The 72,089-nt window shown below is 36.7% G+C and overlaps 2 protein-coding genes across 3 annotated transcripts in view; one reads left to right on the top strand and one right to left on the bottom strand.

Annotated features, from left to right (window-relative positions):
- Window positions 1-40,977: 40,977 nt before the first annotated feature.
- LOC110627021 (E3 ubiquitin-protein ligase PUB24) lies at window positions 40,978-42,553 on the top strand. The gene has a single exon (XM_021773236.2). The coding sequence runs from the start codon at window positions 41,073-41,075 to the stop codon at window positions 42,309-42,311; it is 1,239 nt and encodes a 412-aa protein (XP_021628928.1). The 5' UTR covers window positions 40,978-41,072; the 3' UTR covers window positions 42,312-42,553.
- A 26,616-nt stretch (window positions 42,554-69,169) lies between these two features.
- LOC110626570 (coiled-coil domain-containing protein R3HCC1L) overlaps window positions 69,170-72,089 on the bottom strand; it is a 24,066-nt gene continuing 21,146 nt past the window's right edge. For both annotated transcript variants that reach the window (XM_021772556.2, XM_021772555.2), the window contains one exon: window positions 69,170-69,520. In XM_021772556.2, the coding sequence (XP_021628248.1) occupies window positions 69,324-69,520 (197 nt within the window). In that variant the 3' untranslated portion in view covers window positions 69,170-69,323. The remainder of the gene's footprint in view (window positions 69,521-72,089) is intronic.

Below are 72,089 nucleotides of genomic sequence, written 5' to 3'. Positions count from 1 at the left end.
GGATGTCAGGGGTATTTGGCTCATGTGAGAGAGCTTAACAGTCAGGTTAGAGAGCCCGCCTCAGTGCCAGTGGTTAGAGAGTTCTTAGATGTGTTCCCAGACGAAGTACCAGGTTTACCACCTGCTAGGGAGATAGAGTTCGAGATAGAATTGATGCCTGGAACCCGACCGATCTCTATCCCTCCCTACAAGATGGCTCCAGCAGAATTGAAAGAGTTGAAGGAACAGTTGCAAGAGTTGGTAGAAAAGGGCTTCATCCGACCGAGCACTTCACCTTGGGGTGCACCAGTTTTGTTCGTAAGAAAGAAGGATGGATCCCTTAGACTTTGTATCGACTACAGACAGTTGAACAAAGTCACTACCAAGAACAAGTACCCTCTGCCAAGGATCGACGATCTATTTGACCAGCTAGCCGGAGCAGGTTGTTTCTCCAAAATAGATCTGAGATCGGGGTACCATCAGCTGAGGATCAGAGAAGAGGATGTGCCAAAGACGACTTTCAGGACCAGATATGGGCATTTTGAGTTCCTTGTAATGCCGTTCAGGTTAACTAACGCCCCAGCAGCATTCATGGACCTCATGAATAGAGTGTTTAGCCAGTACTTGGATCACTTCGTTATTGTCTTCATAGATGATATCTTAGTGTATTCCAGGAATGCAGAGGAGCATGCCCATCATCTGCGGTTGGTCTTGCAGACCTTGAGGGAACATGGCTTGTATGCCAAGTTCTCTAAATGTGAGTTCTGGCTGAGGAGCATTTCGTTCTTGGGGCATGTAGTGTCGGAGAATGGGATTGAGGTAGACCCCAAGAAGACAGAAACTGTGGCTAACTGGCCTAGACCCACTTCAGTGACGGAGATCAGGAGTTTCTTGGGTTTGGCAGGTTACTACAGGATGTTCGTTCAGGACTTCTCGAAAATAGCAGCTCCTCTGATCAGACTAACCAGGAAGAATCAGAAGTTTCTGTGGACCGACCAGTGCGAGGAGAGTTTTGAAGAGCTTAAGAAGAGGTTGACTTCAGCACCAGTTTTAGCTCTGCCATCTAGTGATGAGGGCTTTACAGTCTTTTGTGATGCGTCCCGTGTGGGACTGGGTTGTGTACTAATGCAGAATGAAAGGGTGATTGCTTATGCTTCTAGGCAGCTGAAGAAGCATGAGTTGAATTACCCCACACATGACCTGGAGATGGCAGCAGTAATCTTTGCACTCAAGATGTGGAGGCATCACCTCTATGGGGTGAAATGTGAGATCTTTACAGATCATAAGAGCCTGCAGTACATCCTGAGTCAAAGAGATTTGAATTTGAGACAGAGGAGATGGGTAGAGCTGCTGAGTGACTATGATTGCAAGATTCAGTACCATCCGGGTAAGGCGAATGTTGTGGCAGACGCCTTAAGCCGGAAGTCACTAGGCAGTTTATCCCACATATCGGCAGAGAGGAGACCCGTGGTGAAGGAGTTTTACAAGCTCATTGATGAAGGTCTACAGATGGAGTTGTCTGGTACAGGTGCTTTAGTGGCCCAGATGAGAGTGACACCTGTGTTTCTGGAGCAAGTGGCTCAGAAATAGCATGAGGACCCAGAGTTAGTGAAGATTGCCAGGACTGTTCAGTCAGGCAAGGACAGTGAGTTCAGATTTGACAGTAAGGGGATCCTCCGCTATGGGAGTCGACTGTGTGTACCAGATGACATAGGGCTAAAAGGAGACATTATGAGGGAGGCTCATAATGCAAGATACAGCGTTCACCCCGGAGCCACCAAGATGTACCAAGATATGAAGAAAGTGTATTGGTGGCTAGTAATGAAGAAAGAAGTGGCACAGTTCGTGTCAGCCTGCGAAGTGTGTCAGAGGGTGAAGCTGGAACATCAGAAGCCGGCTGGAATGCTTAACCCGCTACTTATTCCAGAGTGGAAATGGGAGAATATGGCTATGGACTTCGTAGTGGGGTTACCGGCAGCGTCCAACAGATTGGACTCTATATGGGTGATTGTGGACAGACTCACCAAATCTGCTCACTTCATCCCTGTCAGGAGTGGCTACTCTGTGGACAAGTTGGCGCAGGTATATGTGGATGAGATCGTCAGGCTGCATGGGGTTCCGGTTTCGATAGTGTCGGACAGAGGGCCCCAGTTCACCTCCAGGTTTTGGTGGAGTCTGCAGAATGCCATGGGTACTAGGTTGGATTTCAGTACTGCCTTCCACCCCCAGACGGACGGACAGTCTGAAAGGACCATCCAGACTATCGAGGATATGCTTAGAATGTGTGTGCTGGACTTTGGCGGTTCTTGGAGGCAGCATCTACCTTTGGTGGAGTTTGCCTACAATAACAGCCATCATGCTAGCATCGGGATGGCTCCATATGAAGCTTTATATGGGAGGAAGTGCAGGTCACTTGTTTGCTGGGAGGAAGTTGGAGAAAAGGCCTTGGCAGGGCCTGAGCTAGTAGAGATCACCAGCAGGGTGGTACCCATAATCAGAGAGAGAATCAAGACTGCTGCAAGCAGACAGAAGAGTTATGCAGACATCCACAGAAGACAGGTAGAGTTTCAGGAGGGGGATCTGGTATTGCTCAAGGTGCCTCCAATGAAAGGAGTGGTTCGCTTTGGGAAGAAAGGTAAACTAGCCCCACGATACATCGGACCCTTCAAAATCTTGCAGAAGATGGGGAATGTGTCGTACAAGCTAGATTTGCCTTCTTCAATGGCAAGAATCCATCCGGTTTTCCATGTTTCAATGTTGAGGAAATTTGTGTCAGATCCGGGCAAGGTTCTTAGTGAGCCTGATGTGGAGATCCAATAGGATCTCACCTATGTTGAGCAGCCAGTGCGGATCATAGACACCCAGATCAGAAAGCTAAGAAACAAGGAAATTCCGATGGTGAAAGTCCTATGGAACCACCACAATTTGGAAGAGTGCACATGGGAGACACGGGAGTCCATGCTCCGGCAATACCCTTATCTCTTTTAAGGTTAGATCTTTATGTGTTTTATGTGTATGTTATGTGTATGCCATGCTATGTGTTAGTTGAGGAACATTCGGGGACGAATGTTCTTAAGGGGGGGAGAATGTAATACCCGGCTAGACTCCGGTATCGGAATTCCTACCGTCCGGTGGAATCTCGGATGTCGGAGACCTCTAGAAGGGTAAAACCATGTTTTCATGAAATGTTTTAATGTTTTTGATGATTTTGATTGAAAAGGAAAATGAGTTTTTGAATAAAAGTCCTTGGAGGAAAACCCAGGTTCGGCCGCCGAAAGTCAAGTTCGGCCGCCGAACATGCATGCGTTTTGGAGGCACGTTAGGCCCCCGAAAGCATGAGTGAGGGAAGTCCAGGTTCGGCCGCCGAAACTCTAGTTCGGCCGCCGAACATGGCATGCATGCGGAAGCACTTTCGGCCCCCGAACGTGGCCTGGCCAGCCACCTATAAATGGGTCACTTGGCCGAATTGGGCGAGCTTTCTCCCATTTTCGGCCACAGCTAGCTTCCGACCTCCCTCTCCCCAGATCTTGTGTTCTTTCTCCAAATCTCCTCCATTTTTCTTGAGTTTTCACCTCACATTGCAAGTTTTGAGCATTTAAGACAAGTTTTGGAGCTTTGGGAACTCAGGAGCTCATTTGCTTGGATCTCCGAGTTTAGGTCGCCTCTACTCTCGATCTTCAAGAGGTAAGAGTCGATCTCTAGCTTATATTATGTTTTAAGTAAGTTTTATGAAGTTCTTGGGGGTAGAATGCATGTTTAGGTTAAAGTTATGTTTATGGGTATAAATGTATGTTCATGAACAATGTGGCTTGCAAATGCTTGTGTTTGTGTGTTGTAGTTGGGGTTTAAGGTAGTTTGAGACCCCTAGGAGCTTGTATGCATGTTTTAGAACAAGTTTATGCATGATTTGAGGTTTTGGGAGGCAAGAGGTTCATTTGAGCCAAGTTTCTGCCCACTTGGGAGAAACCAGGTTCGGCATCCGAAGGAACTTTCGGCCGCCGAACCCCCTTGTGGAGGCAGCATTCGGCTGCCGAAGCTTGCCCCCGAAAGGAGACTTTCGTCTCTGTCTGGGACTTTCGGCCGCCGAAGGTGCCGCCGAAAGTGCCTGACTTTCGGCTCTGGAGGGACTTTCGGCCGCCGAAGGTGCCGCCGAACCTGCCCTGTCCAGCCTTCCTTTGCATGTTATGCATGATTGTTTTGAGGTATTTTTAGGGGGTTTTTGGGGGATGTTTTAGAGTTATGTTCTAGTATGTTTGGTCCCTCATTTGAATCCACCTGTGTAGGTTCGGACCCGAGGAACCGAGGACCCCAGCAGTGAGTCTGTTGCCCCAGTGTCTGGTCAGAGCTATCCAGAGGTGAGTCGAATAACTCTTATGCTTTTAAATAAATAAATCAGTTTAGCATGATTCACGCATCATAAATGCCATGAGATAATAGGGTGTTGCATTAGACTCACGAATATGTTGCATTGCATATTATGTTGATGATGTGGATGGATGTTGAATGATCCATTAGTCCCCCTATGCTATGATGATGATGATACGATACGGAAGACCAGTGAGGCCCATTCTACGCCCCTGGCACTATGTAAGAGAAAGACCAGTGAGGCCCATTCTACGCCCCTGGCACAGTTGGACCATGTTATGTTATGTTATGTAAGAGAAAGACCAGTGAGGCCCATTCTACGCCCCTGGCACAGTTGGTCCATGTAGGGGACTATTGGTGACAAATTCATCCTTGATGTGATTAGCTGTGTTGTGATGCATTCCATGTTATCATATGTTTTAAATTGTTTTATTATTCTACTCACTGGGCTTTGTAGCTCACCCCTCTCCCCTAACCCCAGATGTGCAGGTACAGGGTAGACCAGGAGGTTAGCTAGAGTTTTGAAGTATGTTTATGTAATAAGTTAGATTGTGGACATGACAATTGTACTATGATGTAATGTAAGAGATTTCAGTATGTTATGTAATGAGGTATATTGAGGTTATAGTTGTGCTTGACCCTATGAGTATTGTAATCCCTTGTTGATACATGATCTTAATGTCTATTGATGTTTATGTTTAACCAACTCAACTCCTGTATCGCCCATTGGGGCATTGATGAGATCCCACTGAGGGGTCAAGTTTATGATTATGTTAGTGCATGCACAGGTTGAGTTTGGTGTATGAGGAATGATTAAAAGAAAAGTTTTAATTTTTATGTATGATTGTTGATCATGTATGGGATTAAACAGGTTTACAGGTTTCATGTCAGGCTTGCTACGGGTCCCGGCGGCCTTAAGCCGATCTGGATCCTAGCGCCGGTAGCGGTCCGATTTTTGAGTCGTTACAATGTGCATTAATGATATGCTATGTTGTGTGATGCGGGTTCATGTGTGCCCACATGAACCATATGATGCTAATGTTTATGTGATGTGTACTGTTTTTTCAGAAAACAGGATGAGAGGAACTCGTCGATCAGCAAGATTGACTGGAGTACCACCTGAGGATGAGGGCACGAGCGCCCGTCCTCCAGCATTGCCTAGGGCAATGTCTAGTAGGTCTAATAGAGAAAGAGCAGTAAGAGACCCTAGAAGGTCTTTGGATCTGGGTAGAAGCAGATCAGTCAGAGGAACAGTTCAGGGAGGAGCGTCAGAGGACATGAGGGATGATATGGATGTAGAGCAGAGGAGGGATGGCAGTTTGGGAGTTAGCATGTCATAAGAGGGAATGGGAGAATCCCAAGGAGGCACTCAGGCCTCGGGATTTGTTCAGCCACCTTACTACCCACCCTTCTCACAAGATCCCGGGTATTCGATGGGAGGTGCATCGGATTACCCTAGCTTCACCCCTTATCCCACACAGATGCCATACCCACCCTACTACCCACCATATTCACAATACCCAATGTATCCACCCCCACCTTACTATCCAAATCCAGCAAACCCTACCTCAGAAAATGTTGCACCACCTCCTCCTCCAACAGAACCAACAACCCCAGCTACTCAACCTCCTAGACCTAGCTCAGCCAGTAGGAGCAAGGTCAAGATGACAGACTACATGAAGTTGGGTGCTCCCCAGTATGAAAAAGGGGATGACCCATTTGTGTATCTTGAAAGGGTTAAGGTGATCACAGATGAGATTGGGGCTGATGATAGTAGAGCCATACAGATGGCTGGGTTCACACTTAAGTGCAAGAAGGCACGAGAGTGGTTCAAGAATTATGTGAACCCGAGAGTGGATAGCATGTCTTGGGAAGAGTTCGCAAATGAGTTTGCAGGATGGGCTTTCCCAAACAGTTCAAGGGAGCTGAAGATGATAGAGTTTGAGCAGTTGAGGCAGACTGATGAGATGACTGTAGAGGAGTTCACAGACAGATTCTTGGAGCTGTTGCCTTTTGCAGGGCAAAATCTTGACTCGGATTAGAAAAGGTCAAGGAGGTATATCATGAAACTCCACTCCAGATATTCCTCCTTGATCCAGTCAGCAGATAGGGAGAGCTTCCATGCCATAGTGGATATGGCCCGGAAAATGGAGGCCAGTGCCATCGTTCAGGGGACAATTAAGCAGTCAGTGGTACAGCCTTCTGGTTCTAAGACCCCAGGCTCTTCTTCTTTTAGTGCAGCGGCTTCAGGCAGCAAGAGGTGGAGCAGTACCACCAAGAAGTCGAAGAAGAATAAGTTTTGGAACAAGGTCAAGTCCAGTCTGGGACTGGGGAGTGGCGCGAGTTCTGGTGCGGACAATGCAGTATGCAAGAAGCGTGGGAGACCGCACAAGGGAGTATGTCTGGTTGGGACGACAGCTTGCTTCAGATGTGGGCAGGAGGGACACATGGCTCGGGAGTGTCCTAGGGCAGCTTTTGGAGCACAGTCTCAGCAGACGGCTTCAGGTAGTGTAGCGCAGCCAGCAGCTCCAGCCACGACTCAGGCCAGTGGCAGAGGCAGAGGGAGAGGGTCAGCCTCTTCTTCAGCGGGTTTCAGAGGTGAAGGTCCATCAGCTCCAGCTCGGATCTTCACAATGACTCAACAGGAGGCAGATGCATCTAACACCGTGGTGGCATGTAACTTAGTCATTGGTTGTTCAGATGTATATGCCTTGATGGACCCTGGTGCATCTCATTCTTTTATTGCTCCGAGAGCCGTTCAGAGGTTGGGGTTGATGATCTCTGAGTTAGAGTGTCCTCTCTGGGTCAGTGGACCCAAGTGTGACCCATCAGTGGCAGAGTCAGTCTGCCAGTGCAGTCCAGTCTTTGTTAAGGGAAGATGCCTTTCCGTCGACCTTGTGATTCTAGACTTGACAGATTTTGACGTCATTCTAGGGATGGACTGGTTATCTACCCATGGTGCTACCTTGGACTGCAGGGACAAGGTAGTCAGGTTCAGAGGTCAGAATGGGTCAGTGGTTGTCTTCAGGGGAGACAGGAGGGGTACACCTAGAGGTCTGATATCAGCTCTTCAGGCTCGTAGGTTGCTTAGGAAGGGATGTCAGGGGTATTTGGCTCATGTGAGAGAGCTTAGCAGTCAGGTTAGAGAACCCGCCTTGGTGCCAGTGGTTAGAGAGTTTTTAGACGTCTTCCCAGACGAGCTGCCAGGTTTACCACCTGCTAGGGAGATAGAGTTCGAGATAGAATTGATGCCTGAAACCCGACCGATCTCTATCCCTCCCTACAGGATGGCTCCAACTGAGTTGAAGGAATTGAAAGAACAATTGCAAGAGCTGGTAGAAAAGGGCTTCATCCGACCGAGCACTTCACCTTGGGGTGCACCAGTTTTGTTTGTGAGAAAGAAGGATGGATCCCTTAGACTTTGTATCGACTACAGGCAGTTGAACAAAGTCACTACCAAGAATAAGTACCCATTGCCAAGGATCGACGATCTATTTGACCAGCTAGCTGGAGCAGGTTGTTTCTCCAAAATAGATTTGAGATCGGGGTACCATCAGTTGAGGATCAGAGAAGATTATGTGCCAAAGACAGCTTTCAGGACCAGATATGGGCATTTTGAGTTCCTTGTAATGCCGTTCGGGTTAACCAACGCCCCTGCAGCATTCATGGATCTCATGAACAGAGTGTTTAGCCAGTACCTGGATCACTTCGTTATTGTCTTCATAGATGATATCTTAGTGTATTCCAGGAATGCAGAGGAGCATGCTCATCATCTGAGGTTGGTTTTGCAGACCTTGAGGGAACATGGCTTGTATGCCAAGTTCTCTAAGTGTGAGTTCTGGCTGAGGAGCATTTCGTTCTTGGGGCATGTAGTGTCAGAAAATGGAATAGAGGTGGACCCCAAGAAGACAGAAACTGTGGCTAACTGGCCTAGACCCACTTCAGTGACGGAGATCAGAAGTTTCTTGGGTTTGGCAGGTTACTACAGGAGGTTCGTTCAGGACTTCTCAAAGATTGTAGCTCCTCTAACCAGGTTGACCAGGAAGAATCAGAAGTTTGTGTGGATCGACCAGTGCGAAGAGAGTTTTGAAGAGCTTAAGAAGAGGTTGACTTCAGCACCAGTGTTAGCTCTGCCATCTAGTGATGAGGACTTCACAGTCTTTTGTGATGCGTCCCGTGTGGGACTGGGTTGTGTACTAATGCAGAATGAGAGGGTGATTGCTTATGCTTCTAGGCAGCTGAAGAAGCATGAGTTGAATTACCCCACACATGACCTAGAGATGGCAGCAGTAATCTTTGCGCTCAAGATGTGGAGGCACTACCTCTATGGGGTAAAATGTGAGATCTTTACAGATCATAAGAGCCTGCAGCACATCCTGAGTCAAAGAGATTTGAACTTGAGACAGAGGAGATGGGTAGAGCTGCTGAGTGACTACGATTGCAAGATTCAGTATCATCCGGGTAAGGCGAATGTTGTGGCAGACGCCCTAAGCTGGAAGTCACTAGGCAGTTTATCCCACATATCGATAGAGAGGAGGTCAGTGGTGAAGGAGTTTTACAAGCTCGTTGAGGAAGGTCTACAGTTGGAGTTGTCTGGTACAGGTGCTTTGGTAGCCCAGATGAGAGTGGCACCCGTGTTTCTGGAGCAGGTGGCTCAGAAACAGCATGAGGACCCAGAGATAGTGAAGATTGCCAGGACTGTTCAGTCAGGCAAAGATAGTAAGTTCAGATTCGACAGCAAAGGGATCCTCCGCTATGGGAGCAGACTATGTGTACCAGATGACATAAGGCTAAAAGGAGACATTATGAGAGAGGCTCATAATGCAAGATACAGCGTTCACCCCGGAGCCACCAAGATGTATCAAGATTTGAAGAAAGTTTATTGGTGGCCAGCGATGAAGAAAGAAGTGGCACAGTTTGTGTCAGCCTGCGAAGTGTGTCAGAGGGTGAAGCTGGAACATCAGAAGCCGGCTGGAATGCTTAACCCGCTACCTATTCCAGAGTGGAAATGGGAGAATATAGCTATGGACTTCGTAGTGGGGTTACCGGCGGCGTCCAACAGATTGGACTCCATATGGGTGATTGTGGACAGACTCACCAAATCTGCTCACTTCATCCCTGTCAGGAGTGGCTATTCTGTGGACAAGTTGGCGCAGGTGTATGTTGATGAGATCGTCAGGCTGCATGGGGTTCCTGTTTCAATAGTGTCTGATAGAGGGCCCCAGTTCACCTCCAGGTTTTGGCGGAGTCTGCAAAATGCCATGGGTACTAGGTTGGATTTCAGTACTGCCTTCCACCCCCAGACTGATGGACAGTCAGAAAGGACCATCCAGACAATCGAGGATATGCTCAGAATGTGTGTGCTGGACTTTGGCGGTTCTTGGAGGCAACATCTACCTTTGGTGGAGTTTGCCTACAATAACAGCCATCATGCTAGCATCGGGATGGCTCCATATGAAGCTTTATATGGAAGGAAGTGCAGGTCACCTGTTTGCTGGGAAGAAGTTGGAGAAAAGGCCTTGGCAGGGCCTGAGCTAGTAGAGATCACCAGCAGGGTGGTACCCATAATCAGAGAAAGAATCAAGACTGCTGCAAGCAGACAGAAGAGTTATGCAGACATCCGCAGAAGACAGGTAGAGTTTCAGGAGGGGGATCTGGTATTGCTCAAGGTGTCTCCAATGAAAGGGGTGGTTCGGTTCAGAAGGAAAGGTAAACTAGCCCCACGATACATCGGACCCTTTGAAGTGTTGCAAAAGATTGGGAATGTGTCGTACAAGCTGGATTTTCCTGCTTCAATGGAAAGAATCCATCCGGTTTTCCATGTTTCCATGTTGAGGAAGTTTGTGTCAGATCCGAGCAAGGTTCTTAGTGAGCCTGATGTGGAGATCCAAGAGGATCTCACCTATGTTGAGCAGCCAGTACGGATCATAGACACCCAGATCAGAAAGCTAAGAAACAAGGAAATCCCGATGGTGAAAGTCTTGTGGAACCACCACAATATGGAAGAGTGCACCTGGGAGACACGGGAGTCCATGCTCCAGCAATACCCTTATCTTTTCTAAGGTAAGTTCCTTGTGAGTTTTATGTGCTTTGCATGTATGTTATGTGTCTGCCATGCTATGTGCTAGTTGAGGAACATTCGGGGACAAATGTTCTTAAGGGGGGGAGAATGTAATACCCGGCTAGACTCCGGTATCAGAATTCCTACTGTTCGGTGGAATCTCGGATGTCGGAGACCTCTAGAAGGGTAAAACCATGTTTTCATAAAATGTTTTAATGTTTTTCATGGTTTTAAGTGAAAAGGAAATGAGTTTTTGCATGAAAACAACCTTGGAGGAAAACCCAGGTTCGGCCGCCGAATCTCAAGTTCGGCCGCCGAACATGCATGCATTTCGGGTGTGCTTTAGGCCCCCGAAGGCATAAGTGAGGGAAGTCCAGGTTCGGCCGCCGAACATGGCATGCATGCGGAGGCACGTTCGGCCCCCGAACGTGGCCTGGCCAGCCACTATAAAAGGGTCCCTTAGCCGAAAACGGGCGAGCTTTTTCCCCATTTTCGGCCAAGGTGAGCTCTCCGCCGTCCCTCACCAATCTTTGATGTTTTTCCTCTAGATCTTTCAAGATTTTCATCTGTTTTAACTTTGTTTTGAAGATTTGAGCTTTTGAGCAAAGTTTTGGAGTTTGGAGGTTCAAGAACCCACTCTCTCCCACCTCCGAGTTTAGGACGTCTCTCTCTCGATCTTCAAGAGGTAAGAGCCGATCTTAAGCTCATTTCATGTTTAAAGTAAGTTTTATGCAAGATCTATGGGGTAGAATGCATGTTTAGCTCATAGTTAGGTTATTGAGTTTATGTTATGTTTTGAGCAATGTATGTTGGTTTTGTGTTGCTTGATGTGTTGTAGTTGGGGTTTAAGGTAGTTTGAGACCCCTTGGAGCTTGTATGCATGTTTTGGTTGAGTTAAATGCATGTTGGTATGAGTTGGAGGCATTTGTGCATGTTTGAACCAAGTTTCTGCCCTTCTGGAGAAACCAGGTTCGGCAGCCGAAAGGACTTTCGGCCACCGAACCCTCTTGTGGAGGCAGCATTCGGCTGCCGAAGCTTGCCCCCGAAAGAGGACTTTTGCCTCTGTCTGGGAGTTTCGGCCGCCGAAAGTGCCGCCGAACATGCATGAGTTTCGCCTCTGTCTGGGAGTTTCGGCCGCCGAAGGTGCCGCCGAACCTGCCTGACTTTCGGCTCTGGAGGGACTTTCGGCCGCCGAACCTGCCGCCGAAAGTGCCCTGTCCAGCCTTCTTTTACATGTTTTGCATGATTGTTTCTTGATGTTTCAGGGGGTTTTTGGGAGTAGTTTAGAGTTATGTTCATGTTTGGTTGGTCCCTCATTTGAGTCCACCTGTGTAGGTTCGGACCCGAGGAACCGAGGACCCCAGCAGTGAGTTCAGCTGCTTCTGAGTCAGTAGAGCTTCAGCTAGAGGTGAGTAGAATAACTCTTATGCTTTTAAATAATAAACCCGTTTTAGCATGATTCACGCATCATGAATGCCATGAGATATTTAGGTTGTTTGCATTAGAAATTCACAAATATGTTGCATTGCATAATATGTTGATGATGTGGATGAATGTTGAATGATCCTTTAGTCCTCGTATGTTATGATATGATGATGATACGGTACGAAAAACCAGTGAGGCCCATTCTACGCCTCTGGCACTATGTAAGAGAAAGACCAGTGAGGCCCATTCTACGCCCCTGGCATTATGGAATGTTATGTCATGCTATGTTATGATTATGTAAGAGAAAGACCAGTGAGGCCCATTCTACGCCCCTGGCATAGTTGGAACATGTAGAGGACTATTGGTGACAAATTCATCCTTGATGTGATTAGCTGTGTCGTGATGCATTTCATGTTATCATATGTTTCAAATGTTTTATCATTCTGCTCACTGGGCTCTAGTAGCTCACCCCTTTTCCCTAATCCCCCAGGATTGCAGGTACGGGCTAGACAGAGAAGTCAAGAAGAGTAAAGTCTTGTAATTGTAATAGTTAGAAAGTGGACATGATAAATTGTAAGATGATGTAAAAGTGGTGAATAGTTATGTCATGTATGTGTTGATTATGAGATTGAGGTTTAGAAGTTGTGCTTGACCCTATGGATATTGTAATCCCTTTTGATACATGATCTTAATGTTTATTGATGTCTATGTTTAGCCAACTCAACACATGTTATGCCACCCATTGGGGGCATTGATGAGATCCCACAGAGGGGTCAAGTTTATGATTATGGCTATGTTCAGTGCATGCACAGGTTGAGTTTGGTGTATGAGAAAATGAATGAAAGAAAAGTTTTAATTTTTATATATGTTGTTGATCATGTATGGGATTAAGCAGGTTCACAGGATGTATGTTTGGCTTGCTACGGGTCCTGGCGGCCTTAAGTCGACCCGAATCCTAGCGCCGGTAGCGGTCCGATTTTCGGGTCGTTACAATTCAAGACATGGACACACCCATAACCATAAATGATATACAAAAATTGAATTGGCGGGTCAAGACTCTTGGCCAGTTTATATAATGCTCAGCCAGAAGGTGTCTCCCATTTTTTAAAGGCTTAGAAAGAAAAAAATAAATTTGTATGAGGGGAAGAGTGTGTAGAAGCATTTGAAAATTTAAAAGCTTTTTTATCATCTCCTTAATTACTAAGCTCGCTTGTCGAAGGTGAAGTGTTGTTTTTATATCTGTTTGTGATGTAGGAAATAGTGAGCTCTATGCTCGTTCGAGAGGACAAAAAGGGGAGCAAAGCCCAGTTTATTATGCCAGCCAAGTCTTGAAGGGAGCAGAGTTGAATTATCCCCCTCTCGAGAAATTGGCGTTCGCAATCCTGATGTCTGCCATGAAGTTGTGTCCTTGTTTCAAGTCTTATACCATTGAGGTAAGAACAAACTATCTCTTGCGAAGGTACTCCACAGGCCAGAATTGTTAAGGCTATAACGACCCGGAATCCGGATTTCTACCGGCGCTAGGGTTCAGATCGACTTAAGGTCGGCAGAGCCCATAGCAAGCCTACTATACATCACGTTACACCTGATATAATCCCAAACGTGATCATAAAAGTATATAGAAACATTTCCATCTCATGAATCAACACTCGACATTTGCATGTATCATAACTAAAAACATAAAACCCATATTAGAGCCCTCATCAAATGTTCCACTATGGTCATCATTACATGCCTCAAGCTTGGTCCAAACATAGCTTAAACTTTAAAATTTTTACATAAGAAGATCATAAATAAGGGATTATAAAAGAAAACACAGGCAAAGCACAATTCTAAACCATAATATGAATTACATATCCACAACTATACTATTACAACAGAACTATACCAAATAATATTGCTGAACTTCTGAGCTAAGTCTGATCCTGCAAACCTGGGATTAGGAAAAAGTGATAAACTACAAGAGTCTAGTGAGAAGAAACATAAACAAAAGCAAAAGCAGTTTATTAAATCATAGTGATCATGAAGGCGGTCTACATCCTTCTTGGTCAGCATGAAAGGGAAGTCATTTACTAGGATGCTTTCATTATCATGGACCGCCCTTAACGGGATGATGGAGAAGGAGTGCGAATGGAGCCATAGGAGGAGGAGCTTGAGGTTGGACTTCCACCAGATGAAGAGGGGGAAGAAGAAGAGTTTCTATTCATTTTTATGAAAGAAAACACAAATAGGAATTACCTTGAGTAAAGAGATGTGGGTGTAAGAAGCTGAACAGTCAAGTCTTTTTAAAAGAGGAAAGGTCAGTTGTGAGCAAAAGTGGGAGTCGGAGGAGAAAAAGGGCTTTCATATTACAATTTCAACAGTAAGTTTTAAATGCGACTCGAGAAACAAGGTAATCATCATTTATGTCTAGAAACAGGCGAAGTAACGCGAAAATGAAGAGGCAATCCAGGCATGCCATGTGCTGGAGATCGTGAAAACAACTGTAACCTTCAATTATGAAAAATCAAAGACCAGGGGGAGACCTCTGATGGGACATAATAATCGCTCAAAATAGGCTATGAGCTGTCATCATAAGACAGGGCCACGTGACTAGGTCTAATAAATTGACACACTGTCGCAGAAGTCTCACCCATAGAAAGGAAGACCAAAACAACTTAACACTCGGTGCGTCACCAAGACTTACCCTCTTCTTGGGAGGTCGAGCCTTTATGAAAAGTTACCGCTAGTGGATATAATTCAACAGATCCCCAATACACCTATAATCACGGGATCCCTTATCCACTAGCTGGTACCAAACAAATTTTCAGGAGATTTGATAACCAACCCCACCTTCTTACAGTATAAAAGCCAATGTGCACAGAGATCAAGGTATGCATTCTTAGACACTCATTTTGAACTTAAAATAATTCATTACAATCGTCCATTCCATCAGTTTACTGATTTCAGCGTCAAAGTAACTATTCATAGGCGCCAACCACCTCACATCTTCTCTTTTGCAGATTGACCAATTACAGTTCAACTTTATTTCCAGCCACATTAATAACAATATAAATTAACATAAATTATTCTATTCATGGTTAAAGGTGAATAGAATAATTTTATAAAATTTATAAAATAAATAAAGTATTATTTAAAAATTTTAAAAAATTTGAAATCTTAATTTAATAACAATAAATTCAAATATCGTTTATATCAATTAAAATCATAAACAATATATATATGATATTACTTTCTCATTAACTAAAAATTAAAGTTTAACTTTAAAATTTTCTTTAAAAATTTTTAATATGTCTTTAGAAAAATACAAATATTATAATATGATATATGTAATAAAAACAAGAAAATTAGTAAAATAAATTAAAATTTTAAATGTAATTTTTTTTATATTGATATAGGATTTAAATAATGTTATAAATTAATTGAAAATTTTTCTTATAATTTTTTATTAGATTTGAATGACTTTTAGTAATTCTTATATTTTCATGGTTTCTATAGTTAAGCTTTATTAAAATAAATATAAATTAATTTTTTATAAATTAATTTTTAATATATTTTTATGTTTTATATTATTTATTTTATATACACAATATTATCTATAGTTATAATAATATTTACATATTTTAATAATACTTATATATTTTTAAATGAGATATTAAGATTAAAATTGGTATTTAATTAAAAAAAATAATTTTATTTTTTTTGTATTTTTAAAGTGAATTATTCTTTTATACTTTGCAGTAATTTTAAATTTAAATATTTATAAATTTTTATGATATTTTATTTATTCTATAAATTATTATTTTTTATTTATGAAAAATATAAATATAAAAAAGTATATTTATAAATTAAATATTAAAATTTAAAAATTAAATTTATTTATCTAATAAGAAATTCTGTGGCTATTGAGCTATTTTTTAGAAGTTTAAGAATTCAATTATTTAATTTGTAAACAGAGAGTTAACAGTGTTAATGTTATTAACATTTTTGAGGTTAAATGGCGGTAAATTTTTATAGTACATTATATTTAATTTATTATTATATAATGTGAAAAATATTAATTTTATTTATTAAAAATTAAAAAATAGAAAATATTATTAAAAAAATAAAAAAAATCACCTACAATGTAATAACAAAAAATTAAATTACTAAAAAAGAAAAAAAAGAAAAATAATCTATACTTTATGGAAAAGTGGAAGGAGATAATAATTAAATTGTTAAAAGTATTTTAAATATTTTAAATTTAAAATGCATCTCATCTTATCATTTAAATTAATTTATAGGTTAACGATAAAAATTCAAATTTTGGGATATATAAATATAATAATGATAAATTTTCATGGTCCACGTTAATAACATGCACACTCAAATATTAAAAATTATTACCAGGCCTCATTTTTTAGTGGCCCGCGTTCTTAAGGCTCGTTATTTTTCAACAACGTCTTTTTTTGAAGCTTCTTTGGGCTACAATCCTAACTTTTTGTGGCGTAGTATATGGGCGACTCAAAATCTGGTTAAAGCTGGTGCTTATTGGAGAATTGGAAATGACAAGTCAGTTTCTATTTAGTCTCACCATTGGTTGAAAGAGGCGTCCGACTCATTGGTTTCTACACCCCCCTCCTTCGAATTGTACTCTTTATGTTGTTGCAGATCTTATGATTGGCCATAGATGGAATGAGAGTTTAATAGCTCAGTTGTTCAATGACAGAGATAGGAGTTGTATTTTGAACATCCCTCTAAGTCTTTCTTCGCACCCAGATGCGTGGTGCTGGAAGTTTGCATCCAAGGGTCACTATTCTGTCAAGAGTGCTTACAGATTTCTGGCTGCTGGGTTTCGACATAGGGAAGGTAGTGAGATATGGAGTCGTTTTTGGAAGATGAAGGTGCCTCCTAAAATGCTTAATTTCTGCTAGCGTGCTTTAGTTAATATTGTTTCTTGCCTCTCTTTGCTTCAGTCCAGGAGAGTTCCGGTTGATTCGATGTGTCCATTGTGTCATGAGGCTTCTGAGACTGTCTTGCTTATTCTTGTTCAATGTCCTTTTGCCCGTAGTTGCTGGTTGAGTTCGCCTTTGGGTTGGCCTGCATTCTCCGCTGCCTCTTTTAGGGAGTGGTTCTCTTTAGCCTTCCTTACTGCTTCTGCGGAGAATGCTTCCCTTATTCTAATGATATGTTGGGCTTTGTGGCATAACAGAAATAATGTTGTTTGGAAAGCTCAAGGTCGAACTGCGAGTGGTGTGTTCTTCATGGCACTGAATTTTTTGCAGCAATGGAGGGGGCCTGCTCTGATTCTACCAGCTGCACCAATGTTGTATCGGCTTTGACTGTCTGGTCTCCTCCACCGCAGGATTGGATTAAGGTTAATATTGATGTCTCTTTAAACTCGCAACGAAGTTCACTAGGCTTCGGCTGTGTAGTCCGAGATGCCAATGGTAGATTTATGGCTACTAAAGCAGGCTGTTTTTGCAGTCAGATGGAGGTTAAGTGTGCTGAGGCAATGGCTTTTCGAGAGGCGTTGAGCTGGATTAAAGAGTGCGGATGGGATCGAGTTCTTTTCGAATTGGATGCTCAGGTTCTTGTTGTGTCCATTAACAATGTTTCGTTAGATGATTTATCACCTTTTGGTCTTTTGGTTCAAGATTATAAATTGCTTCTATCTAGTTATGAAGAAGCAAGATGTGGTTTTATTCACAGGTCTGCGAATGATGTCGCTCATGTTCTAACAACATCGGCTCATTCTGAGTCAGGTCAAGGAGTTTGGGTTCATGTCCTTCCTCCTCATATAGTTTTTTTGATCGCTTTGAGTTAATGATATTTCTCTCATTTTAAAAAAAATATATATTAAAAATTACGAAAATATTATTATTTTTAGCTCAGTTACGGAAATATTATTAAAATAACAAATTCATGTGAATTAATTGGATATTAAAATAATAAGTTTAAATTTAATTAATGAATATTAATATATTATTAAAATAAAAAAATTTAGAATAACACATTTTAAAATAAATCTAATATTCACTTCTTTTATTATAAATCTATTATTTTAATAATTAATTTTCAAATACTTTTAATCATTTTAATTATTTACACAAAATTAAAATTAATACTTAGTTTTTATTTTCTAATAGTTTATACTTTTGATATTAATATGTTTATTTTAATTAGTACTTAAAAATGTAATTAATCTAATTATTTTAAATATTAAATTAAAAATCATATAAAGACAATATGTTCTAAAGTCTGAATAAAATATATTTAGTATGAAGGTGGAATATAAATAAATTTATTGTCTAAAGTAAACGAAAATGTTATTTTAATATGAAATGAGATATTATGAAAATATAGATTTAATGAGTATTTAAAATTTATTATTGTTATTATGAAAGTTGAGCACCAATACATTATTTGTTTAGTGTATAGGAAATTTTCTTTCCTCACATAAAGTTGTAGATAAAGAGTAGCAGTAATCCAAATATGCATCAATTACATTGGAGTTACATCAACTTCTTTTCGGTATATTTTGATATTTTGAGAAAAATTAGATTATAAATTATATATGGTTGTAAATTAATCTTTATATATGAAATGATTGCGGTTGTAACGATCTAAAATTGATCGCTACTTATATTAAGATTTAGATCGACTTAAAGTTCTCGGAATTCATAATAAGCTGAATATACACTTGAAATACCTTATAGAGTTCCATTATAATATCAAAGCATACATAAAAATATCATCATAAAAGAAACATGCATGTACATAAATATATCTGTAAAACATAAACTTGCACTGAGAGTCCTCATCAGATACTCCATACATAGATCATATATATACCACATAGTTTGACGAGAACATAACCGTAGGAATTTAAAATTTTTTATATAAATAACATATCACCTTGAAAATTTGAGATATATAACTAACACTAACGGCATTGCACAATTTTAATTTGTTAACAATATTACATATTCATTACATAAACTATTACAAAGAACCATAGCTAAAGCTCTGGAGCTCTCTACTCTTACTTGAACTTGTAAGCCTGGGTGTTAGGAGAAATGGTTAAACTATATGGATAGCCTAGTGAGTAAAAATATACATAAGAGAAATCTATTATTTAAATCAAATGCTCGTGTATATGTATTACACTACAGACATTATGCAACAAGATGGACTATCACAGGTAGCCCTATACATATATAATAGTGCTCAATCCATAACGAGTGCTCCTCAAGACTTCTTAAAACATAAAATAAGTTCATAGTATCAAGGGCTTAAAATAGGCCAATCTGGTCTTTCTCTTAGCATAGTGTCAAGGGCGTAGAATAGGCCTTAACTTAAACTTCCATAGCCATCATATCACTATCATATCATAATCATAACTTAAAATATAGCGTAACATAGTTGTGAATCTAATGCAAACAACTTACAATAATCTATGACATTTATGATGCATGAGCATACTTAAAATAATTAATTTGACTTTAATTAAAGTTTAATTTAGTTCTACTTACATCTTGTAGATACATTTTGAACTGAAAAATTAGTTACCTCATTCTTGGTTTCGATGGTCTCTCAAACTTGATCCTATATATAAGAACTCAAATGAGGGACAAAATATAAATGTAACGACCCGAAAATCGGACCGCTACCGGCGCTAGGATCCAGGTCGGCTTAAGGCCGCCGAGACCTATAGCAAGCCTAACATGCAACCTGACAACCTGTTTAATCTCATACATGATCAAGAAAATACATAAAAAAAAATTTAAAACTTTTCTTTCGTTCATACACCAAACTCAACCTGTGCATGCACTATACATAAACATAATCATAATCATGACCCCTCTTTGGGATCTCATCAATGCCCCAATGGGCAATACATCATACGTTGAGTTGGTTTGCATACTCATCATAAAAAGATCTAAGATTATGTATTAAAAGGGATACCTCATACATAAAGTCAAGCACAATCTCTAATCTTCAATATCATTACATGACTAAAACTGTACTTTTACATAACATTAATACATTTATCATGTCCACACTATCTATTACATACACAAGACTTCATTACTCTTATGGATCTCCTGGTCTACCCTGTACCTGCAATCCTGGGGAAAATGGGAGAGGGGTGAGCTACTAGAGCCCAGTGAGCAGAATAATAAAACATTCAAAACATATGCTAACATGGAATGCATCACATCACAGCTAATCACATCAAGGATGAACTTGTCACCAAAAGCCCTCTACATGGTCCAACTGTGCCAGAACGTAGAATGGGTCCTGGTCTTTCCCTTACATAGCATAACATAACAGTCCAACTGTGCCAGAACGTAGAATGGGTCCTGGTCTTTCCCTTACATGGTGCCAGCAAAAGTAGAATGGGTCCCACTGGTCTTACATTCCGTACTGTACATATCACATCGTCATATCATAGATCGAGGGCTTTGGATCATCCAACGTTCATCCACATCAATCAACAATAAAGTATGCAATGCAACATATTCGTGAATTCTAATGCAAACAACCTAGTACATCCCATGGTATTCATGATGCGTGAAGCATGCTAAAAAGTCCATTATTTGCTTTAAAACATAATGAGTTATTCCACTCACCTCTGGGTAGCTCTGACCAGACACTGGAGCAACTGACTCACTGCTGGGGTCCTCGGTTCCTCGAGTCCGAACCTACACAGGTGGACTCAAATGAGGGACCAAACAAACATGAACATAACTCTAAACTACTCCCCAAAAACCCCCTAAAACATCATGAAACAATCATAGAAAATCATGCAAGAGAGGGCTGGACAGGGCACTTTCGGCGGCAGGTTCGGCGGCCGAAAGTCCCTCCAGAGCCGAAAGTCAGGCAGGTTTGGCGGCCGAAACTCCCAGACAGAGGCGAAACTCATGCATGTTCGGCGGCACTTTCGGCGGCCGAAACTCCCAGACAGAGACGAAAGTCCTCTTTCGGGGGCAAGCTTCGGCAGCCGAAGGCTGCCTCCACAAGCATGTTCGGCGGCCGAAAGTTCCTTCGGCTGCCGAACCTGGTTTCTCTCTCAGTGGCAGAAACTCAGCTCTTCTATGCACATTGCCTCCAAAACTACCCAATCATGCATAAACCTATTCTACAACATTCCTAAACATACACAAACAAGCATACAAGTTCCTAGGGGCATCAAACCAACAAAAACCCCAACTACAACACAACAAGCAACTCACATTGTTCATAAATACATATAAAACCCATAAACCTAACTATGAGTTAAACATGCATTCTACCCCATAGATCTACTTAAAACTTGCTTAAAACACGCAATGAGCTTAAGATCGGCTCTTACCTCGTGGAGATCGAGAGAGAGACGACCTAAACTCGGAGATGGGAGGGGTTGAGTTCCCTTGAACCTCAAAGCTCCAAAACTTTGCTCAAAGCTTGAAAGTCTTCAAAACAAGTAAAAACTCATGAAAGTCGAGTAGGATTGGAAGGAAAGAACTCAAGATCGGTGAGGGACGGCGGAGAGCTCACCTTGGCCGGAAATGGGGAAAAAGCTCACCCGTTTTCGGCTAAGGGACCCTTTTATAGTGGCTGGCCAGGCCACGTTAGGGGGCCGAACGTGCCTCCGCATGCATGCCATGTTCGGCGGCCGAACTTGAGGTTCGGCGGCCGAACCTGGACTTCCCTCACTTATGCTTTCGGGGCCTAAAGGCGCTCCCGAAGGCATGCATGTTCGGCGGCCGAACCTGAGTTTTCCTCCAAGATTGTTTTTATGCAAAAACTCATTTCCATTTTACTTAAAACCATGAAATACCTTAAAACATTTTATGAAAACATGTTTCTACCCTACTAGAGGCTTCCGACATCCGAGATTCCACCGGACGGTAGGAATTCCGATACCGGAGTCTAGCCGGGTATTACATTCTCCCCCCCCTTAAGAACATTCGTCCCTGAATGTTCCTCAACTAGCACATAGCATGGCAATAAACATAACATACATACATAGCACATAAACACATAGAGATCTAACCTTAAAAGAGATGAGGGTACTACTGGAGCATAGACTCCCATGTCTCCCAAGTGCATTCCTCCAAATTATGGTGGTTCCACAGGACTTTCACCATCGGGATTTCCTTGTTCCTTAGCTTTCTGATCTAGGTGTCTATGATCCGTACTGGCTGTTCAACATAGGTGAGATCCTCTTGGACCTCCACATCAGGCTCACTAAGAACCTTGCTCGGATCTGACACAAACTTCCTCAACATTGAAACATGGAAAACCAGATGGATTCTTTCCATTGAAGCAGGTAAATCCAACTTGTACGACACATTCCCAATCTTTTGCAAGATTTCAAAGGGTCCGATGTATCGTGGGGCTAGTTTACCTTTCTTTCCGAAGCGAACCACTCCTTTCATAGGAGACACCTTGAGCAATACCAAATCCCCCTCCTGAAACTCGACCTGTCTTCTGCGGATGTCTGCATAACTCTTCTGTCTGCTTGCAGCAGTCTTGATCCTTTCTCTGATTATGGGTACTACCCTGCTGGTAATCTCTACTAGCTCAGGCCCTGCCAAGGCCTTTTCCCCAACTTCTTCCCAGCAAACAAGTGATCTGCACTTCCTCCCATACAAAGCTTCATATGGAGCCATCCCGATGCTAGCATGATGGCTGTTATTGTAGGCAAACTCCACCAAAGGTAGATGCTGCCTCCAAGAACCGCCAAAGTCCAGCACACACATCCTGAGCATATCCTCTATGGTCTGGATGGTCCTTTCTGACTGTCCGTCCGTCTATGGATGGAAAGCAGTGCTAAAATCCAACCTGGTACCCATGGCGTTCTGCAGACTCCGCCAAAATCTGGAGGTGAACTGGGGCCCTCTATCTGACACTATCGAAACAGGAACCCCATGCAGCCTGACGATCTCATCGACATACACCTGCACCAACTTGTCCACAGAATAGCCACTCCTGATAGGGATGAAGTGAGCAGATTTGGTGAGTCTGTCCACAATCACCCATATGGAGTCCAATCTGTTGGACGTCGCCTGTAACCCCACTACAAAATCCATAGCTATATTTTCCCATTTCCACTCTGGAATAGGTAGCGGGTTAAGCATTCCAACCGGCTTCTGATGTTCCAGCTTCACCCTCTGACACACTTTGCAGGCTGACACAAACTGTGCCACTTCTTTCTTTATAGCTGGCCACCAATAAACCTTCTTCAGATCTTGATACATCTTGGTGGCCCCGGGGTGAACGCTGTATCTTGCATTATGAGCCTCTCTCATAATGTCTCCTTTTAGCCCTATGTCATCTGGTACACATAGTCTGCTCCCATAGTGGAGGATCCTTTTGCTATCGAATCTGAAATCACTATCTTTGCCTGACTGAACAGTCCTGGAAATCTTCACTAACTCTGGATCCTCATGCTGTTTCTGAGCCACCTGCTCCAGAAACACGGGTGCCACTCTCAGCTGGGCTACCAAAGCACCTGTACCAGACAACTCCAACTGAAGACCTTCCTCAACGAGCTTGTAAAACTCCTTCACTACTGGCCTCCTTTTTGCCGATATGTGGGATAAACTGCCGAGTGATTTCCGGCTTAAGGCGTCTGCCACAACATTCGCCTTACCCGGATAGTACTGAATCTTGCAATCATAGTCACTCAGCAGTTCCACCCATCTTCTCTGTCTCAAGTTCAAATCTCTTTGACTAAGGATGTATTGCAGGCTCTTATGATATGTAAAGATCTCAAATTTAACCCCATAGAGGTAGTGCCTCCACATCTTGAGTGCAAGGATTACTGCTGCCATCTCCAGGTCATGTGTGGGGTAATTCAACTCATGCTTCTTCAGCTGCCTAGAAGCATAAGCAATCACCCTTTCATTTTGCATTAACACACAACCCAAACCCACACGGGATGCATCACAGAAGACCGTGAAGTCCTCACTGCTAGCTGGCAAAGCTAAAACTGGTGCCGAAGTCAACCTCCTCTTAAGCTCTTTAAAACTCTCTTCGCACTGGTCGGTCCACACAAACTTCTGATTCTTCCTGGTTAACCTGGTCAAAGGAGCTGCAATCTTTGAGAAGTCCTGAACGAACCTCCTGTAGTAACCTGCCAAACCCAAGAAACTCCTGATTTCCGTCACTGTCGTGGGCCTAGGCCAGTTAGCCACCGCTTCTACCTTCTTGGGGTCCACCTCTATCCCATTTTCTGACACTACATGCCCCAAGAACGAAATGCTCCTCAGCCAGAACTCACACTTAGAGAACTTGGCATACAAGCCATGTTCCCTCAAGGTCTGCAGAACCAACCTCAGATGATGGGCATGCTCCTCTGCGTTCCTGGAATACACCAAGATATCATCTATGAAGACAATAACAAAGTGATCCAGGTATTGGCTAAATACTCTGTTCATGAGATCCATGAATGCTGCAGGGGCGTTGGTTAACCCGAACGGCATCACAAGGAACTCAAAATGCCCATATCTGGTCCTGAAAGCTGTCTTTGGCACATCTTCATTCCTTATCCTTAGCTGATGGTACCCCGATCTTAGATCTATTTTGGAGAAACAACCCGCTCCTGCTAGCTGGTCGAATAGATCATCGATCTTTGGCAGAGGGTACCTATTTTTGGTAGTGACTTTGTTCAACTGCCTGTAGTCGATACAAAGTCTAAGGGATCCATCCTTCTTCCTCACAAACAAGACCGGAGCACCCCAAGGTGAGGTACTCTGTCGGATGAAGCCCTTTTCTACTAGCTCTTGCAATTGCTCTTTCAACTCCTTCAACTCGGCTGGGGCCATCCTGTAGGGAGGGATAGAGATCGGTCTAGTTCCAGGCATAAACTCTATCTCGAACTCTATCTCCCTAGCAGGTGGTAAACCTGGAAGCTCGTCTGGAAAAACATCCTGAAATTCTCTGACAACTGGCACCGAGGCTAGCTCCCTGACCTGACTGTCTAGCTCTCTCATATGAGCCAAATACCCCTAACATCCCTTCCTAAGCAACCTACGAGCCTGAAGAGCTGATATCAGACCTCTAGGTGTGCCCCTCTTGTCTCCTCTGAAGACGACCTCTGACCCGTTCTGATCTCTGAACTTGACTACCTTGTCTCTGCAGTCCAAGGTAGCACCATGGGCAGATAGCCAATCCATCCCTAGAATGACGTCAAAGTCCGTCAAATCTAGAACCACAAGGTCGGCGGAGAGGCATCTTCCCTCAACAAAAACTGGACTGTACTGGCAGACTGACACTGCCACTGACGGGTCACACTTGGGTCCACTGACCCATAGGGGACACTCTAACCCAGAGACTATCAGACCCAACCTCTCGACGGCTCTCGGAGCAATAAAAGAATGAGATGCACCCGGGTCCATTAATGCATACACATCAGAACACCCAATGACGAGATTACCTGACACCACGGTGTTGGATGTGTTAGCCTCCTGCTGAGTCATGGTGAAGATCCTGGCTGGAGCTGATGGACCTTCACCTCGGGAACCAGAAGAAGAGGCTGCCCCTCTCCCTCTACCTCTGCCACTGCCCTGAGTTGTGGCTGGAGCTGCTGGCTGTGCCACACTACCAGAAGCTGTCTGCTGGGGCTGGCCCATAAAAGGTGCTCTAGGACACTCCCGAGCCATGTGTCCCTCCTGTCCACATCTGAAACATGTATTAGTCCCAGCTCGACACACTCCCCTGTGCGGACTTCCACATCTCTGGCATTCTGTACCATCTGAGCCTGAGCTCGAGCCATCGCCAAATCCCAGACCGGATTTCAACTTATTCCAAAACTTATTCTTTTTCGGCTTCTTGGTGGTGTTATCCCACCTCTTCTTACTTGAGCTCTGAGAAGAGAGACCTGGCCCTCCTCTACCTGGGGTCTTAACCCCTGAAGACTGGGTCACTGACTGCTTCACTGACCCCTCAACTATAGCACTCGCCTCCATCCTTCGAGCCATATCCACCACAGTGTGGAAACTTTCCCTCTCAACTGACTGGATCAACGAGGAGTACCTAGAATGCAGCTTCATAACATATCTCTTGGCTTTCTTCGTATATGTATCTAGAGCTTGCCCTGAAAAAGGCAATAGCTCCAAGAATTTATCTGTGAACTCCTCTACACTCATGTGCTCTGTCTGCCTCAGTTGCTCAAACTCAATCATCTTCAGTTCTCTGGAACTGTCTGGAAAAGCCCATCCAGCGAACTCATTCGCAAATTCTTCCCATGTCATGCCGTCTAGTCTCGGGTCCACATAACACTTGAACCATTCCCGTGCCTTCTTGCACTTTAAGGTGAACCCTGCCATCTGAATGGCCCTGCTATCATCCGCCCCTAGCTCATCAGTTATTGTCTTCACTACTCTCAGATACTCAAAGGGGTCATCCCCTGACTTGTATTTAGGAGCATCCAACTTGAGGTAATCTGTCATCTTTACCTTGCTCCCACCGGCTGAGCTAGGTCTAGAAGGTTGAGTAACTGGGGCTGCTGGTTCTGTAGGTGGTGGAGGTGAGGGTGCAGCATTCCCCGAGGTGGGGTTTGCCGGGTTTGGATAGAAGGGTGAGGGTGGATAAGCTGGGTAATGTGTGTAAGGTGGATAGAAAGGTGGATAAGGCATGTAGGTAGGGTAGGGGTTAAAGCTGGAATAATCCGATGTACCTCCCATCGGATACCCTGAACCCTGTGGGAAGGGTGGATAGTGGGGTGGAAAACCATACCCCGAGGCCTGAACGCCTCCCTGAGACTCCCCTGTCCCTTCTTCCTCCATGCTCACATCCTGGTTCCCATCCCTCCTCTGATCCTCTTCCATAATCTCCCTCACATCTGAAGAACTTCCTCCTCTATCAGTCCCCCTTCTGCTAGCATCAAAAGACCTTCTAGGGTCCCTTGACACTCTTTCTCTGTTTGCTCTACAAGACATTGCCCTAGGCAATGTAGGAGGACGGGCGCTCGTGCCCTCATCCTCAGGTGGCACTCCAGTCAATCGTGCAGATCGACGAGTTCCTCTCATCTTGTTTTCTGAAAAACAGTACACATCACACAAACATTAGCATCATATGGTTCATGTGGGCACACATGAACCCTCATCACATATACATCATTCATATCATAGCATCAATGCACATGTATATAATCATGGCATTTCACATCATTATACAAGACAGGACTCCACATCCTATCCTAGTGGACATGATCTTTCCTATTGTGCTTGACCTTCTATAACATCTATGAGCCCGACACTCTAGGTCCGATCCTATGAACCTAGGGCTTTGATACCATTCTGTAACGACCCAAAAATCGGACTGCTACTGGCGCTAGGATCCAGGTCGGCTTAAGGCCGCCGAGACCCGTAGCAAGCCTAACATGCAACCTGACAACCTGTTTAATCCCATACATGATCAAGAAAATACATAAAAAAAAAAATTTAAAACTTTTCTTTCGTTCATACACCAAACTCAACCTGTGCATGCACTATACATAAACATAATCATAATCATGACCCCTCTTTGGGATCTCATCAATGCCCCAATGGGCAATACATCATACGTTGAGTTAGTTTGCATACTCATCATAAAAAGATCTAAGATTATGTATTAAAAGGGATACCTCATACATAAAGTCAAGCACAATCTCTAATCTTCAATATCATTACATGACTAAAACTGTACTTTTACATAACATTAATACATTTATCATGTCCACACTATCTATTACATACACAAGACTTCATTACTCTTATGGATCTCCTGGTCTACCCTGTACCTGCAATCCTGGGGAAAATGGGAGAGGGGTGAGCTACTAGAGCCCAGTGAGCAGAATAATAAAACATTCAAAACATATGCTAACATGGAATGCATCACATCACAGCTAATCACATCAAGGATGAACTTGTCACCAAAAGCCCTCTACATGGTCCAACTGTGCCAGAACGTAGAATGGGTCCTAGTCTTTCCCTTACATGGTGCCAGCGAACGTAGAATGGGTCCCACTAGTCTTACATTCCGTACTGTACATATCACATCGTCATATCATAGATCGAGGGCTTTGGATCATCCAACGTTCATCCACATCAATCAACAATAAAGTATGCAATGCAACATATTCGTGAATTCTAATGCAAACAACCTAGTACATCCCATGGTATTCATGATGCGTGAAGCATGCTAAAAAGTCCATTATTTGCTTTAAAACATAATGAGTTATTCCACTCACCTCTGGGTAGCTCTGACCAGACACTGGAGCAGCTGACTCACTGCTGGGGTCCTCGGTTCCTCGGGTCCGAACCTACACAGGTGGACTCAAATGAGGGACCAAACAAACATGAACATAACTCTAAACTACTCCCCAAAAACCCCCTAAAACATCATGAAACAATCATAGAAAATCATGCAAGAGAGGGCAGGACAGGGCACTTTCGGCGGCAGGTTCGGTGGCCGAAAGTCCCTCCAGAGCCGAAAGTCAGGCAGGTTCGGCGGCCGAAACTCCCAGACAGAGGCGAAACTCATGCATGTTCGGCGGCACTTTCGGCGGCCGAAACTCCCAGACAGAGACGAAAGTCCTCTTTCGGGGGCAAGCTTCAGCAGCCGAAGGCTGCCTCCACAAGCATGTTCGGCGGCCGAAAGTTCCTTCGGCTGCCGAACCTGGTTTCTCCCTCAGTGGCAGAAACTCAGCTCTTCTATGCACATTGCCTCCAAAACTACCCAATCATGCATAAATCTATTCTACAACATTCCCAAACATACACAAACAAGCATACAAGTTCCTAGGGGCATCAAACCAACAAAAACCCCAACTACAACACAACAAGCAACTCACATTGTTCATAAACACATATAAAACCCATAAACCTAACTATGAGTTAAACATGCATTCTACCCTATAGATCTACTTAAAACTTGCTTAAAACACGCAATGAGCTTAAGATCGGCTCTTACCTCGTGGAGATCGAGAGAGAGACGACCTAAACTCGGAGATGGCAGGGGTTGACTTCCCTTGAACCTCAAAGCTCCAAAACTTTGCTCAAAGCTTGAAAGTCTTCAAAACAAGTAAAAACTCATGAAAATCGAGTAGGATTGGAAGGAAAGAACTCAAGATCGGTGAGGGACGGCGGAGAGCTCACCTTGGCCGGAAATGAGGAAAAAGCTCACCCGTTTTCGGCTAAGGGACCCTTTTATAGTGGCTGGCCAGGCCACGTTAGGGGGCCGAACGTGCCTCCGCATGCATGCCATGTTCGGCGGCCGAACTTGAGGTTCGGCGGCCGAACCTGGACTTCCCTCACTTATGCTTTCGGGGCCTAAAGGCGCTCCCGAAGGCATGCATGTTCGGCGGCCGAACCTGAGTTTTCCTCCAAGATTGTTTTTATGCAAAAACTCATTTCCATTTTACTTAAAACCATGAAATACCTTAAAACATTTTATGAAAACATGTTTCTACCCTACTAGAGGCTTCCGACATCCGAGATTCCACCGGACGGTAGGAATTCCGATACCGGAGTCTAGCCGGGTATTACAATAAACTTTTACTCTTTTAGAACTAACTGAAAACACTCGTAAAAGCATATAAGAAAATACATAAAAGAAGAACTGAAAGAGACTAAACAGGAGACTTTCAGTGTCCTATTTGGAAGCCTAAAGTCTTGTAAAAGCCAAAAGGAAACTTTCGGAAGCACTTATGGCTGCCGAAAGTGGTAGCCTTGGAATTTAGGTTCGGCGGCCAAAAGTGACTTCAATGGCTGAACTTGACTTTGGTCTACGTATAGAACTTGATTTTGCATTGCAATTCCACTACTCCAAAAGCTCTAGTAGTCCCCAGAACATAACACAACTTCTTTTCAACACAAGAAACAACTCAAAATAACAGGTCCATTGAGACCTGTTCATTTTTTCTCATTGAAGAATCAAAACTCTTCATTTTTTTTATACCCAGCTGGTATAACTGGGAGAAAAGGGTTACGCTCAGCTCAATATGGTTAATGAAGTAGACAAAGTAGAAAGCCATCAAAATCCTCCAACTGTTTGGATACAATTGGGCGACCGACAACTTATGAAAATGAAGGACTTCAACGAAGAACAGGGATCCAGTCGTTTATACGAATGTTTAGGTATGAAGTGTCAACCCCGAAAGTCGCTCGAGAGATTTGGCGGTGGTTGTGCAAATGGTCTACATCCCTCTCAGTCAGCACGAATGCGGTGTCATTCACCAGGAGACTGTCATTATCATGAATCATCCTCAACGGAACGATGGGAGCTGAAGCGCGGATGGGCCACTAGAGAAAGAGCTCGAGGTGGAACTTCCACCAAAAGAAGATGACAAAGAAGAAGAAGAAGAAGAAGAAGAAGTCATATTCATCTTTGAAAGAGAAAAGAGACAGGAAGTTACATTCAGAAAATAAGAGAGTTAAGAATCAAGTAGTCAAGTCTTTTGTAAGCAGAAGAAATCAGTTGAGAGCAAAAGTGGTGATCGTAGAAGGAAGAGAGATTTTATACTATTGCTTCAACAGCTGGTTTAAATGCGGCTTGAGAAGCAAGGCAATCGGCATTCATGATCAGAACAGGTGAAAAGACATGGGCATGTAGAGCCAATTCGTGTATGCCATGTGTCTAAGATCGTAAAAGTAGTTGTAATCTTTGAATCTGAAGAGTGAAAGACCAATGGGGAGAGACCTCTAGTATGGCATAATTTTCGCCCAAAGTATACCATGAGCTGTCATCGTATGACATAGCCACGTAGAAAGGTCCTAATAAACCATGACACTCGGTTACGGAAGTCTTACCCATAAAAAAGAAAATCCGGACATTATAATGGTCAATAATCAAAATAACAGAAGCTCGATCGATTCTTTCATGATAAGTTACCGTTAGAAAATAGTATCCAATAGATCCCCATTACGGTTATAATCACAGGATCCCTTATCCATTAGCCGATATCAATCGGATTTCCAGGAGATTTACTAACAAACTCCATCTTCTCACAGAATAAAAACAAATCATACACAGAGTTCAAGGTATGCATTCTTACGCACTCATTCTTAAGCTCAAGTTACTTTCTTACACTCGCCCTTTGTGATAAATTATTGACTTAAGCATCGGAGTGGCTGCCCATAGGCACTAACCACCTCACCTTTCTTTTGTAGATTGACCAAGCATTCTTTAGCTCATTTTCGGTCATATTAGATAGTAAATTTAAAATTTTTAATATTAGATCTATCATAAGCTTTTTAAATCTAATAAAAATAATTTTGAGTAAATTATGATTTCAAAATAAAATTTTATAGCTCATTATTGCCATATCTACTCGCTCAACTTCTACATATGGCCTGTAAGACAAACTTAACTTAATTATAACTCGATTTTAATTCATTTTGAGTTATATAAGATGCACCTTTTTTTTGTTGCTTTGTCTTTCATAATTGATATAGTCCTTTATCACATATTCTTTCATCATATAGAGCTTATACAACACCTAAATAACAATACTTATTAATATTTATAAGTTCATTAAATTTTTTTATCCTCAAAATCAAGTTCTTTCAAGCTTATAAGCTAACACTAATACCAACACGTGTTTCACAACATGTGGAATACGATTTATTCACCTATTCTGCAGAAAGGTGCTTATTGGTCTCGCTTGCCAATTCAGGTAAGGTCTATAAAATAGGAAGCTCATTTTATGGGTTGATAGGGAATCCTTAAGCAAAAGGAAAAATCAATCACAATTATTGAAATAAAGCTTAAAGATGAATTTGTTAAGAAGATATCATTAATATCATATCATGTTTTTGTCTTGACATTAAGACATATATATATTTTTTGGGAAAAGGGCACAAATGGATAGTTAGGCTTATGCAACACAGGGAATAGAATATAATTCTACCTTTTTTTAAAATATAATTATTTTTTTTTCACTCATATTTTATTTTTTTATAAATATAAAATAAAAATTAAAAAAAAACCTAGGATATGTAATTTTGCAATTGTGATTGATATCATAAGTGGTTAGCAATGTAATTTGTGACGCAAAATCCGTCGCTAAATATAACATTAGAATTGTTTGTCACTAAATTAGTGACAAAAGCAAAAATCCATTAGGAAAATTAGTGATGAGGGTATCAACAAGGGATTTGTTTCCATGGAAAATCAATCGTTGGTACTTTACTAATAGACAACGTAAATTATTCATCAATATCTTTTTTATACTGTTAAAATCAGCTAATATTATTATTTTTTAATTAATTGACTCTTCGTTTGAAATATTCAATTCACCCAACTAAATAATAATTGATTTTTTTTTTTTGGGCATATCTGTATTTGCTGTAACTTACTGGTTTATTGATTGATCTATGATTTTCTTGTTTTATATAATTGACTTTTGTGGAATCAAAGCTGAGAATAATAAATATATGTTGATGTCACGAGAGGTAAATCACAAGTCTGGACTTTGATCATCTAGAATGAATAATTAAAATAATAATAATAATAAACGAATGGCTGAGTTTTGAGTGTTTGGATTAAAGGAAGAATTGCGATGGTCAAAAAGATGCACATAGAACCCATCAGCTTTCATTTGTTTCATCGTCTCTAATCTTTTGTTTCTATGCTTTAGTTTTTATTCAAACTATCGTGAGCAAGAAAATCAATATGGTGGAAATTTCTCTTACCCAGTCATCAACTTTAATTTCTTCAATCTCATTAAACGTGAAATATAGAAAAGTAATTAATCAAAGTAATAATTAAGTTTATTTGACTATTAAAATTAATTTATTCTTTATTTTAATTATTTAAATTGATATTAGAGTTTATGTAAATTTAAATTTTATACTTTTATATTTACTTAAATTCTATTTTATTTATAATATCTATAAAAGTGAAAAGAATGAGGGAATATTAGGATTGCCAAAATTACTTATTAAAATTTAGCTTAATTACAATAAATAATTAAACTTAATTTGACTATTAAAACTTGATATTAAAGTTTATATAAATTTAAAAATTTATAGTTTTATTTTTACTTAAATTATATTTTATTCTAATAAAACTAAATTTTTGTAAAAAACTAAAATTTGTAAATTAATAGTAAAAAAAACGTTAGAAATTTTAAATCTATAAATAATAATTTAGTATAATATCAAGAAGTACATTATTTATAAAGATGTATAAAAAAGAGTTTCAATTTTTCTTAATTCCCTCCTGTTTCCTAATTCCCTATATTGGTTAAAGTAGAAAAATGCCTTATCATCTTAAATTTTTTTACCTTAAGCTATAATGTATAAACTTATGTATGTAAGCCCATTTTCTTTATCCACTTTTTTTTTGTTGATTTTTTAACAAGCTAGTGAATATATGTATAGTTCAAATATTAAAAGTTAAATAAAGTTCTTGATCAGTAATTGTTAAATAAACCTGTATTTTATTTAATATTATTATTGTTGTTTATAAAATTAAATAAAATTTATGTATAGAAAATTAAATTACGAGTATAGAAAATGTGCAATGCATATTTCAAAATATTAGTCTCACCACCTCACACTTTTTTTTTTTTGCAGGAGTCAATCACAACACAGTTCTATTTTTTTGCTATATTATTTGGTTCTGTTATCAGAAAATCCCTTGAATTCTCTCTGTTCATTTAGATTAGAATCGGTCTCTTGTTCCTTTTCTCTCTAAAAAAGGAAACTCTTCTCTTTATCTCTTAAAATTATCGTAATTGTACATCTCATTATAGGGGACCTAATAAGAGCAAAGGAAAAAATAAGCGTGTAGTATAAGACATCCTGTCAGTTGAGCAAGGACCATGAACCAAGCAAGAGGTAACATTTTGTCCTACTGACCAAGCGATTGGATTCTTTCAAAATGACCCGTTGGTCATTAAGATTCTCTTGAATAGGTACGATGGTAAGGCGAGTATTGGTGGATACAGGTAGTTCTGTTAACCTTCTCATCTTAAATTTTTTTAACAAGTTAGGTTTGGATAAAAATAGTCTTGCCAGATGATAGAGCATATTTTAGTCCATATTATCATGATCTTATTGATGTTTATTCACACCTATTCTACCTAATTTTGTGGTTTTAATCATGTTTTGCAAATATTAGGTGTAAAGAGACAATCAAGAGAAAATGCTCTCAAAACTGCCAAAAAGTGCCAAATCTGGAAAGCCACCTTCAGAAGCACCTTCGGCGGCCGAAAGCCTCGTCCAGAGCCGAAAGTCACCTATCTTCGGCGGCACCTTCGGCGGCCGAAAGTCTGCTCCAGAGCCGAAAGTCCAGCCTCCGAAAGTAAGTTTAGGCAGCCGAAAGTCCTCCCTAATTGCCTCTTCCTTGTTCAAGAAGCCAAATCTTGAAGATCACATGTTTCCCACTTCATGCCATGCACATTCAAAATTCAAAAGAAGGCTCCACCTTCCTCTTTAGTGCATGAGTGGCAAGAATAATGTGAAGAAGACTTCTTGGACACACCTTGGACAACAATTAAAAGACCAAAAAGTCCTTGCAACTCCACACATGCACCTAGAAGGCACATATAAGACCAAGGGCACTTTGGGCAGCCTCAAAAAGGTGCATGGACATCCAAGAAACCCTAGGCAGCCTCTCAAGACATATTTAAAGGCCTTAAGAAGACAAGAAGAGGTAGATTTCAAGAATTCAAAGACCCCATCTCCTCCAACCTTCGGCCGCCGATCTCCACAAGGCTTTGCCGCCGCCGGTCCTCCTTCCTTCTTCTCTTCTTCTATTTTCTGTTTTGGTTCAGCCATGAGTGGCTGAAACCCTTAATTCTAGTTGAAGTTTGATTGAAACTAAGGTTGTTTAAAGAGTTGTGAGATCTGAACATAAAGTGTTTGCTTTTGGTTTGTTCAATATTCATGCAATTGTGTGCTTAATTCTAAGATTGCTTTGTTGTTTTGATCAAATTGGCCACTTGATTCTTGATTGCAAGGTTAATTGATTGTTAGTTGGGATATTTGTTAGTCAGTAATTGCTGGAAATATTCTGACCTAAGAATACTTGGTGTAAAAAACTAAGGAATTATATGATCTAGCACCATCTTCTGCGTTTGGAGTAGCTAGGATTGGATCTCTCTCATTCTTTATGCAATTGACAATTGTTTTGATGCCTAAGGCCCAAGGACGTTCCTTGGCAACTTGTTAATTAGTAATTGATTAGAGGACGTTCCCTAATTGATTTAATCATAAGGAGAGACATGGTGGTGAGAAGCGTTTTCCACCCCCATAACTAATCTATTGAACCAATCAAGAAAACATAAGTTTCAATGATCAACCCAAACAACCAAAGTGGATCCATATCTTCAACTAGACTTTTCTCTTATTGATTTCTTCTTTTATTTTAATTACTTGCTGTTTTAATTGCTTTCAATAGTTATTAGTCAAATCAATCTCAAAACTCCCTTTTTACTTTATTGCATTTTACTTTTGATCTACTTGCTTTCAATTGTGCTTTCAGTTGATTCTAATTGATCTTGTTTGGGAAAAATAGATAAGTACTCAATTCTCTGTGGATTCGATCCTTTACCACTATCTGCAGTTGTAAGATTGTTGATAACCGTAGAGGTTATTTTTGACCGGCTTCGACAACCGCGAGTCACCAGAGTTTCCTATCCGTTGGTAGGATTAGGAGATAAGAACATGGCAGTGTTGGGCACCATCAACCTTTCTTTGGTATTGGATGACTAAAATATAGGCCAGAGTTGTATGCAGAGTTTGTGGTGGTAGATATCTTATTTACGTACAATGTAATGCTCGGCCGCCCAGTCCTAAACTGTCACGGTATTGTCATTAATATGGGTGCTATGTGTCTTAAGCTACTAGGTCCGGGAGGAATAGTTATGGTCTGAGGTAATCCGAGGTTGGCCAAAGAAAGTTATGAATAACCAGCAAAAATCCTCAGCAAAGCAACAATGCCCATCGATTTGTTCGAAAAATCAGAATCTCAGGTAAAAACAGAGCCAGTAGACCCAGTAGAGGAGATCTCTCTAGGTAAATATCAAAAGGTACGATTCGGTACTGTGTTAACCTGTAACACAAAGACTCGTCTAATAGAATTGCTAAAGAGCCGAGTAACCACTTTCGCTTAGTCTCCAAAAGATGTAACAAGTGTGGACCCGGTTCTTATCACCCATAAGCTATCTATTGACAAGACTATCAAACCAGTCTAACAAAAGAAAAGAAAGTTTATACTAGAGAGGCAGTAGATGATCAAAGAAGAGGTTGATAAGCTTTTGAGTATAGAGTTGATAAAGAAAGTCTAGTATCCCACATAGTTAGCCAATGCGATCCTGGTAAAGAAAGCTAATGGGAGATGGATGATGTGTGTGGATTTTACTGACCTGAATAAAGCATGTCCAAAGATCATTACTCATTGTCGTCCATCGACAGGTTAGTAGACTCAACCTCAGGTCATGTAGTAGTTTCCTTTCTTAATGCCATTTCAAGTTATTACCAAATCATGATGGACACTGATAATGCAGATAAGACTGCGTTCATGATAGATGAAGGAGTTTACTGCTATAAAATAATGCCTTTCGAATTGAAAAATGCAGGAGTGACTTATCAAAGGCTAGTGTCAGGAATCCTTAAAGACATGGTAGGGTCAATAATCAAAGTATACGTAGATGATATGGTCATAAAGATCTGATCCTTGGAAGGCCATCCAAAAGATATCTGGAAAGTCTTTGATGTACTGAACAATGGGGGCATAAAGTTGAATGATGGAAGTGTCTTTTCCCATAGAGGAAGGGAAATCATGGATGATGCCCATATATAAATTATTGATATAAGATGATCTTCCAGTCAATGAGTTATCAGCCAAACAGATAATAAGAAAGTCTTCTAAATACGCACTAATTGATTGTTGATTGTACAATAGGTCCTCGACACAGCCATGGCTATGGTGTGTTACAGAGAAGGAAGGCCAGGAAATCCTAAAAGATATCCATGAAGTTAATTGCAGGATCCATAAAGAATCTCGGACAATCGCCGAGAAAGTATTCAGACAAGGGTACTACTGACCGATGATAATACATGATGCGAAGCAACTTGTCCAGAAGTGTCAAAGATGCTAAGTACATGCAAACATCCCAAGGACCTTGAGAGAAATGCAAGCAGCTATTGGAAGCCTCTACCCCTTTCTTTCAGTGGGGGATAGACATCCTTGGCCCGTTTCCTAAGGCATCTGGGTCAAAGAAGTTTGTAATCGTAGTAGTAGATCATTTCAGCAAGTGAGCTAAGGTTGAGGCAGTGCAGTCCATCACCACGGACAAGCGATTTTCTTCGTCAGCAAAAATATATTCACTCGACTCGAAATACCAAAGATAGTGATCATCGATAATGGAACTCAGTTTGCAAGCTCCAGGTTTAAAGACTTCTGCAAGAAATAGAAAATTGACTTGAGGTTTAGCTCAGCCTATCACCCTCAGACCAATGGTATGACCGATGTGACAAACAAGACCATTCTGCAAGGGCTAAAGAAAAGGCTCGATCAAGCCAAGGGCAATTGGCCCGAGGAATTGCCTCCCATATTGTGGGCATACAAGACCGCCCGCAGGACAACCATAAGAGAAACACCCTTTTCTCTTGTATATGAGGCCGAGACAGTCATCCCCGTGAAAATCCAAATAAGCTGGCCAAGCTAGATGGTCAAATCATCCCCCATTCCTAGAATATTTGTAATATGAGAAAGTTTTATCAATAACAAGTTAATGAGGTATTTTTCACATGTTGTGTTCTTCAACGCTAAGGAACGATGGAATTGCCTTCCTCAGAAAGTTTAAGGAGACAAGAAGAAGGTCATAAGGTGGGTTTCGCCAAACTAAGTCATAAAGCGGGTTTTACCAGACCATCTGGGCATTGGTCCCGCCAAATAAGGCCACAAGACGGATTCTGCCAGGCCAAGTCATGGGGGATTCCGTCAGACCACAATCCAGACATTGGTCCCACCATTCAAGTCATATATGCCAGACAACCACGAGGCAGGTATGCAAATCCCCAAAAGACAAAGGTGTCAATCAAATATTAATAAGGCAAGTCTTATGGCTAAGAATCAAGATGAGTGATTGCGTGAAAATCCCTTATTCAATAATTTCTTCAAGGCGTTTGATGGTGGAAAGGCAAGAGTCTGCCAGGCCACAAGACTAGGTATTAATCCTATTTTGTAGAAATCCTATAAATTATTTTATATCTGTTAAACCTTGCAGGGTGAATGTGCACTAGCTCTCTTCTTTGGGGCAGAAAACGACGATTACCAGATCCATAGTTTGCTTGGGAAGTGGCTTCCAGGCTAATTGCTTAAATCATTGGTAGCAATAAAAGCACACACAGAACAAATAAACACCTAAGAATGGATATGCAAAATATGTATTTTCAATACAAAAGATCAGAAGGGAGGACTTCAATAACCCTCACAAGTCTCTATTACATCAGAACATCTATTACATCATTAGCAGAGATCTGGTTGGGGGGTTCTACTCTTGCTTAACCTCATCCACCGGTAAGATAGCACATGAAGGGGACTGTTTCCCCAATTGTTCTCCTAGTCTAGCCCTTATAATCAATCTTGCACAATCCAACTCCTCTCCTAAGGGTTGAAACGCTGAAAAGCCATTATAGTCAGATTGGTTGCAGTCCTCAGCCAATACACAAATTTGAGCAGTATGCTTGCACTTTTATGAAAACTCACCTTCAGTTGCTCTTTGTAGACTATGATGTTATCCTCTGCACAAATCTAGTTATCTTTAGGAAAAGAAAATGAAGTACCCCCATTCATTTATTCCATAGATGATAGTCATAAACAAAGAAGAGAAAAGATGATTCTTATATAGTGGCTTAGCCAGAAAAGCTTTAAATATGGCTCAAGAAGTAAGGCAACCATCGTGATCAGAGGCAAGCAAAACAATGCGAACAGTAAAGTCCAGCCAAATCGTGCCACATGTCTCAAACCGAAAAGACAAACCATCATCTTTCAACCTGAACAATTGAAGACCAGTCGAGAGACCTCTGATACTACATAACAATCGCTCAAATTAAGTTACTAGCTGTCACTATAGAACAGATCCACATGTTAATAATCTAATAAGTAAGTAACGCAGTCCCGCACGAGGAAAGAAAGTCCCGGATATGTTAACACCCAAATTCATTATCAAGACTCACCCTCCCCTGGATAGAACGAGTCTCACTATAAAGTTGTCGTTATCAAGTACAGTCTAGCGTATCTATATTACGACTGTAATTGCGGGATCACCAACCTATTAGCTGGCAATATCCCTTATCAAGCAGCCGACCACATTATTGCCGGATTATCAGAAAAATATTATATTTATCTTCACCTTCTTACAATATAAAAAAAATTACAGAGTCAAAAGTACGCTATTCTTTGAAATTCTACAAAATTCATTGTATTAACCTCATTCACCGATATACTGATTTGAGTGTCAGAGTCTCACATTCTCTTTCTTACAGGTCCTAACTAATTATAATACAGCTATATTTTCCAGCTATATCAAATAGTATCCTAATTAAATTAAGGGATTAATAATTTATAATTAACTTGCCTATATAGATTAGTCATAACATTTAACACTTTTATTGGAATGAATTTATTTTTTTATTTTACTTAATTTTTCATGGGTGAATTATCATCCTGAATGAGTCTTATTTGGCCTTCAGAATTAGGTCTCTTATGCTAGCAGCACCCTTAATTATATGATCATACATTTCCAAGAGTGAATTATCCACAAGGCAATACTGCTTCAAACAAGTTTGGTCCACCAAAACCTAAAAGTTGAAGTTCCCTAATGGTAAAGCTATGATGAGCTCCAAGTTATATACAGATAATTTTAAAAATTATTAAATTAAATATTTCTATTTAAATTTATTTATTATTTAATATATATAATTTAAAATTAATTTATATATAACTATTTAATTTAATAATTATTCAACTCATTCTTGTGAGCTGACCAAAATAAAATGCTGTGAATCTTAAATACGGTGCGCCTACTTCCGCATTCTCCCTTTGAATTCTCGATCGAACATTTCAACACTACCCATCCATAGCTGTGAGACCGTGAGCTGCACTTTCGGTTATGGAGCCACCGTCTCTCCTCCACTGAAATTCTGCCACTTGGCTGTATAATGGAAGACAAAATATAAAATTCCTGAAAAATGTGATTGATATGGGTTGACCACCAAAAGCCCAATGAGAAACTCTGACTAGTAAAAGCTACCAAATGAATTTTTGGTCTTTTATTTAAAAAAAAATATGTTGTATTTTTTATATTTAATAAAATTGATAATTTAATTTATGTTAATAAAAAATAATTAATTTTTAAAATTTTATTTAGTTAAAAGATAAAAATTATCTTTCAATGACATCCAAATATATTAAATTTTAATTTTTAGTTAAATTTTTTTATAAACTGTCATTATATAAATTCATTACTTATCATGATTTGATTTTAAAATGTAAATTATGTTTTATTTAGTTTATTTAATTTTATTTAAATTTATTTAATATTTTAATAATAATTTAAAAGTAATTTTAGATCAAAATTTAAAAATCAATATTTTTGGCCTAATTGTATAATTTAAGAACAAATTTAATTTTTTATTATTTTTATTTTATTAATAAAATAATTATTTTATTAAATTTATTATTAATCTTTAAATTATAGAGTGAAAAGATAATTCAAATTGAATGACTAAATTATTATAAATATTCAAATTATAAAAATTAAATTTAATATTAAAATTACACTCACATATTTAATCTGTTGATAAGTGTACTGAATAAATATTTACTCTTCCAATCACTGATTCCCATTTTAAAAAAAATAATATTAAAATTAAAAAAACTCAATTGTTAATAAAAATTAAAATTCAAATGATAAAATTATTATAGTATAATAATTAATTTTAATAAAATAATTATTTTGTTAATATAATAAAACCTGATAGTTAAATTGCTTTTCATTATATAGTTACGGATTAAATTGTTAGTTTTGTCTAATTTTACGAGCTACATAGTTTACTTTTTTAAAAAATAATAAATTTTATTTTTATCTAGAATATTCAATCTTATATTTTTTTCAAACTTTGCCTACATTAAATACACATAATAACATAAGCCGCTTTCTCTTACCGGCATAACAAATCATCTGTTTAGAAAATCTCCTTCTTCCTTCGTCTCATTCTCTCCGATATCTCTTTCTCCTTCATTCTTTCTGATTAAATTTTCAGATATTTGGATGGATGATATAGAAATTCCTCAGTATTATCTCTGCCCCATATCGCTTCAACTCATGAAAGATCCTGTTACGGCCATAACAGGCATCACCTACGACAGAGAAAGTATCCAGCAATGGCTGAAGACTTCAGCTGCAGGAGGCAATAAGGAATGCCCCACTTGCCCCGTGACAAAGCAGCCTTTGCCACGAGACTCTGATTTGACTCCAAATCACATGTTAAGGAGATTAATTCAAGCATGGTGTACTTCAAATTCAAAGAATGGTATTGATCCAATTCCTACTCCCAAATCTCCTCTCAGTAAGAGTTATATCCTCAAGCTCATTAAGGATCTTGAGGTTCCTGTTTTGTGTAAAGAAGCATTGAAGAAAATGGAAGCTCTAGATATGGAGGACGAAAGGAACAGAACGTCTATGCTGGAAGTGGGGTTGGCAAAAGCTTTGGTATCTTTCGTCTTGAAATGTTTCAGAGAAAGAAAAACAACTGGTCTCGAAGAAGCTTTGAGAATTCTAAATCTTGTCTGGAATTCATCTCAAGATATTAAGGTTCTTGCCAAAGATAACCAAGAATATGTGGATTCCTTGTTATGGATTTCAGGGTCTGATATAGATCATAATCATGTAGTTGTCAAGACACACTCAATGCTAGTATTAAAGAAAACAATGGAATCCGCTTCTACAAGTCTGCTGGAGAGGTTAAACCCTGATTTCTTTAGAGGAATCATAAGGGTACTCAGAGAGAAAATCTCTCAACAAGCTGTAAAATCAGCGTTGCTTGTACTGATAGAAGTGTGTCCGTGGGGAAGCAACAGAACCAAAATTGTTGAAGCAAAAGCAGTTTTTGAGCTCATTGAACTTGAGCTAGAAAAACCTGAGAAGAACATCACAGAACTCATTTTCAATCTGTTGGCACGATTATGTTCTTGCGCAGATGGAAGAGAACAATTTCTGAAGCATGCAGGAAGCATTGCAATGATATCCAAGAGAATTCTTAGGGTTTCACCTGGAGTAGACGATCGAGCAGTGTACATACTTGGGTTGATGTCCAAATTTTCTGCCACAAATCAAGTCCTTCTAGAAATGTTGAGGGTTGGTGCTGTGTCAAAGCTTTGCATGGTTATTCAAGCAGATTGTGCTGACTATTTAAAACAACAAGCAAGAGGGATTCTCAGGTTGCACTCTACTGTGTGGAACAATTCTCCTTGTATTGCTGTCTATTTGTTAACTAGGTACCACAGGTAATTAGCCCACCCATTTTCCACTTTTGGGTCACAGATCAAAATATTAATTATCTACTTTTGGCAATTGTTTTTTTCAAACAAAGTGTGCCTCAGCAGATGAATATGAATATGAGCTGGTGAGGCGAAAAGAAAACAAAGAAGAAAGATCCGTCTTAACTTTTCTTATATATGTTTTCTTTTATTTATCTATTTGGTCTGGTCGGTGCATGAAGATGAGACCATACATGTAACGGCTGAACTATGAATAGATTTAGAGGAGACGATGAAGCAGCCCAAAAAAAAAAATTTATAGGATTTTTTCAATAATAAATAAGCCCTGCAAATATAATTTAATCTAAATTTAAAATATATTTGCAACAAATAATTTATATGTGTATAATTAAAATAATCTGTTAAAACTTTTGAACTCAATCCAGGTAAATAGTGATGGTGAACCTATATATAATGAATCAGGAGAAAACTATCCAGATGCTATATCAACCTTAATTTTGATAATTTTATTACATTTTATAGAGACCATCTCTTTTAAAAAATAATAATGCTGAATTATTGAGCAATTTAAAATGTAAAACGTTAAGTGATTTTCAGTCCTATAAAACTACATTTGTAATTAGGTTAATGTTAAGGGAAGATTCAAATCAAAATAAAAAAATTGAGTAATCAAAATTAAGATTTTTTTAAATATTTGTATAATTTAATAAAAAAGCCTATGTGTTTATTTCTCTTTATTGTTCGTACATATTAAATTATCTTAATAAATCCCATGTTGTTTTAATTTTTTTTTTAAGTTTGTCATTGTTAATGAGTGAGTTTTAATTAGACAAGCTTTTATTATTATTATTATTATTATTATTATTATTATTATTATTATTATTATTTTAAAAAAATTAAATTTAATATAAAATTATTAATATTATACTATAAAATATAAATATATATATATTTAAAAATTTTAAATCAATAAATTAAAATATATTATTATAATATATTTAAATATTTTTATAATAAAATATAATAAATTATTCTCTTAAAATAAATTTAATATATTTAATTTATTATATTTACATGTTAATATTACGAAACGGTATCCTTTAATAATAATTTTTTTTAACTGTTATATTTTTTATTTATTGATACTGAATTATTTTATAACAAATTACGATAAAAAATTAGCATTAATAAACTGATATCATAACGTATTTACTAATAAATTATTATCATACTTTTTAACAATATTTTGTATTTTTTATAATATAATATTAAGAATATTTAAAAAAATTAAATATAATAAATTTATATTTTATAGTATAATATTAAATATATTTCATATTACATTTAATTTTAATAAAAAATATATTTAATTTATTTATTAATACAAAAAAACTTAATGACGTAGATATAATAGGAGTGAAGAATGTAACTAATATTAAATAATGTAAAAATAAATATAAAAAAAAAAAAAGTAAGGCGGAGTAATGAGTTTTCTTTATTTGATATGATGGAGAATAATTTTTGCAAGTTTTATAATTGAATAGGATCCACGTGGATTTTGTATATTTTAATGTATAATTACATGCATGATTTATATTTATATTTGGATCATTAAAGAGAAATAAATAAATAAATATATTATATTTTATAATATAATATTAAATACATTTTATATTATATTTAATTTATTGTATATTATAATAAAATATATTTTATAATATTTATTATAAAAAGTATTTAATTTTATCATAATCATATATTAATTTATTAATTTAATAATAATAATAATAATAAATCCTTTCCAAAGTTGAGATGGTAGTAGCCAAAGTTGGCCATGTATTGAGAGAAATGTTAATGTGCACCGACTGTCATGGCAAGATATGGGAAATTTGAAAATCCCATTTCGTGTTTGGAAGGTACGAAGCAAAACAACCTTCTGTCATTATCAATGCATGCCCTGGATTTTGTTTGGTTGCTTTTTCTTTTCCCTATATGTTTGTTGTAATTAACTATTTTACAAAATTATTTTAATTTGTGAACTAAATAAATTAATTAAATCATTAATAAATTTCGTATACATATGGATTCATTCACCGATTTCATTGTGAAAATAGTAAAAAATAAATCTCTTGCTTTTCATAACTCTTACATGAGACTAGTAATAGTAATAATTTTTTATTTTTTAAAAAGAAAGGACAAAGTTAAACCTTCTAGACTATAAGAAAGTCAAATGTAGTTTTATTTAAATATATATTTTTCAATTATTTTTTTTCTTAAGATTCAATAGATTTCATTTTAATAGACATGGACATAGTCTGGTTTTAAACAGTGAATTGAATGGAAAGTTCAAAATTTTAAATTTATTATAATTATATTAATTTTTTAAATTAATTTTGACCATATTTAAATTAACTAGTATCACACATTAGTATCACACATTAGTAGGGCTGTACAATCGATCGGTTCGATTCCGAACCGAATCGAATAAAAAAATCTAAAAACTGAATTATAAAAATATTAAAAACTGAAAAAATCAATTATAAAAATATAACTGAATCGAATCAAACCAAATCGATTCGATTCGGTTCGGTTCGATTCAAACTGAAATCTATAATTTCTTTTAATTTTTTACTTTTAATTTCAGTAGAATAATTTAATAAATATTTCACATAAATTTATTAATAAATATTATTTAAATATATAATAATAATACTTAAAAAATCCATAAAAATCCATATAAAATTTAAAAATATATATAAAATCAGTATTTCTATATATAAAAGCGGTTTTTTGATTTTTCGGTTATTTAACACGTTTAAACTGAACTGAATCAAAAATCGAATAAATTGAAAAATACTAACCGAACCTTCCGATTAACTGAACCATTAAACCGAAATTGATCGGTTCAGTTTGATTTTTCGATTCAGACCGATTTATGCTCTCCCCTACACATTAGTTATCATTATGTTTACCATACAAGTAACTTGATTAATTTGAATTAAATTTTGGTTAAGACTTTAAACCCTGATTACTTGAAATCTCCGATTAAGATTTTTATTTAAATATGAGGAAATCAAGTATTTTAATGATTAAGAGTTTAGAATTTTAATTAAGGTTTAATTTCAATTAATTAAGTTATTTTTCTAATAAAAACAATGACATATAATATATTGTTTAAAATTAATTTAAATTTAATTAAAATTAATTTAAAAAGTTACTACAACTATAATTAATTTAAAAGTGAGAATTTGTTGATCTAAAATTAAAAGTTTAGTTTATAAATATAAAGAATTGCAAAATTGTTGTCTTTTTAAGTCAATAAGTCTAAAAATAAAAAATTACATATGAGTTTTATTTGTTTGCAAAAATAATTTGTATTTAGAAAATATTTTTCGTAAAATATATTTTATAATAAATATTTTATTTTTTATTAATTAATTTTATATTTATTAAAAATTTATATATAAAGATTTTAATAAAAAATCAAACCGAACCGATTAGTGATAATAATATTTTTTTTAATAATATAAAAAAATTAAATCATATTATGATTAAAATATTTTAATTAAATTTTAAAATATTAAAAATAAAGTATAAAAAATAAAAAAATTTATTAAAAATCAAAATCGATCAAATTGAACTGAATCAAACTAAATCAGACCGGTTCAGTTTGATTTAATTTTTGATCAAAATCAAATCAGTTTGATTTTTATAAATACTAAAATTTTAATTTTTAATTTATTCAATTCTGTTCGATTTTAAATCAAATCGACCGAATACATAATGTCTAAATTATGTGATACCTCTTAGTTATTTAAAATAAATAATTAATTACTACAATTAAAGCTCTCTAATAAGTAAAAAACATTGATTAATTAAGCTTTCTATTAGCTGCATTTGGAAAGTAAAATAATAATAATAATAATAATAATAATAATAATAATAATAATATTTAATTAAAGAATAATTTCAAAACATTTCCAGTTTGAGTATTAGAAATTATTTTTGCAATCTAAAACTTTTTTTCAGAATTCCTTTTCTAGTATTAATTAGTTTATAAATTATTCCACATGATATAAAAAAAAATATTTAATTCATTTAATTAGACTTTGAGGTCATTCTTCCAAGCGGACAAGTAAGATTTGGGTTCTGTAAGTAGCAAAACTTGACTTTGCGGCAAAGCACGAACGCGACTTTGAATGATGAGTCATTAAATTCACCGTCCAATGTGAAAAATATGGATATATTAACGAGCTACTGCCTCTGTATACATATGAAACCAATTAAAAGATGGATTTCCCTCAAATTCAACTTTCCGTCCTGCTAAGGTCCTGCTAAGGCTGGTTTAATGCCATAATACGGTCGGTTCGATTTTAACATATCAATAAAATAATAATGATTATTTATAATTATTAGATTTAATTGTAAAATAAAATATTTAATTTTTTATGTTTTAATTTAATAATCTTTAATTTTAGTAATTCATATCAAATTGATTATAAATTTTTTAAATAATAAAATTAATTTAAGGTGTCAACAGGTAGAATGCACACATGTTTATTTGAAAAAAGTTAACTAATAATAACATTTAAACATTGTTTAATCAAGATTCATCAAGAATATAAGTCAATTTTAATTAACAAGTGAGCTAAACGTTTATAATTTGATATTAAATTATTTTATGGACTTTTTATATGCACTTCTTATTGTAAATGAGTCAAATTGCTTATAATCGACTAAAAACTAAAAATTTAGTTTGATAAAAACAATTTGATTTATACTTACAGATTTAATCGGGTGATAAATATATTTGAATAAATCTGAAAGGTTTCAGATTCTATTATTTCAAAAAATAATTTAGTTTGACATAAACAAATTAAAACTCAAATTTATTTTTGGATTTAATTAATAAATGTCTATTAAATGAAAAAGTCTAAATGTTTATAATAATTTATTTTTATAATGAAAACTTTAATCTAAGATGAAAAACAGTATGCTTTTTTTTTATAAAAATCACGATTATATCCACTAAACTAAATTTTAAAAATTTAACATAAATTATAATATACTCCTTAAATTTATTTAATAAAACGGTCGTCATGAATATTTATATTTCAAAATTATCCCATTATTTTTTAATGTTTTCATTATTTTTAAAAAATATATATAAAAAAAATTATATAATTTTATTAATTTTTTACTTCAAAATCTATAGTTTAATTTGTATTAAAATAATAATTATAGTATAGCACTATTAATAAATTTTAGACGTTGTAAAAAATGTTGATATAAAAATCATACTATAAGATATTTGTAACGACCCAAAAATGACCGTCACCGGCGCTAGGATTCAGGTCGGCTTAAGGCCGCCAGAACCCGTAACAAGACTGCTATACTCTCTGTGTACCTGTAAATCTCATACATGATTATATCTTTTCTGTGAAAATAAAAACTTTTTTTTGAACCAAGGCTTAACCTGTGCATGCACTATCTCTGTACTCTGTACGCTGTACTCTGTACTCTGTACCCCTTGGGTAACTCATACCTGTTAAGCCTGGTTTTTCACATACTCTATAAAACATCGACATATACAGATCATGTACACAACAACAGATTTACAACACAAACTACTAAGTCAAGCACATTTGTAACTGAAAACACAACTAATACATCTCTTTAATATTACATGTTCACTCTAGGCTATTACACATTTCTTTTCTCTTTCTGCACTTTGCTGAACCTCTCCTGTACACAATACACTGAACCTGCAAAACTGGGGTTACGGGAGTGGGATGAGCTCTATAGCCCAGTGAGTAGAACAGTAAAACATCTCAGTAAAATATGATCTCATGGAATGCACCATATCACAGACAATCCACATCAAGAGTAAACCTGTCACCACATAGTCCCAGTAACTCTGTGCCAGGGCGTAGAATCGAGCACCTGGTCTTCCTGTCATTACTTTCATCTCCCTGGAGCTATCAGGAAAAGCCCACCCTGCAAATTCATTGGCGAACTCTCCCCATGACATACTGGTCACCCTAGGCTCCATATAGTTCTTGAACCATTCTCGAGCTTTCTTACACTTAAGTGTAAACCCTGCCATCTCAATGGCTCTACTATCATCTGCTCCCAATTCACTGGTTATCATCCTAACTGATCTGAGGTATTCAAATGGATCATCTCCCGTGTTATATTTAGGAGCATCCAATTTCAAGTACTCTGTCATTTGTACCTTACCTCCAGATGAGCTAGGTTGATGTCTGTCACCAACAGGGACTACTGGTTCTGGTGGTGGTACTGGGTCATTTGGCTCTGGGTGTGCTGCACTTGGATGGGTAGGGGAAGGGGGATACATAGGATATGGTGGATAGTAAGGAGGATAAGGCATATATGGCATGTAAGGCGGATATGGGACAAAACTAGAGTACTCCGACATACCTCCCATCGGATACTCAGGGTCCTGCGGAAAGGCTGGATATCCATAACCTGAGGCCTGAGCGCCTCCCTGCGACTCTCCCATACCTTCCTCAAATCTGCCTATACCCATGCTGTCATCTCTAGACTAGTCAATCTCCATAGCTTCCCTCTTTTCCTCTGATCTTTCTCCCCTCGTTGTACCTCTTCTGCTCTCGTCGACAGACCTTCTAGGGTCTATTGACGTACCTTCCCTGCTAGATCTCTGAGACCTTGCCCTTGGCAATGCAGGAGGACAAGCAGTCGGTCTCTCACTATCTGGTGGGACTCCAGTCAATCGAGCTGATCGACGAATTCCTCTCATCTTTACTCTCTGGAAAACAACACATAATATAGCACTTTAGCACATAAACCTCACATATCAATCATGCACATGCATAACTCATGGCATATCAAGCAGATAGGACTCAAAACCCTATCCTAGTGGACATGATTTCCTATTGTGCTTGACCACTTTTAACCTCTATTAGCCCGACACTGTCTCTGGTCCGATCATGTGAACCTAGGGCTCTGATACCAATCTGTAACGACCCAAAAATGGACCGTCACCGGCGCTAGGATTTAGGTCGGCTTAAGGCCGCCAGAACCCGTAGCAAGCCTGCTATACTCTCTGTGTACCTGTAAATCTCATACATGATCATACATTTTCTGTGAAAATAAAAACTCTTTTCTGAACCAAGGCTTAACCTGTGCATGCACTATCTCTGTACTCTGTACTCTGTACCCCTTGGGTAACTCATACCTGTTAAGCCTGGTTTTTAACATACTCTATAAAACATCGACATATACAGATCATGTACACAACAACAGATTTACAACACAAACTACTAAGTCAAGCACATTTGTAACTGAAAACACAACTAATACATCTCTTTAATATTACATGTCCACTCTAGGCTATTACACATTTCTTTTCTCTTTCTGCACTTTGCTGAACCTCTCCTGTACACAGTACACTGAACCTGCAAAACTGGGGTTACGGGAGTGGGATGAGCTCTATAGCCCAGTGAGTAGAACAGTAAAACATCTCAGTAAAATATGATCTCATGGAATGCACCATATCACAGACAATCCACATCAAGAGTAAACCTGTCACCACATAGTCCCAGTAACTCTGTGCCAGGGCGTAGAATCGAGCACCTGGTCTTCCTGTCATATATGTATATGTGTATATAACACCTCTGTCCTTACCATTGCCAGGGCGTAGTCAAAGGCTCCTGGTCTTTACTATACCTGCCAGGGCGTAGTCAAAGGCTCCTGGACTTTACTATACCTGCCAGGGCGTAGTCAAAGGCTCCTGGACTTCCTGTCTGAGACTATTGGATCATTCAGCATTCACTCACATCACCAAATAACGATGCAATGCAACATATTCGTGGATACTAATGCAATCAACCTAGTGCATAATCATGATGCATGAGATATGCTAAAACATTCCATTGGTCAATTAAAAGAGTTCAGTTTAGTTCCACTCACCTCTGGCTAACTGGACTGACTCTGCAGGCTCTGAACACTCTGGAGCAGAACTCACTGCTGCTCTCTCTGGTTCCTCTGGTCTGTACCTATACAGATGGACTCAAATGAGGGACCAAACTAGCTTATGCATAACTCTATTAAACTCCCCAAGAATCTCCTTACACTCACACAACTATCCATGCAAAGCATGCAAAGGAAAGCTGGACAGGACACTTTCGGCGGCAGGTTCGGCGGCCGAAAGTCCTCTCCAGAGACGAAACTCAAGCACCTTCGGCGGCCGAATCTCTACTTTCGGCAGCCGAACCCTTTCGGGGGCAAGTTTCAGAGGCCAAAAGGCACTCCAGAGACGAAAGTCTCTAACCTTCGGCAGCACCTTCGGCGGCCGAACTTCCCTCCAGAGCTGAAAGTCCAAAAGCTCGGGGGCAAGCTTGGGCAGCCGAAACTACCTCCTCATGGGTTCGGCGGCCGAACCTGAGTTCATCAGCAGGGCAGAAACTTGCCCTGCCTCTCGCCAAATGCACCAAACTCCTCTCCAACTTCACACCTCACTTCCTCAACTTGCATACACTCATGTATATGCTCAAAGGGGTCAGAAACTATCTAAACACCCCAAACACACAACACAAACAACACAGAAACAAGTTTTATGCATAAAATCATCAAAACCGCACAAAGAACCCTATTCATGCAACTCTCTCCATAAACTCCATAAAACCTTTAGAAAACATAAAAACAAGCTCAGGATCTTCACGTACCTCTTGAAATCAAGAAGATGAATGATCCTAACGTGAAGTTTTGAAGCAACTTTGTCTTCAAACTCTCCAACAAGCACAACTTTGTATTTAAAGCTCAAAACCTTCAAATAACAGAAAACTTAATCCAATCTTTGCATGATTCAATGAAAACATGAAGAAATACTCACAAAGGACAGGATTTCACCTCATCAAGTGAAAGAAACGGTGCTCTTACCGCTTCAACCGACTGAGGGCCATTTATAGGTGGCTGGCCAGACCACCTTCGGCGGCCACACGTGAAACCGAAAGCCATGCATGTTCGGCGGCCGAACCTCAACTTCGGCGGCCGAACCTGGCTTTTCTGCCTTGGTTCATTTCACTCAAAAACTCATTTCCTTATACTTAAAACTTGATAAACAGATCAAAACATGATAGAAAAACATAAATCTAACCCTTCTAGAGACTTCCGACATCCCAGACTCCACCGGAAAGTAGAATTCCGATGCCGGACTCTAGCCGGGTATTACAATATTAATTTAATACAAATTGAATTATGAATTCTGAAATAAGAATAAAAAAAACTATAAAATATATTTTTATACTTTTACTTTTTAATTAATAATTATATTTTATTTATCACGTTAATATTTTTTGATAGCACTATAAAATTATTATTATTTATTAATAATACGAAACACTATAATATAAATTAAATTACAGATTTAAAGTGAAAATAAGCAAAATTACATAATATTTATTTATATATATATAGATTAATGTAAATTTTAGATATTAACAAAATAAACTTAGCAGAAAGCATCTGACTATTTATTTAATATTACTGATATTTAGAAGAGTTTTCCATATAAGAATAATTTACACATAATTTATTACCACAGTGATTGTAAATATTTAATAAAGTATTTTTTATATAATATTTATGCATTCTACTCTATAATAGGAGTTCATTTATAGCAAATATTTATTACATATATTTTATATTTATTATTATAAATAATATATATATATATAGTATATTTAGTTTTAAATATAAAATTTAAATTAAAGAATTAAACTATATGTGTATAATAAAAAATTTTACAACTACATTATAATTTATTATTAATTTATTTAAATTCAATTAATTATTTAACTATATTTATAATAAATTAAAAAATTTTGCTTTATTATTTAAAATATAGAGTTTAATTTCAATTTAAATGTAAACTAAGATAAGAGTTTTGGATATTTTTTAATAATTTTTTAATTCATTATGTCTTTAATAGATAAATCAAATTTAAACTTATTGACACGTATGTTAACTCATTTATATGGGCGAGCTAACTTATTTACAAACTTATTGAATAGAAGCATCAATTAACTTATTTGAAGACTTGTGAACATACTTGTTTAATGATTTATGAGTTGTCTCGTTAACAAAGTTATAAAAATATATTTACTAATGGGATAAATTATTATTTTATATATTTTAACTGTAATTATTAATTAATAATATTTATTTTCGTTGTTAAATATAAAATAATAATTTATTTATTTTTTTATGACGAGTAAAAAACTATTGTTAAAATTATGATTTTATTGAATATAAAATAAAATTTTTTAAATTATATTACTCTTTTCGTCTCATAATATTTATCCATATTTCTTTTTCACACATATTAAGAAATATATTCTTAAAAATAAGACAAAAATAAATAGAGTTGTAATAGTTAATTTATATGTTACTATGGTTTACAAAAAAAAAGTGAATAATAATTTTGAAACAATTAAAAAAAATATAGACAAAAATTATATGATAGAGGAAGTATTATATTTAATAAAAATAAATAAATTTTTTATAACAGTTTTAAACTGTTATTAAACTGTTGTATTAGTAGTATTAAGGTAATAATTTTATAATCACTACAAAAATACTATTATTTAAAATTTAAAATATAGTATTATAAATTAATTCACGACCAAACTCATAAAATAGACTCTTGATGTAGGGATCTCAATTTAGAATTGAAAAATATTAGCACTAGAATTAAGGTTTTTAAAACCTATAATAAGATAACATATTTTGTTTACGTCAATTACATTATTCCAATGATCTCAATATTCTAATATTAAAGTTTAAACTCAATGATCCATAAGTCATAAAATGTCATTCACACTCTATTCACACTCTTAACATATGCCTCGAAACTATAAAAACATTCATGCATCTGAGTTTAAATAAAACATTTATGTTTACATAATTAAAAAGATCATACATATATACCCAATATATATTACAAATTTCAAAAACCTAACGGTTAAGAATAAATATTCTAAAACCTCATTTCATTTACATGTCCAACTATCAAATTATGAATTGCATAACTATTACGTAGTATACATCTAATGTCCATACTGCCTTGTGCTCTATGCTTTTTATTTGAACATATAGGGTTGGTGGAGAGGAGATAAGCTACTGTATATATAACAGTGAGTAAAACATAATTACATTTTAAATGTAATCACATGCATAATGAATACTACACAATATAGACAATTTATAATAAGGTAGACTTTAAGAACGAAACTAGAAAAGTATTTTAGGAGGCACTAAAAGAAATAATATCATTGATGCGGCTAAAATAAAGTTAAACTGCGATTGATCAATCTACAAAAAAGAAGGTGTGAGGTGGCTGGCGTCTATTGGCAGTCACTCTGACGCTCAAGTTAGTAAACTGATGGAATGGGCGAATATAATGAATTGCTTAGAACTCATAATGAGTGTGTAAGAATGCACACTTTGATTTCTATACATATTAGCTTTTACACTGTAAGAAGGTAGAGTTGGTTTATACTATAAGAAGGTGGAGTTGGTTATCAAATCTCCTAAAAATTTAATTGGTACCGGTTAATAGATAAGGGATCCCGTGATTATAGGTGTAATAGAAATCTGTTGGATTGTATCCGCTAATGGTAACTTTCCATGAAATCTCATCCTCCTCAAGAAAGGGCGAGTCTTGGTAAAGAATCGAGTGCTACAGTGTTCGGGTCTTTCCTTCTATAGGTGGGACCGCATATCAGCTTATGAAACCCTTGCCACGTGGCCCTATCTTGTAGTGACAACACATGGTTTACTTTGAAAAATCATTATGCCGCATCAGAGGTCCCCCACAGGTTTTCGATTTTTCAGATTCGAAGGTTACAGTTGCCTTCATGATCTTGGACATATGGCATGTTTGGATTGACTCTTCATACTCGCATCGCTTTGCCTATTCCTAGTCATAAATGATGATTACATTATTTCTCGAGCAGCATTCAAAACCTGCTGTCGAAATCATAATATAAAAATCCTTCTTTTCTTTCGATTCCCACTTTTGCTCATAATTGATCTCTAACTTTAAAAAAGACTCAACCACTCAACTTCTTATTTCCATATTTCTTTACTCAAGGTAATTTCTATTCGTACTTACTTTTGTAATATGAATAGGCACTTGATGGATATCGAAGCCACCAAAAATAACCTATTAATAACCAACAAATATTAATTGTATATAGAATGAATAGGGTTGAATCCATAGGGAATTGACACTAAGAATTTTCAAACAATGGATTAGAAAAATAAAATAAAAAAAAAAAGTAAAAAGGGGTTTTTTGATGATGAGCTAAATGAAAATCAAAATAATTAAAGAAAGCGATAATCAAAAGAGAATAAAATCAATGCAAGTAAATTCTAGTTGAAGATTATGATCCATTTCAGTTTTGAAAATTGATCATAGAAACAAAAATACCTTTATTTATTTTAATAAATTAGTTCTAATTATGGAAGACGCTCCTCATAACCAATATCTTCTTAGGTGTAAATTAATTAGGAAACTTTTGCTAATTAGCCAACTTTTGCTAATTAGCCCTAGTCAATAAATCACCCAAAGAACGATTTTGAGATTTTAATTTATCAAATGCCTTAAGAATTAGACAGACCTAATTCTAATTAACAAACTAAACCGTGTGGTGAGTTCAAACTAGATCATGCAATTTCTTAGTGGATTATACTAATTATTACTTCTTATTGAATAACTCAAGCAACTAAGGAATTTAAGTATCTAAACTAACAATATATCACTTTCAAAATGGGTTCTATTGATCAAATAACAAATCAATAATAACATTAAGAACTAAAATTGCATAAATATTAGAAAAATAAAAGATGAACAATTATATTTAGATCTCACAATTCATGGATAAATTGAAATTTCAACCTAATTCCAATTAGAAATAAGGAGTTTAGCCGCTCATGACTTTGAAAGTAAATACAAAAGAGAAGATAACAAATGGCTGGAAGAGAGAGAGTGATCGAAATATGAGATCGTGAGGTTAATAAGAGACGGCATACTCCGAAAGTTTGCCAAAAAGAATAGAGAAGAGAAGAGGCTCGAACCCGAGGTAACAACTCCTGAAACTACCCCCTGACAGTGAACCTGTAGGGGTTATACTGTTAGTGTATATGCCCTAGGCTATTATCTTGGACCTTTTTGTATGTCGTTTTGGTTATTAATAAAAGAGGTTTTTATCATTATTATTTATTTGTATGTTACATAATAATGATTATCATCCCTAGTTACTTATTATTATGTTGATAATAATAAAATATAGCTAGTATGATTATTGATTGATAATCATGAGATGATTATGTATATGTTGATAGAATTCAATAATCATAGATACTTGTTAGAGAACAAAGTATTGGATGGACCCGCGTTGAGATCACTACATGGGTTATTGTCATAAGTAAATCTCAAAGTAATTATGTCTTAATCCTTTGACTTGAGATTGTCATAGTTTCCAACATAAGAACTATTATATTTTAACATAACCAAACATTGTCTTTAATCGCACAATCATAAAGGTTATGATTGAGTATAATAGAAATTATTTTTTTATTAATTTTTTAATTATAACTATTTTAAATAGGTTAAGTTATTAAAAAATGGTTTGAGAAGTTTCTTAAAAATAAGACAAAAATAAATAGAGTTATAATAGTCAATTTATATGTTACTATGGTCTACAAAAGAAAAGTAAACAATAATTTTGAGACAATTAAAAAAAATATAAACAAAAATTATATGATAAAGGGAGTATTATATATAATAAAAAAAATAATTTTTTTTATAACAGTTTTAAACTGTTACTAAACTGTTGGATTAGTAGCATTAAGGTAATAATTTCATAATCGCTACAAAAATATTACTATTTAAATTTTAAAATATATTAATATAAATTAACTCACGATCAAACTCATAAAATAGACTCTTATGTAGAGATCTCAATTTAGAGCTGTAATATAAATTAACTGACTACCAAACTCATATAATAGACTCTTGATGTAGGGATCTCAATTTAGAACTGAATAATATTACCACTAGAATTCAAATCAAATTAAGATTTTTAAAACCTATAATAAGATAACATATTTTGTTTACGTCAATTACATTATTCTAATGATTTCAATATTTTAATATTGAAGTTTAAACTCAATCATCCATAAGTCATAAAATGTCATTCACACTCTTAACATATGCCTGGAAACTATAAAAACATTCATGTATCTGAGTTTAAATAAAACATTTATGTTTACATAATTGAAAAGATCATACATATATACCCAATATATATTACAAATTTCAAAAACCTAACGGTTAAGAATAAATATTCTAAAACCACATTTCATTTACATGTCCAACTATCAAATTATGAATTGCATAACTATTACGTAGTATACATCTAATGTCCAACTATCAAATTATGAATTGCATAACTATTACGTAGTATACATGTAATGTCCAACTATCAAATTATGAATTGCACAACTATTACGTAGTATACATCTAATGTCCATACTGCCTAGTTTTTTAACCCCTTAGCTAGTTTTTTAAATGATTGTTTAAGTCTTGATTGGACAGGGGTCCTGGACAAGTAAATGAAGCTAATGGCAAGGTATGCAAAAAATATATGTTCATTACAAAAGATTACATGGGAGGAGGGATATTATCAATTTCCTCCTCCCAAGTCTCTAATACATTTACATTCTATACGTCTATTATATTTTCTGTAGAGATTCAGTCGAAATCTTCAATCCTGTCCTTCTCTTGCTTGTCCTCCTCCTCTAGAAAGATGCCATCTATCCAAGCAAAGTCCTCAAAAGTAAACCGCTTCACCAACTCCTTCTTGACCGAGTTTTAGCCCTCGACAAACATCCCCCTCCTCGGGCCATCATCTTTTGAACTTTTGCTTCTAGTGCAACGATCCTAGTAGAGGCAGGCCAAGCCCCCTCAGCCTGAGGTTGTAGCTTTTAGACTTGGCATGGAAGTATGGCCACTTGATTCTTAGCACTCTTTGCCCATTTCTCAAGGGCAAGCTTGGAAGCATTAGCCTCATTTAAGTTCGCCTGGAGCTTGTCTACCAACTCCATTGTCTCTTTCATAGTACCTTCCACTTTGTCAACTTGAGCATTCAACCTCGAGCACTCCTCCCATAAGAGATTTTTGTCCATTTCTTGCACCCCACACTCCTGCCTCAGAGCCTTGTTGTGCTACTTAGCCATGCAGGCACAAAAAGCACTCTCCATGGCGGAATGCATAATGTTGTCATAGAGGTCATCGATCTCGACCTCATTCATTCGATGGTGGTCCCCGGTCCTTAGAGTACTCTTAACAATTAGAATAGACAGGCAAGGCTCCTCGAGAAGGGAAGTGGAACGGGTCAGAGCCAATGTCAGGTGCTGGATACCCTGAGGCCATGTGGCTCCAACATAAGCTTCTGCTTGCAAAGCATCAGTTTGAGTAGGGTCTGCAGGAGGAATAACCCTTGTAGAAGACTTGGACTAGGTGGGAGCCAATTCTTCAGTTGCAGGAGGGGGAGGAGGAGAAGGAAGCATAATGATCTCCTCGGTGCGTCGAGCACGCTTAGGTAGAGGCGCGAACGCTCCAGCAACAGTCTTGCCTTTTCGGGCAGCATGTGCCACTTCGACGAATTTATTTCTTGACCCGGCCATATCTTCATAGATCAAAAAGTGAATAAGTAAGGCAGTTTGAAATACAAAAAGAGTTGGAAAGAGAAATACCTTACTCGCTGGCTAGAGAGGTGCTTTCCTCAAGGAAGGGAAGTCCGGTGGGTTGAGGACCCCGAGCCTGGCTCGCCTGGGGTTGGCTCTGCTAAGACAAAATGGCATTCCTCACTACCTTAAGGATGTCTATCTTTTGGGATGTAGCCATCATCTGGAGGAAGTCCAGAGCCTCTTCCTCCGTGGCTGGACCCCATCCTTTCTCAACTCTACATACATGTTCCAACTGGTATGAAGGGGACCAAATCCCTGGACATCTGATGGCAGAGGATAAAAAAATTATTCTTCCATCACTTTAGGGAAGAAGGTATCCGGTCAAATAGTGTTTGGCATTTCCTCCCATTGAAAACCTAAAACTCTTCATTTTTTTTAAGTGCCTAACTGGTACAATTGAGAGAAGAGGGTCACGCTTAGCTCAATGTTGTTATTGAAACAAATAAACCAGAAGGCCACCAAAATTCTCCAGCTATTGGGATGCAGCTGGGCGACTGAAAGCCTATGGAATTGAAGGACCTTAGTGAAAAATGGGTTCATGGGGAACCGAAGACCCGCCTTCAGCTGCTCTTCGTAGACTATGATGGATCCTCTGCATAGATCTGGTCATATGCGCGAATGCTCGAGGATGAGCAAAGACGCGAAAAATTTCTCGAGAGATGTGGTATTTATCTTGAAGACGATCTATATCCCTCTTTGTTATTATGGAAGGAATGTTGCTGATCAGATTGCCTTTGTCTTCATGGATCGCCCTCAGTGGAACGATAGGAGCTGAAGCACGAATGAAACCATCGAAGGAGGAGCTTGAGGCAAGACTTCCACTAGAAGCAGAAAAAAAAGTGTTCCTATTCATTGCTATGAAACTAAAAGTGATTAGAAATTACCTTAAGTGTGCGAATAAAAAAGGTGGTCGAGACTTTTTTAAATCATAGAAGTCAGTTGTAAGCAAAAGTGGTATCTGGAGGAGAAGTAGGATTCTTATATGACGATTTAGATAGTAGGTTTTAAATGCGGGTCGAAGAACAAGACCGTCATCATTTACGGGTAAGAGTAGGCAAAGCAATGTGAGTAGGAAAAAGCCAATATAAATGAACTACATGCCCCAGATCGTGAAAACAACTGTCACTTTCGAACTTGAAGAATCGAAGACCAGCGGAGAGATCTCTGATTTAACACAACAATCACCCAAAGTAACTCATGAGTTGTCCTCATAGGTGCAATCTCGCCCATAGAAAGGAAGATCCAAACACCGTAGCACTTAGTTCTTCATCAAGACTCGCGCTCCCCTGAAGAGGACGAGTTTTCGCATAAAATTACCATTAGCAGGCACAATCCAATAGATCCCTATTATGCCTATAATCACGAGATTCCTGATCAATTAGCCGATGGGTTCCCATATCAACTAGTCAGCACTAGCCGGATTTTAAAAAAATGCTATAGTTAACTCTATTTTCTTACAATATAAAAACTAATGATTGCAGAGATAAAAGTACGCAATTTTTGCACTAACTACTCTTTTAAACCATTCCTTATATTTGTCATTTTCTTCAATTTACTGACACTACTCTTTTAAATGATTCCTTATATTCGCCATTTTCTTCAATTTACTGACTTAATTGTGTAAGTGACTGCCGTATGCGCCAATCACCTCACGTTCTCTTTCTTACCAATTGACCAATCATATTACAGTTTTATTTCAATCATATCAAATATCAAATATAAATTTCAAATGAAATGCTTTTAATTCATTTTTTATTAAAGTTTTAACATCTACAGTACTTTGTTATCTAAAATAAATGTTATTATGCAAATATCTATATCTATAATATATTAAAAAAATAAAAATTTATAAATTAAAACATAAAATATTTCATTTGATTTAATATTTACTGATGTGAAATGAAATTTTCTATATATAAAAACATATTTACATAATTTATAAAGTTGAGTAAAAATATTTAATAAAATACTTTAATATAATATTTTATATAATAGGAGTTCCTTTTTAATATAAATATTTATTACACATAATATATTTATTATTATTGTCGTCTAAGTTTCCTTTCTAAACTCTTTGATTGTGTATCAATCTATAAAAAATAAAATATAAAAAAATTATTTATTTATAACTACTTTAATACTTAAATTAATAAATTATAAATATGAACGAGTAAATATTATAGAATAGCTTGAATGTTTAAAATTACATACGGTAAATATTATTTTGTAATTGTTTATACACGGTTAAAAAATTAAGTTAATTGTTCATTTTATTTAAAATTTAGAATTATTGATTAATGAATAATGGATTCCATATATATTGAGATTATAGAAATTCTAAAGCAACAACAACGATCAACGGTCAAATGATAATCGCTAGGTTATTCCAAAAGATGTATGAAACTGGATAACTTGAATATTGGACGTTTAGGGAATATATGGCTAGGTTGTATTGACCTAGTCAAATGGGTAATACGGTCACGATCACATCATTATATAAATGAGAGACGGTCAACATGTCAAAATTTAATAGCCGAATTATATCAATTATATATAATAAATATAAAAAATATTTAAATTTGATATAAAATTTAAATTAATAGATTATATTTATTTTTAATATAAAATTTTAAATATTATATTATAATTTGCTATTAATTGTTTAGATTCAATTTAACACTTTTAACTATTTAAAATTTAAAATTTTAAATATAAATGTAAATTAACAAAACCGTTTGGAGTCTTTTTAAAAAAATTATTATTAAATGTTTATATTATAAAAAATTAATTAATTGATTCTATAATTTTAAAAAATTATATATATTAAAATATTTTTAACATTATAATAAATATTTGAATATTAAAATATATAATGGATAAAATTAATAAAAAATAATTAATAATTTTTTTAAAATATAATAACTCTTTAATATATCTTTTAAAATTAAAAAATTAATTAATAAAATTTTCTATTATTTAATCGGGTTTTTTAAGTAAAGAAAAACTTAGGGATGATCATTCGATCGGTTCGATTCAAAATCGAATCGAACTGAATAAACTGAAAACCAAAATTTTAGTATTTATACAAATTGAACCGAATTGATTTTGATTAGAAATCGAATCGAACTGAACTGGTTTGATTCGGTTCGATTCGGTTTGGTTTGATCAGTTTTGATTTTTAATAAATTTTTTATTTTTTACACTTTAGTTTTAATATTTTAAAATTTAATTAAAATATTTTAATTTTAATATAATTTAATTTCTCTATATTATTAAAAATAACATATTATTATCACTAATCGGTTCGATTTGATTTTTTTGATTTTTTTCTGATCAAAACCGAACCGAAATAATCGAAATTTTTAAAATTAAAAATCGAATCGAATCGAATTGAATAAAAAATCAAATCGAATTTTAAAATTAATTCAGTTTAATCGGTATTTTCGATTTGAACCGAATACTGCTCACCTCTAGAAAAATCTATTTAAACATTGAAGCTGGTCCTTGGTATTTTTTTTTTTTCTTGAAGCATTGGTCCTTGGTATTTAGTCAAGGATTAAGACATTTTCACTTCTATATGAGTGCCTATTATGTCTTCCTATTTAAAAATTGAAATAAGAAAAAAAATAATTCTTCCATTCACTTCTCCAAACACTTCTGAAATTATAATTATTATTTTAAATATTTTTTTATTTAATTTTTAATTTTATCAATTCAATTTAATTTCACCATACTACCCCTATTTGTATTGACAAGTACTTGTAAATTTAATTTGTTGACCAATAGTTCAGGCTTTGAAATTGACAAATAATAATTTTATTTATTTAATTTTTTTAATAATAATTAAGGATAAATTTAACTAGAAAATAAAATTTGACATTGTTATATGTTTTGAAAATGCAGATTTGATTTTAATATATAAAATATAAATAAATAATACCTATTACATTTTATGAATGGAACAAAACAAGTATTTAATGTCTTTTTTTTTCTTAAAAAAAAAAAAAACAAACACTAAACCTTATTCAAACGGTGAAACTGGTCCTTGGTATTAGTCAAAGATTAAGACATTTTCACTTTTATATGAGTGCCTATTATATCATCATATTTAAAATAAAAATAAAATAAAAAAAATAAACAGTCTGATCTAAATTAATCTAAATAACTTTTAGATTTATTTTTTCACTTAATTTAAAATGATTAATTCAAATTATTTAATAATTTCGTGATAGTTATTATATACAATTCGAAATTGTCATATTCCGCTAATATGGAACGGAATTTACAAGCTAGCATATGGAGTTCTACCATTTATCTAAATAAATTTTATTGACGGTGATTATATCTTTTCGTTTAGAATCAAAAATTTTATAAAAATTTAATTTAATTAATTTTTTTTATTTTACAATAATTTATTTAAATTTTTTTTATAAAATCATTTATGCCAAACAAAACCTATAAAAATTGAATCTGACAAGGATTATATATATATAGTTGTGAAATTAGATGTCATGTTAATCCACTTTCACTTCTCACCCTAATCATTATTGTAATATGTAGTGGGTTAATTTATATATAGGTGTGAACATTATTCAATTAAAATTATTATTTTTAGTATTATTTATTTAATTTTTAATTTTATCAATTCAATTTAGTTTGGACCTTTGTGTTGACAAGTACTTGTAATTAAAGTTTGTTGATCATGCGTTGATGGACAAATAGCAAGGGAATATTAAGCGAATTAGGTATTTTTGCATTTTCTTTTTTACCTATTTACATTGGATGAGTGTTACAAGTAGCAAATATTTTATTACAATAAACACATCAAATTTACTAACTAATACGACTTTCAATCTAGAGGTAATAAGTCTTTTAAATGAGTTTAACAATCGTATTAACCTAAAACAGGTAAAGAAAAAAATATATGCTGAATTCAATATCATACATTCAAAATAGTTATCGTTATAACCTTAATTTTTTATTATAATTTAAACTGCATATTTCAAAGAGCATCATATAAAATTGTAGAATTAGTTTCACACTCAAATCAGTGTTAGAAGTCAAATTTGAGTTAGAAGTCAATTTGATTGCTACTAACATAGTTTATGCCTATCTTGTCACAGCATATGAACACCAAATCCTCGTGGCACTACCATGCACAATTTTTTCCTACACTATTTGAAGAGACAATAAGAAGGCCATTAGACGAAAGTTAATCCTTTCACGTGACATCAGCTTGATACTTTTTATGTGGAGAGGACTCTAAGCAGCAACACTAAAGAACCTACGGGATTGCAAGTGAGAAGAATAAATAAAAATACCACTTTACTACAACCGATTAAAATCATACTTTTTATGTGGAGAGGACTTTAAACAGCAACACTAAAGAACCTACGGGATTGCAAGCGAGAAGAATAAATAAAAATACCACTTTACTCAACGGATTAAAATCAATAAGGATAGATTGTTATGGAGTGATAGAATCAAGCTACACCAAATCAAAATTATTCTTATTTTTTCTTTCATATATGTCATAAGTAAGTATGATTAGGATTAATAGTCAAGAACTATTTATGTTCAATTGGAACCTTATATATAGAGTTTTCTATGCAGACAACTAAGAAAATTGCCACAAAATTATATTTATTATCATATGGGCTGATAAACCAAATTGTCCAAACATTTGAATAAGAGAAGAAAATATATTCTAGAATTTTATTAGAGTAATATTGATCACACTATTTATAAAATAATCTCGGTCACACTATTTATTGTATACGTTGATGATACAATTGTAATGAAAAATGATAAGGAAGAAATTATTCATCTTAAAGGTTTAAAAAAAGGTATATAGATCTAAATAGGTAGAATTTTTTATTGAAGCTAACCATAAATTACAAGCTGGAATTAGAAAATCAATTGACTTGGAAAGAGTATCAGAGATCAGCTAGTAGATTAATTTATCTTTCATATACTAGACTAGTCATAACATATATAGTAAGTTTAGTAAATGATAACAAAAGAGCTATCAATATAGTGCATAATCAAGTTCAGCATAATCGAACTCAACATATTGAGATTAATCGATACAATTAAAAAAAAATATTATGAATTGATCATTGTGATTTATCTTTATACATGTAGAAAGATAATATTTATTGTTGTATATCACAATAGAGATTACAACCTATTTATACATGAGAGACGGTAACTAAACAGGAAGGAAAATCAAGCCTATAATTATACAATCCCTAAGATTAAGCAACTGATCCATCTATCAATATTTACTTCCTATATTAACATATTTACTTTCTATAACTTATAACACTCCCCCTCAAGTTGGATCATAAATGTTAATCATGCCCAACTTGTTACATATATAATCAACTCGAGTCCCATTTAGAGCTTTAGTGAAAATATCTCCTAATTGTTCTCCAGTTCGGATATATCCTGTTGATATTATCTTTTGTTGGACCTTTTCACGAACAAAATGACAATCAATATCGATGTGTTTAGTCCTCTCGTGAAATACTGGATTGGAGGCAATGTGGATAGCTGCTTGATTATCACACCACAACTTAGCAGGCACCGAATTTGTGAACCCAACTTCTTGCAACAGTTGACGTACCCACAAGATTTCACAAATTGCTTGTGCCATAGCTCGATATTCAGATTCAGCACTAGAACGGGAGACCACATTTTGCTTCTTACTTTTCCATGAGACCAAATTACCTCCCACAAAAACACAATACCCAGTAATTGACCTCCTATCAACTTTCGAGCCTGCCCAATCAGCATCACAAAAGCATTCAATATTTGAGTGCCCATGGTTACCATAGAATAGGCCTCGCCCTAGGGCCCCTTTAAGGTAACAAAGAATCTGTCCCAGAGCATCCCACTGGGCAACAGTAGGAGAAGACATAAATTGACTTACCACACTCACTGAATATGCAATATCAGGACGAGTCACCGTCAAATAATTCAGCTTGCCAACTAATCTTCTATACTTTCCAGGATCTGCAAATGGCTCACTGTCTTCTGTGGTAAGTTGAAGGTTAGGGGTCATTGGGGCACTACAAGGCTTAGCACCCAATTTTCCTGTTTCTGCCAACAAATCAAGAACATATTTTCTTTGAGACAAGAAGATGCCTTTCTTACACCGCATAACTTCGATTCCCAAGAAATATTTCAAGGAACCCAAATCCTTTGTATGAAACTGTGTTTTAAGAAATTCTTTTAGGGATGTGATGCCAGCAATGTCACTTCCTGTGATAATGATATCATCCACATATACTACAAGCAGAATTACTCCACTATCAGAATTTCTATAAAACACTGAGTGATCACACTTACTCATCTTCATTCCAAACTGTTGGACCACCTCACTAAACCTGCCAAACCATGCCCGAGGACTCTGTTTCAAGCCATAAAGCGATTTTCGAAGTCTACAAACCTTACCTGACTCCCCCTGAGCAACAAAACCAGGTGGTTGCTCAATATAAACCTCCTCCTGAAGATCACCATGAAGAAAAGCATTTTTAATATCCAGTTGATGCAAAGGCCAATCATGAGTAGCCGCCAAGGAAATAAACAATCGGACAGATGCGAGCTTGGCAACTGGGGAGAATGTATCAGAATAGTCAACGCCATAAGTTTGTGCATAACCTTTGGCCACTAAACGGGCCTTGAGGCGAGCAATAGATCCATCAGGATTTACTTTCACTGCAAACACCCATTTGCACCCAATAGCCCACTTTCATGTGGGCAAGGACATCAACTCCCAAGTACCATTAGTGTCAAGGGCCATCATTTCCTCTTCCATTGCAGCACGCCAACCAGGGTGGGACAAAGCCTCAATAACAGTTTTGGGAATTGAAATAGAATCTAAAGCAGTGACAAAACAACGAGAAGAGGAAGATAATTGATCATAAGAGACACAAGATGAAATAGGATAAGTACAAGTACGTTTACCTTTGCGAAGAGCAATGGGCAAATCCAAATCAGACAATGAAGGATCAGTAGGAGTAGGATCGGTCAACGAAGAAGCGGGTAGCGGAACGGAGTCAGAGTCCTCTAAGCGTCTGGAATACACATGAAAGATGGGAGGGCGACCTGGCACATGAGCGAAAGGTGTAGGAGTAGTCTGAGGAGACGAAGAGCGAACAGTATATAATAAGAGGTCATCTTCCTCCTCCTGGGTGTTATAAACAGATGATGGCGGAAAAAACGAGGTGGACTCAAAGAATGTTACATCCGCAGACACAAGATACCGATTCAGATCAGGAGAAAAACAACGATACCCTTTCTGACGTCGAGAGTAGCCAAGGAAGACACATTTGAGTGATTTGGGATCCAATTTAGTAACCAGTGGACGAACATCACGAACAAAACAAGTACAACCAAAGAGACGTGGCTCAATAGGAAACAAAGATTTAGTGGGAAATAAAATGTTATAAGGGATATCACCATGAAGGACGGAGAAAGGCATGCGATTGATCAAAAAACAAGCAGTGGATACAGCATCAGCCCAAAAACATTTAGGTACCTTCATTTGGAATAAGAGGGCTCTGGCTACTTCAAGAAGATGTCGATTTTTTCTTTCAGCAACTCCATTTTGTGAAGGAGTGGCAACACAAGAGGACTGATGAAGAATCCCTTTTTGTAACAAATAAGATTGAAATTCCCCAGAGAGATACTCTTTAGCATTATCACTTTGCAATATACGGATGGAAGTATTGAATTGGGTTTGGATTTCAGCATAAAATGCACAAAAAATAGAAAATAATTCTGAACGACTCTTCATTAAAAATAACCAAGTAGTACGAGAGAAATCATCAACAAAAGTAACAAAATACTTAAAGCCAGACTTAGACACAACAGGACAAGGACCCCAAACATCTGAATGGACTAACTCAAAGGGAGACGAAGCCCGTTTATTGACTCGAGACAGTGTAGGTAAACGATGATGTTTGGCAAATTGACAAGACTCACAATCTAGAATAGACAAAGAATGAAACTGTGGATATAACTTCTTCAAAACCGAGAGAGAAGGATGCCCTAAACGACAATGAACATCAAAAGGTGTTAAACGCGTGGAGCATACCAGAGATCGAGGTAGTTGCTGATCCAAGACGTAAAGACCCTCTGACTCACTTCCTCTACCAATAATCTGCTTCGTCGAAAGATCCTGAAAAACACAGTGATCAGGAAAGAATGAGACACAACAATTCAATGCACGAGTGAGTTTACTCACGGAAAGCAAATTAAATGCAAACTTAGGGAGACATAACACAGAGGATACAGAAAGAGAAGGGGTTAAGTTGACATGACCAGAACCCATGACAGACGATTTAGTGCCATCAGTAAGAGTAACATAAGAAGGCGATGTATGAGACTCAAGATTGGACAAAAGGGTAGAATTACCTGACATATGATCGGTAGCACCAGAATCAATAACCCATTTGGAGGATGAAGACACAAGACATGCAGTAGAGTTACCTGACTCGGCAATTGCAGTGATAGAGGAGGAATTAGAAGATTTTATAGATGCCTGGTATTGGATGAATTGTGCATACTCATCTGCAGATATCAAAATTCCCTGATCGGAAGATCCATTCAATTTGTGTTCCGTGATTTTAGTCATCATAGGAATCACATTAGTTACGGTGGTGGTTTAAACTCCAGCCATAAGGACAACCAACCCAAAAACGATAGCAACAAAAGAAACACAGAATCAGAAAACAGTACCCGGTGTGAACAGTACCGATGAACAGTACCGCGTGAACAGTACCGATGAACAGTACCGGTGAACAGTATCCGTAAACAGTGCCGATGAACAGTACCGTGAACAGTGCCGATGAACAGTACCGTGAACAGTGCCGATGAATAGTACCAAATAAAACACTTCCACCCGAACGGCAAACAAACCTCAAATCTGACAAGGAGTCGGTGCGATGGTGAGATCCAAATGTTACCCTTTATGGATAACCCAAATGAACGGAGCCCTAAGTCTCCAAAAAATTTTAAAACTTTACGAGAGAGAAAAGAGAAAAAAATCTCTATGAGAAAGGCTCTGATACCATGTAGAAAGATAATATTTATTGTTGTATATCACAATAGAGATTACAACCTATTTATACATGAGAGACGGTAACTAAACAGGAAGAAAAATCAAGCCTATAATTATACAATCCCTAAGATTAAGCAACTGATCCATCTATCAATATTTACTTCCTATATTAATATATTTACTTTCTATAACTTATAACAATACATAAATTGACGCACTTATTCATACAAAAGATATAAAATACAAGAAAATTTTGTGTGCTAAAATTACTTTCAACTGGTATATATGTCTGTTGGCACAAAACAAATGAACCATATACAAAATTTTGAATTTTGTAGCATTAACCTAGTTTGAATTTATAAATCTTATCAGGTTTTTCCATCATTGAACGCTGAAGTGCTGATAAAAATTCGATGAAAGCAAGTCAGTAGAATACCTCCAACTGGGGATAAATATCCCATTCATTGGAAGCACCAAAACCTGGAACACCGTTACCAGAAATGGTTAGCCTTCTCTGCTTCAGACTAACCTCCATTTGGCATGATTTATTTTTGCAAGAAAAGAATTAAAATTTTTGCAAATTAAAAAAAATTAAACTTTCATTCTAAACAAAAGGGTAACATATTACAATGCTCAGAATCACAAAACCAAATAACGGTATCCAAAATAGTATTGAGCAAAAAAAATAAAAAAGAAACACGAAAAAAGATATCCAAAATAGCAAGTCTGCGTAAAACTTGTGAGGAAGCGAGTAATTACAGAAGCTAGTTGCCTTGTGCACTTAGATAAGCACATGGGTCTCCACCCAAGCTCAGGAAACCAGCAGAAGAAGCTTCTCTTCTGTGTATTGAAAGCCTTATCAAACACCACTGCCAGGACTTCCATATGTTCCAATTCATCAGCTACAATTCCACTGAAACTGGACTGGAGATGGAAGGTTCAAGTTAACCAGGTATCACAAAATGTGGAAGAGCATTTTAACTGACATGGGCAAAGGGATGTGATTTAACATAAGTTAATGGACTTCCCCAGGAAGAAAAATTTGTACTCTCCATCATACACGAGTATGTGTAACTTTTACAGCATATAGTTAAATCAATAACAGAAGTTCGAAGCTACACCGTCTTTATGTATAAAATCTGAAATGAGAAAGTCTTATTTTTCACCATCACCCCAAGCATCCTCGATCATTTTTTGCCTCGTGACTATGCGATTCTTTCTAGCTTCTTCTTGATCCTTCAATTCTCTAGATCCAAAGTTTGTAGAAGGCAGCTTCATTCCCATTCCTTGTGCAATCAATCTCTGGGCAGTTCTTGTTGATGTCTGTGGCCTTCTGCGAGGAGGTTCCAGATCTGCAAAAGGGATGATGTAATTTTAGTCAATGTCAATGTATTTCAAGGAATATCTTATACAAGAAACTGCTTTAAATTCCATCAATTTTCCTCAAATAACCCAAAACACAAACGCAATTTAGGTTGTTTGCTGCATCAGAATTTTTTTAGATGAATTATATTATCTCTCTCTCTCTGGTATATCAGGAACTCGCAATTGGTGCAAAGTATTGAACATAATTACAAGGTCTGATGCTAGCAAACAGAGAGATTACATGACAAGGATAACGAACGTATCTAAAAAAGCTGAAAACCAACAGGAGCAGCATATGTGCCAGTCCTCTCACACTCATGGAGAAACCCAGCATAAGTATAATATTGGGAGCCAAAAGACATCAATGAAAGTGGTAATATGATGCTTCACAGTCAAGCAACCCAGAAGCTGTACTCTGCCCATTCCCAAGTCCAGTGCTTCAGGCTCCAAAAATGAAAATAGAGAAAATAAGCACAGCTCTAATCCTAAATTTTCAAAGAGAATGATTATATATATATATATAAACCTGTCTAGAGACTGATGCATCTATGGGTGCACAATCGGTTGGTTTAGTTCAAACCGAACAAAAAAGCCAAAAACAAAAGCAACTGAATCAAATCAAAACCAAATGGAGCCAAATTATAGAAGCAATTGAACCAAATCAAACCGAAATACTTCAATTTGAATGATCGCTCTATGACAATCCCTTTTCCTGGTTCATTCTCAATCACTACCCGCAAATGGCCACAATCTCAATCAAAGCAAAAGACAGAATAAAATCCAATAAAAAAAAAAAAGGAAAGAAGATCAACTAATTCACAGTAACTCAAAGCATAAACGGGAAAATCATAGGCTTTGACTCTAATACCATAAACAGAAAAGAGAAAATAAAAGACATTTGTAGTAGAAAACAGAATTTCTGATCTATATTCAGTAACTGATCCGAGGTCAACTAAGTTTATAAAGATGGGAAAACAAAAATAACTCTCAAGGTAGCATCATCATAAGCCAGTTCCAGTCTTCCAGCAGAGGCAAAGCAAACAGAGTAGCAAAATCTAAAATAGAATACACAGGATCTGAGTAAAGCATGATTGCATGAATCATTGGGTTGAGACTTGAAGCTTGAGAAATGAAGTCAAAGAAGGATACGGCCACTGGAGAAGCTTCCGGAGGGGCTGCCACCTTCGAAATCTAGGTCACAAGGCTGTATGCGTGAAGTTGCTTTTGAGAACAGATGAATCATATTGAATGTTTCAGTCCAAAAACAATGATTGCTTGATTAGATAATCTGAACTGAGGTGATCATCTAAAGAATTCAACAGCAGAAACCAATAGAAGATAAGGAAGAAGATACATCATCCAGAGAGGAAAATGAGAGGGTGAGACTAGGATTTGTGGGGCAGAGTTTTGAATTTAAACTATTGATTGAGTGGCTCAGAGAATCATTTGAAATGAAATGGATGGCTAGGATGTGACATTCAGTGTTAAGTTATTTTTTTAGTAAAAAAAATTATATATATAAAGTCCTGAAGCATCGGCCCTCGAGTTCAATCACAGGACCTCTTAAGGTTACTAAAACACTGCCAACCACTATGCCACAATGGATATGAGTGCAATGTTACTTAACAATATTTATTTACCACAGTTCAGTTCAACCAACAATTGTTTGATCAAAACTGAACCAATAAAACCAAAGCAAACCAAATTACCTAACAAATGTTAAATCTGTTAGAATTGATGAGCTTCTCCTTCAATTAAGAAACAAATTAGTCCTTAATTTAAGGATTAAGTGTCTCCTTAATTTAAAGATTACGAGTCTCCTTAATCCAAAGGATATGTCTTCCTAAATTTAAGGATCTATATCTTAGTAATTTTTCATTCTAAATATACACTCTGTGTTATGTAATAGAAGATAGAAACTGAGTAAAAATGTAGCCCCTATAGTTAATGTAGCCATTTTAGTTATTTTGCTTCTCTTCTATTCCTTCTTTTTTCTTATAATAAAAACTTAACATATTATCAAAGCCTACAAATTTTGAGGGCTTTTCCTTCTTAATCTCTTTTAAAAAAAAAAAATCTAGATTCTTCTACTTATTCTTCTATTCTTTATGCTTTGAGAGCCAAGAGTTGAAATTCCTATTCTCTTCTTAATTCCTTATCCTTCCAAAAGGTTGAAGTCCCTGCTCTGTTTTTTTCTTTTCAAAGCCATGGGTTTGAGCCCTAAAAGCTTTTCTCTTTCTTTTGGGTTTGAGTCCTAATCTCTTATTTTCTCCATAAAATTTCAATTTTAAAGTTTGGTTCTTCTACCCCAGCTTTTGGTGAGGAGAAGGGAGCCTAGCCAAGTTTATTACTGCACCTTCAGGGTGTTGGTAAACCTGCTGTGTTGCTGCACAAGTTGCAGTGCTCTGAGGATGATTGTGATTCACTCTTTTCCAGCTTGTTTTATTCTTTATGCTACTCATGAGTTAGTCTTTGGACTCAATAAGAATCTCATCAAAGTGGGGCGTTAGAATTACGAAATTCTCCTTAAATTAAGAAGAAAATTACTTCTTAATG

The sequence above is a fragment of the Manihot esculenta genome, chromosome 11 (genome assembly GCF_001659605.2).
Source record: "Manihot esculenta cultivar AM560-2 chromosome 11, M.esculenta_v8, whole genome shotgun sequence".
Taxonomy (NCBI): domain Eukaryota; kingdom Viridiplantae; phylum Streptophyta; class Magnoliopsida; order Malpighiales; family Euphorbiaceae; genus Manihot; species Manihot esculenta.
This window is presented reverse-complemented; position numbering and strand designations above follow the sequence as displayed.

Coding starts and splice junctions, on each gene's coding strand:
- LOC110627021 (XM_021773236.2), top strand. CDS start 41,073: ATGGATGATATAGAAATTCCTCAGTATTATCTCTGCCCCATATCGCTT.